The sequence below is a fragment of the Nelumbo lutea genome, chromosome 4 (genome assembly GCF_056320005.1).
Source record: "Nelumbo lutea isolate HS-2025 chromosome 4, American lotus-T2T, whole genome shotgun sequence".
Classification (NCBI taxonomy): Eukaryota; Viridiplantae; Streptophyta; class Magnoliopsida; order Proteales; family Nelumbonaceae; genus Nelumbo; species Nelumbo lutea.
The window spans coordinates 89133822-89205910 of record NC_142687.1 but is presented as its reverse complement, the minus strand read 5'-3'; the positions used below and the strand labels follow the sequence as shown (position 1 = coordinate 89205910).

The 72089-nt window shown below is 36.4% G+C and overlaps 1 protein-coding gene and 1 long non-coding RNA gene across 2 annotated transcripts; one reads left to right on the top strand and one right to left on the bottom strand.

The window, feature by feature from the left end:
- Nucleotides 1-29944: 29944 nt before the first annotated feature.
- LOC148861658 (uncharacterized) lies at nt 29945-32494 on the top strand. Its single transcript, XR_016112293.1, has 3 exons — nt 29945-30464; nt 31980-32066; nt 32165-32494. It is a non-coding gene; the product is annotated as an uncharacterized LOC148861658 (long non-coding RNA).
- A 3208-nt stretch (nt 32495-35702) lies between these two features.
- Nucleotides 35703-55079, bottom strand: LOC148861657 (sodium/hydrogen exchanger 1-like). Its single transcript, XM_088986393.1, has 16 exons — nt 54886-55079; nt 54542-54667; nt 54084-54408; nt 53876-53994; nt 51274-51371; nt 41165-41224; nt 41012-41058; nt 40733-40927; nt 40599-40645; nt 40002-40068; nt 39785-39885; nt 39551-39652; nt 39167-39305; nt 39026-39088; nt 37105-37188; nt 35703-36410 (listed from the first exon to the last, which is right to left on the bottom strand). The coding sequence occupies exons 3-16, from the start codon at nt 54249-54251 to the stop codon at nt 36084-36086; spliced, it is 1617 nt and encodes a 538-aa protein (XP_088842519.1). The 5' UTR covers nt 54252-54408; nt 54542-54667; nt 54886-55079; the 3' UTR covers nt 35703-36083.
- Nucleotides 55080-72089: the final 17010 nt, after the last annotated feature.

Below are 72089 nucleotides of genomic sequence, written 5' to 3'. Positions count from 1 at the left end.
TCAGTATTTTTTTTCATGATAGTTGAATGAGTTGTAGTAGGGATTTTTTTGCTAGAAACAGTAGCGATGGTTGATTCTAGTTTAAATTTTCACTTTTTTTCTTATTTGAGTTATATGAAGCGGTTTTGGTGGATTGATAAGTCGAAACAATATCTATAGAGGCTTAGAGTGGATTTGCTTCTTTCTAGATTGTTTAGGATTAATGTCAGATTTCTTGTGTAGAGTTGCAAGAGAAATCTAGTTTTGGGTCTATGTATAAATCTTAATTGAATTGAGTGCTTGTTAGAACGAAGGTAGTGATGGTCACTACAAACCCTTTGTGTATAAATCTAATGTTTGTTAGAATGAAGATTCGTCTATGATTGCTTTATGGGAGAAGAATTGATGGAGAGATGGAGGCAGGAAGGTGGAGACAGAGAAGGGCTAAGATGCAGAGGTGATGGTGATACCGTTGCAAACACTTCATAGCATGGTCAGTAATGATACCTTATCAGAGAAGAGCTGATGGAGAGATTTTAGTCTTGTTGCAGGAAGCAACTCAGATAAAACAGAGTTCCTTTCATCAAATGATAGACTAGATACCCAACAGGGCACCAGGATTGTAAAATTTGAAGGAAAATAATGGGTAAAATAGTCTTTTTTGTCTTTTTGTCAACATTAATCACAATGAGGTTTTGGACAATATTTAGAAAACTTAGGGGTACTCTAAGACAATATGTTAACAATAAGAGTAGAGTTAGTCAATTAGCTAAACCACAATGGTAGCTTAAGAAATTTGCCCTAACAAGGAAAATCAACACTAGAGTGGAATGGGGAAGGATTTTGTGCGTCAACGAGTTCTGCAACTTCAAACAGTTTGTGGGCTTAAAACTAATCGACTTGGGCATTTGAAAGTAGTGGAGATAAAAGGTTATAAAGTCATTGCCACTACAATGGCAACACCTATTAAATAGGGTATGCCCTTAGCTCCAATCAGATTGATGTACAAATACATTTATTGTAAATGAATAAAAGTACATTATTGTTTCATATTGTAATTGATATGTTTCGGTGAAATTACCCCTTAAACTGGACACTTATGAGACTCGTGTTAGTTTAGAATGTTCTCAATTGTTGGATAGACTTAGGGAGTTTATCCTGCAAAGGCTGACACTGATGTGTTGCCAATGAAGTTGGGGCAGCTTGTCTCAGTTGCTAGGGTTAGACCCGAAGCAAATGTTGTGTGTGTTTGGTTGAAACATTGAACCCGGACCATTTTCCAATTATGCCCTGGACCTTGGTGATTGATGGACAAAATTGGAAAGTTGCACATAACCCCTAGACTTGATTATGGTACTACATTGGGTGTCGGATTGGGCTGCCTTTGATATACCAATTAGTGAAATCCACTATGGGTCAAAACTTGGGTATGTTGGGGTAGTTTGAGAATTCACTTAAGTGGGTGATCATAGAGATAGGATCAGCCCCTTTGCCGGACAAAGTGAATGATTATGACTGCACTCTCTCTGATGGAAACCTAATTTGCTAGCAGTGGATTTCAACCATGTTTGAGATTTGGTTTTGCAAAACACATTTATATTATATTTAAGAAAAGTGTTTGCAAAAGGTTTTAATTCACAGGATCCATCTGAGTAGAGAGTGTGACACTGTACTTTGCAATCAGGGGAGAAGTCCTTCCCTGTCGGGCAGTATTTAATCATTGTGGGCTGAGAGGTTAAGTGTAAGAGACCGTTAAGGGATAATTACCTAATGGGTTATATCTTAAGTCTATTATAAGAAAATGAAACCCTATGGTTCCGCTTGTTTGAACATCACATTGGCAAAAATATTTTCTAATGGGAAATTTTCTGCCACTGTAACATAAAAAATGAGCTCAGCTTGAGTGGAAACGCTTTTCTCAAGTTATGCACAAAATTAGAAACAAAAATTTAGAAACCAAAGTTAACATACATAGTGAATCGGGAACCTTTAAGTTTTCAAACACAGTCCTTATATATATGGTGATAACAAGTGGAGCAGGAGGGAAGTCGTAGCTAGCCAAACTAAGGACTTTAATGACTGCATTTCTCAATGTGGATTAATTGAGATGAAAATGATTGGTATGCAATTTACATGGATAAATAAAAATGTAAGAGAACGATTGGATTGGGTTTTTTTCTAATGTAATTTGGAATAACTATTTCCTTGAGGCTACCCTTACAAATCTCCCTTTCTTGGCTTCGAACCACTCTCCTCTTCTCCTCCAAACTAAGGAGTCCTCGAATTCGGGTCCAAAGCCTTTTTTGTTTGAAGCCATGTGGTGCATTGACTTTGATTTGGAAAATGTAGTCCAAAGAGTGTGGAACATAGACTTTGTAGGCTCCAAGGCTACTCAATTCATCAAGAAAAGAAATGCTCTAGTTCATGATTTGAAAAACTGGAACAAAAGGAAAATTGTCAATATCTCTCAACTAAAAGAAAACATATTGAATCAAATCGGAGAGGTTCAAAATAAGATTCTTGTGGATCCTTCCAACACTTCTCTGTTTAACTTAGAGATGGCCCTTCAAAGGAACCTAAATAATGTCTTAAATCAGGAACAAGTGTACTAGTCTCAAAAGTCAAGGATTGATTGGATCAAATTGGGTGATAGAAATAATACCTTCTTTCACGCTTTTGCTACAATAAGGAGAAATCGGAATAGGATTTGATTGGATCCTTCCAACACTTCTCTGTTTAACTTAGAGATGGCCCTTCAAAGGAACCTAAATAATGCCTTAAATCAGGAACAAGTGTACTAGTCTCAAAAGTCAAGGATTGATTGGATCAAATTGGGTGATAGAAATAATACCTTCTTTCACGCTTTTGCTACAATAAGGAGAAGTCGGAATAGGATTTATAGAATTAAGTATGATGAAGGGGGCATGATCACTAATCAAATGGATATCTCAAATTTTGTTAGGGGTAAATTTGATGATAGATTCAAAGCTGAAGGTATTGAGGGCATTAAGGAATTTATTGATCCTATTATCCCTTGCATCTCTAGGGATTAGAATTGTGCTATTATCCAAGAAGTGACGGATGAAAAGATCAAATCCACAATTTTCTTCATGAAAGATCTAAAAGCCCTTGGCCTTGATGGGATTAATGTCCTATTTTTTAAAAAATTTTGGCCCATAATTCGTCACTCCTTCTGCAATGTGGTTAAAGCATTTTTCCACTCAGGAAAGATGAATAGAATTCTGAATAAAAGTTTCATCATGCTAATCCCAAAATACGAGAACCCTAACTCGGTTAACAATTATAGGCCTATAAGCCTCTACAATGTTATTTACAAAGTTATTGCTAGAATTTTGGTAAACAAAATTAAACCATACTTAGCTGATATAATATCCCCCTTTAAAAGTGCCTTTGTGTCAGGGAGGCAAATTATTGGTAATGTCCTAATTACTCACAAAATTTTCCATTCAGTGAAGAAAAAGAAAGGTAAGTATGGAGTTATGGCTTGTAAGATTGATATAGAGAAGGCCTATGACAGACTCGACTGGAATTTTATTGTGAGTATTCTCACGAGGTATGGTTTCCACCCTAAATGGATTAGTTGGGTGATGGAATGTGTTAGAACAATAACCTATCAAATATTGATGAATGGTGTTCCATCTAGAGAATTTTCTCCTCTAGGGGTATAAGATAATGTGACCCTTTGTCCCCTTATTTATTTGTTCTATGTGTTGAGGCTTTAACAAAAAATCTCCAGAGACTTATCTCTACAAAAGGAAGCCTGATTGGCTGTAAAGCCTCAAGATACGACTCTACCATTTCGATTCTGCAATTTGTTGATGACTGTCTAATCTTTGCCAAAGCTAATATTGAAGCTTACTGGGCAATTAAAGATGTTTTGGATAATTTTGCCAAGGCATCTGGCTAGGCTCCTAATTTTTCCAAATCAAGTATTATTGTGTCTAAAAATATTTATCCTAGAATTCAGAGGGTTCTAGAAATTTAAGAGGAAACTAGTCGGTTGGAAAAGAAATACTTTGTCCTTAGCAAGAAAAATCACTCTCCTTAAGTCGTTCGCTAGCATGATTCTTCAATACATCATGAGGTCATTTAAAATCCCTAAGAATATCTTTGACAAAATATAGAGGAAGCAAATGAATTTTCTGTGGTCTAAGCAGAATGGCAAAAAGCCTCTTCACCTTGTCAATTGGGACAAAGTTTGTAACACCAAGCATTTGGGAGGTTTAGGCATTAAAAATTGGTGGTGGTCTAATCAAACAAATTTTCCCAAACTGGGATGGAGAATTCTAAATGAAAAGGATAATCTTTGGGTTCAAGTGGTGAGTAAAAAATACTTAAGGAATAAAAATTTCTTGGACATGAGGGTACCATTGGGCTTGGAAAGGCATTCTTTCCTCTAGGGAATTAATTAAGAGAGGGACTAGAGTGGTTATTGGTAATGACAACTTTACTAGGTTTTGGCTGGATGGTAAGGATCTTATCAGTTCAGTTGATGAAAACTTAGTCTCAAATATTGATCTAAAATTGAGTGAGGTGATTGACAAAGAATGACTCACTTGGGATGCACCAAAAATTAGAAACCTTGTTCCCTCTTCAGTATAAAACAAGATCAAGTCTATCTTTATCCCCTCGGGTGATGTGGAAGATAAACGAATTTGGAGGCCCAATCTAAGTGGGGAATTCTCCATTAAATCTGCATATAATGAAGCATGTTTAATGCATGGTCATGACTTGAGATCTATGGATGGAAGAAATAAAATATGGGGCATGAAAACCCCTCCAAAATACAAGTATTTCCTTTACCTGTTTCTCAATAACAAACTTCCCACTAAGAAATTGCTAATCACAAGAGGGATGGATATTGATGGATCTTGTGAGATTTGTGGGGATGAAGAAGACACTGACCATATCTTTATAAATTTCCCGGTTGCCAAACAAGTTTGGTTGGGTAATAGAGACTCAGTTAAGCAACCTGAATGGTTCTATTTGCAATTGGTGGAACCTCATTTCTAGTAATGAAGGTGGGGATTCAATTAGTTGCTCTTATAGAAAGGAAAAATTTATGTTGCTTCTCTAGCAACTTTGGAAAAACCATAATGATAAGGTTTTTAATAAAAGAAATGTGGCTCCTTCCATTATTATTGAGAGAGTGCGAAATTCCTAGGCTAAGATCTAAGTTAGTTAGGGAAGGGATGTGATTGATTAGAGGAGAAGAGAAATTATTCTTATTAGATGGTCAAGTCCTGGATTAGAGGGTATTAAAGTCAACTTTGATGCCTCTTGTATTAATGGTAGCTGTTTGATAACTTGTATAGCTAGAGACCATATGGACCGAATATTGGACTTCAAGGCTTATAAACTAGGCATTTCTACTGTCAATGTGGCATAGGCATGGGTTACGTTGGAAGCCCACAATGTTGCTCTTAATTTTCCTAACATGTTCATTATCATTGAGGGTGATTCTAAGCTGGTGATCGATTGTCTGAAGAGTGCTACCAACCCCGTGGAGAGTGAAGCCGATTATTGAAAGTTGTAGGGTGTTGTTTAAGAGGCTTGGTGGAACAGTGGATTACCGTCATGTCTTTAGAGAGGGGAATATGGACCATTTCCAAGGATTTAATTTCTATTTGTTGTGTTGAGTTTTGGGAACCTGCTACCCTCCATTATGTGTATCCCCCCCCCCCCCCCAAAAAAAAAATAAATAAATAAAAAAAAAATAAAACACAAAGATTTGATTGAGATCTCAATGTAGATAATGGTTTTTTCAAGGTAATTGCAAGAAGATGGCACAATAATACGTTCACATCACATACTAACAAGGTGTTATTCAAATGTTTCAATTTTGAAAAATTAAATAATAATGGTGGATAAAGCATTGTCATTAGTGTTGTAGGAATATTCTGATTCCAACTATTTGGTTGGGTAGAATAAAAATCCCATTCACATTTCTACTAGGATGAAATTTCATTCCTGCCCTTCTCTTGAGGATGAAATTCCATTCCTACCGAAGAATAGGCCACTCCTTCCCGAAGGATTTTGTTTCCCATCCCAATTTCGATTCCAACTGCGAATCAATCAAACAGATCCTTAGTCAATTCTCACAAAAATTAAGAATACTTAGTAATTTCGTAAAACATTACAAGTAATTTAAGAAATTTGTCATTCCTAAAATTGGGTTTTCGAGTTTTAACTTCTAAAAAGAGAGATGTTTTGCGATCGATCACTTCAAGAAGAATTCAGAGCCCTTCATGCTACAAGCCTGTGGTCGGAGGATTATGGGATGGAAATCTCGTGTATTCGCCAGGGTTTCAGGCAACTCTGAAGCCCTAAACCTTTATACTCTCTGTTACCTCCAATCCAGTCTATTCATTCCGTCGCATAAAACCCTAATATCCATCATAAACCTTAGCTCTCCTCCCTCTTCTACTCGACGAAACCCTGCATTATATCTTTCGCATGCTCTTGGCTATTTATTTCGATCGATTTCGACCTCTTCTGTAACATCTTTTTCGTCTCCTTCGCCACTGACTGGAGTGTTCGTTAGCAACAATGACTTCCGAATCACTAATAAATGTGTGGCCACAGATTTTGATTCTCCGAGTTCCATTAATAGTGTATACAGGCCATTTTCCACCTCTAGCTCTCTGGGAACCCACGTTTCTAGGGAAGAATCTAATATTGAGAAATCCAATAGAAGTGGCGGTATGAAGTCTCACTCACGCGGAGGAAGTGTCAAGCGAAGAACTCCTTTTAACAAGCCAAATGTTAATCAGCTGATAGTTGCAGAAATTATTGAGCTGATTAAAGGAGGTGAAGATAACATTGAAGTAAGGCTAGATCAGTTGGGTGTAAAGCTTTCTATTGCTTTGATTAGCGACATTCTTCAGGCCCTTAACCATGATGGGGTTCCAGCTTCGCGGTTCTTTGATTGGGTAAGAAACACCCAACCAGTTATTGGCCGTAATGCAGAGATTTGGAGTCTGCTTGTTGATAATCTGGGTCGGTTAGAAGACTACGAGTCGATGGTCCTTGTGCTGAAGAGTCTTTCTCAGAAAAGAATTTGTATAACCGAGAAGGCGTTTGCTTTTCTTCTACCTCTTTGCAGTTATGGAGATTCAGCTAGAAGCTCAGTGAAACTAGTCGTAGAGATGTTAGAAAAAGCTGGAGGGTCGTGTCGTAATTCTGGCATCTATGCTCTGATCAAGATGCTTTGTAGTTCAAATTACTTTGACTTGGCCATCTTTGTGATGGAAGAAAGAGCTAGAAAGACGTCTTATTACAATCTTCTCATTTGGGCAAAGTGTAGGAGTGGCAGTTTTCAGGAAGCCAGAGATTTATTTGATGAGATGGTGAAATATGGCTGTAATCCAGATGCTAATTCTTTTAATTACTTGCTTGGTAGTCTCTGCAAGAATGGACGGATTCTCGAAGCTTGCAATCTTCTCCAACTAATGAAAGAATGGGGTTTTCATCCTGATGCCATTACCTTCGAAATAATTGTGCATCATGCATGTAGAGTGGGGAGATTAGATTTTGCAATTGAATTTCTTAATCAGATGAGATCAATAGGTCTTGAACCTCGGCTGACAACACATGCTGCATTCATCAAGGGCTACTTCCAAACTGGAAGATTCCAGGAAGCATATAAATATGTTGTTGACATGCATGCCAAATATGGATGTTCCAGCAATATGAATTACAGCTTGCTTGCTAGCCTTCACCTGAAGGAAGGGAAGGTTGTTGATGCACGAGAGATCCTTGTTGAAATGATTGAGAAGGGTTTCAGGCCCAATTTTCCTGTTTATATGAAAGTGATGAAAAGTCTTTATAAGTTAGGTAAGGGATATTTGGTTGCCGATTTAAAAGACAGGTTCTCGAAGTTCAATTCAAGCAAAGAAGTTGGATGAAGCTATCTGGAATTGTTCTATAGTGATGCAACCATTTTTTGTTTCTTTTGTTTTTAACTGTGTAATGCTGGAACAAGGAGATGCATCCAGCTTAAGCGGCAGATGCCTGTTGACTAGAGTGTATGTGAGCAAAAATGAATAATTTGAGAGTATTTGTTACAGAAAAAAACGTGTAACCTATTTGGATTTGATTATGGGTTTTATTAAGCTGTTCAGTAAGGGTGTGATTTCCTATGTTACTCCAATTTCCATTAGTTAACAGATCACTGGTCAATACACAACTGGTTTTTGAAATACTTCTTCCCTCAAGTCAACTCAAGAGATGATTTGGTTGGTTTAGTGCTTTAGATGACTTTGCTGTTGAAATGGTCTGGTAATTCCCTTTCCTCTTGAAATTTATGTGAGCCTTTTTATTGTTGGCTTTGACTTCCTCGTATGGTTCTATATGATTGGTTTATATTATGTTTGTTGAGCTCATTGCATGCATTTATGGAAGCTTGGAATCCATAGGTAGGTCTAATAGGAGGTTACAATGGTATTGATTCCATAGATGCTTATATTTATCAATATTATGTGTGTATGCCACCACAGCATTTTGTCAGAGTTTTATGGCTTCATGACCTGATATAGTCTTGTTTTAATACAATACCTTACCCTTTTTTTCCAAAAAAAAAAGATAAGTCCCTATTTTGGTTATTCTATGCTTCTATGAACATTTCAGTAAGTATGGTTTTTCTTGGGCCGTGGCTATTGTGCCCAAGTTCGTCTACACGTTTATTCATGTGATGTGACAGAAATGCCTGCTTTACATACCTTACCTTTTTTTTTCCAAAAAAAAAGATAAATCCCTATTTTGGTTATTCTGTGCTTCTATGAACATTTCAGTAAGTATGGTTTTCCTTGGGCCTTGGCTATTGTGCCCAAGTTCGTCTACACGTTTATTCATGTGATGTGACAGAAATGCCTTCTTTACATGGCTTTGGACTTTAAAGCATGGACCATGCACTTCCTGTGGGAGCACCTGAAAATAGAGGAAATTTAGTCTTATTCCATGGATTTCATGCTCTTAAGTTATCAGATAAAAGTACTACCAAGTCTATGAAGACTAACAAAGGAGTAGAGGGGGCAGAAAAAGCTTCCTTGTTATAAGTCTACAGGGACATGGTTATGATTAACAATTTTCTATTTTTTGATGTTTTCTTAGATTAATTTCTTGTTAATATACATGAGGGCTTTGGACACACTACTGTTATTGTTTGTATTTCTCCTGAAATTCTACCCAAGTGAGTTCAACAGTACAATTCGTAGCCCTCCTTTTGGCTCCATCAAAAATAAGAGATTAACTCATGCTCCTAGTAGTAAGGGTCCTTTGCTTGGCAGATGGTAAAATCTTGGGCTAACAAGCATAAGAATGCCATTGAAGTCTGAGAGCAGTGACTTTGTACAAAAAATGTCAAAGGTTGGGTGTATCCATTCTACCCGTCTCAAGACCCTGGATAGTCAGGACCAACACTGGGTAATGGCCCTTAGCTCAAACTCTTCACAACAGATTAATCCACATAATAGATAATTAGGAACAAGCATTTGCAGTGTCCTGCTTAGGTGTTGAACTCATTGCAACAGTATTTGAATTCTTTTTCTAATTTTTTGACACAGCCTGTTTTACTTGGAGTATATTTGTATATCATAAATCATAATGTGTTTCTCTTGAAGCATATTTCACTTTTAATCCTGTTTATGGCTTTATGCATCTCTATACATATCTTCATAAGCCAAAATGGAGCTATTTTCCAGTCCAAAGAGTTCATTGTGTACATAACTCCTAAATATCAAAGTGCCAGTTGTCTTATTCAATAGATCTCCTCACTGCATGCTTCATTCCTGCCTATTCGTTCCTCAAAATCAGAAATGTTTCTCAAAACCATTATGTCTTCACAACTGTCCCACACTTCAGTTCTGCTTGAGAGGGTAATACAAAGCAGTTGAAGGCAAGACAAGACAAACCTTGTCAGCAACTAGAATTTTAGAAGTAGAAAAAGAAAGTTTTACATATCCACTCCTAGCCTAGGTTTTCTCCACTGAAAACTTTTTTTAGTTGCCCTTACTTTAGTTTTATGATGTTTTTCTGAGCAGATGTTTTATGTTAGTTGTTAGATAGGAGGTGAGGACCACAATAGTTATGTGAGTCCAAATTTTATTATGTTTTTGAGTGTTATATATGTTGTTTTTGTTAGACAGTTTTGTATGCCCTTAGTTTCAATCAAAATGATGTATTTTATGAGTTTATTGTAAATGAATAAAAGTGCATATTTGGTTCATGTTCCCTTGGTATGTTTTTGTGTAATACCCTTAAACTTGACACTTAATGAGACTTGTGTTAGTTTAGAATGTTCATAGCCAGTGGGTCGGTCTGGGGAGACCTATCCTGACAAGGCTGACACTGTGGTGCCACCAAGTCGGTTGGGGTGGCCTGTCTCAGCTGCCAGGGTGAGACCCTAGGCACATACAGTGTAGGATTAATTGAATCTATGAACTAGACCAGATTTTCAGTATTGCCTTGGACCTTGGAGATTGATGGGCAAAACTGGAAAGTTACACCCGACCCCTAGGCTCGATTATGATACTGCACTAGGTGTCGGATCAGACTATCTTTGATGTACCAATCAGTGAGATCCTTAACGGGGTCAAAACCTGGGTATGTTGGGACAGTATGAGAATTCATCTAAGTGGGGGATCATAGTGACAAGATCAGCTTCTTTGTCGGACAAATGTAATGATCGGGGATGCACACTCACTGATGGAAACCAAGACTGCTGGCAGCCGATTTCAATCGTTGAGATTTGTTTTGCAAAATATATTTTATATGAGATATAAAAGTACATATATTATGGTTTTGAAATTATTTGCAAAAGGTTTTAATTCCCATGATTCATATAAGCAGAGAGTGCAACACTGTTCCTTGCAGCTGAGGGAGATGTCATCTCTTGTCGGGCAGTGTATGATCATTATGGGCTGAGAGGTTAAGTGTAAGATCATTGAAGATAATACCTGATGGGCTAATCTTGCATCTGCCCACAGTCCCTGGGTGTTACAAGGTGGTTTGGGCCCATAGAACCCATGAGATGGGTTATCAGGGGTTGCACTGTCCATAACAGTGTATTCGCCAGGCCTTGTAACAAAGGCTTGGCCGAACCTATGTGGCTGATGTGTAGATCAATGTTTGAATCCCACGCAATACAAGGAAGCCCAACTGGGCAACAGTTTGGAAGGCTAAGTGAATACATAACCTTAAACGGGCTTTAAGCCCATTTCGAACTGGGTAGATTTGATTAGTCACTTAAAGGGGCGAATTCTGAGATGGATCAACTGATAAGATTGGGCCTAGACCCTATCCACTTAGAGAGTCCAAGATCTAAATAAGATTTAGATCTTGAAGCCTCCTAATTAGATTAGGAGATGGCTGATCTAATCTGCAGATAAGATAATGGTTATCTCTTATCACTTAAAGGGACTTTTTATCCAAATATGATTTGGATTAACAACTCCTGATGGGATTAGGAGCTGATCCCTTTAAGATTATAAAAGGAGGAGGGGGCGGCAACCTTTAGACATGCAATACACAACTCCTGTCTTCAAAGCTGAAATCACAAGAAGAGAGAATTCTACACCCTGCGAATACTCTCTTGCCGCCTCCTTCCTACAGCCGTCGCCTCCAGCAGTTCGATCTCCTCCTCTCTACAGGAGTAATCAAGATTCGATCTTGATACCAATCTTTCAAGCCCTCTAGTTGATTCTTGTGAAGGGTCAAGTTCTTTTGGAAGAACACTGTTGATTCTGCTCCACCCTGCACTGCGCCATTTTCAGTGGGAGCATATTTTGGATCATTCCTTGGGCGTGAACACCTCCATTGGGAGATACTGTTTCTCCGTATCAGGTATAATCCCTTCCTACTCCTTTTGGTTCAGTTCATGGTTCAAGAATGATCATTGAAAATATGATTTTCTAAATAGAAAATTCGATTCCCAGTTGAAGGGAGAGATTTTTTTTTTTAAATTCGCCCCCTTATTCCGCAATCTTTGGGCGTCCATGTGATGGATATTCTATCCCTTCAGTTTTATGTTTTTGCCGTCCTATAAGGGCATAGTTGTCTTTGTAATGTTTTATTATTTTAGTATAAATAATAAGTGAAGGGGGCGGCCAGATTATTGCTCTCTTTTCTTTTTAACTTCTCCTTTTCTCTTCTTCTCCTTCTCTCTTTCCTTCTCTCTTCAAGAAACTACTTTCTTTCATATTTTTTAATTCAGCAGATCCCTGCTTGGTATCAGAGCATCGGCTAGGGTTTCTTGAAGCATTCTCATACAGCCCTAGATCAGCCAATTACATGAAGTATTAAAGGGTTGATCGATTTGCTGTAGATTGCCCAATTCTTGGAGTTTTGGGTAGGATCTAGATATTAGGAAGGTGATCTACTTTTCGACATCAAAATCAGGAAGAATTGGAGTACGGGGAAGAGTCCCAGAAAAGTTGGACTCTTTGTTTTTGATATGATCTTGGGCGCCCAGGTATTGTTAGTTTTCTTTTGATTTTCTGAAGAGGGCGGTTTGGTTTCTAGAATTTTCTAGGCCTCCCGTAGTGATCGATTCACTTTTCTCTCTGTTGGGAGGCGTGGGGAAGAGAGAGATTTCCCTCTAGTTAGGGTTTTCTTCTTTCGAAAGGGTTGGTTTTTGTGTATGAAGTAAAATAGAGAGTTGGAATACCGAGATGAAATCTACCGGTATTGTGAGACTGGGTGTTGGAGGTAGTAGTGATATTTTTGGGCCTGGGATCATTACTACAGTAAAACTTGATGGTACAAACTATTTGGAGTGGGCACAATCAACTAAGATGGCTATTGGTGCTCGTGGAAAATTAAGGTATCTCACTAGGGAGGAGAAGAAACCTGATACATACTCTTTCTGATGGGTGCAAGAGAATTACATTGTAATGTCCTAGTTGTGTAATTCTATGTTACCTCATATTGCAAAAAATTTCCTATGGGCTAATACTGCTAAGGAGATTTGGGATTGAATGACTGAAACCTACTCTCAGAAGCAAAATGAAGCCAGAGCTTATCAGTTAAGAAATCAGGTGATAAGTATGAAACAGGGAGAAAAATCTCTTGCAGTGTATTTCTCCATGCTGAAAACCCTATGGCAAGAAATAGATCACTTAGAAACTGTGGTATGGGAAAGTGTAAACGATGCAACAACTAATCACAGACTGGTAGAGAGGAATAGGGTTTTTGAGTTCTTGGCAGGGCTGAGCCCTGAATTTGACATTGCTAGGCAGTATATTCTTTCTAGGGAGGTTGTGACACTCTCTCAGGCCTATGCTTTTGTCTTTGGAGAGGAGAGTAGGAGGAATGTAATGTTGAGACAGTCTGGGATTAACCAGTCGGCTATGGTTGGTACAACAAAACCTAAGCCGAATGGAAACATGGGGAGTATTGAGACTAGAAGGGAAGATAAGGACTTGGTGTCTGATTATTGCAAAAATCCTAATCATATTAGGGACACTTGTTGGAAGCTTCATCCAAATCTTATGCCTGCTTGGATAAGAAACAAGAAGGGAAATGCAAATGTAGCCATTATAAGAGACTCTTCAACCCCTCTCTCCCAAACTGATTGGGAATCCATTGTAGTAGTAGCAGTGACAACAAAATTGGAAAGGTTTGGACAGCTTATGAGTAAGAAAGATTCACCCAGCTCTAGCCTTCTAGATGGACAATAGAATGCAAGAGCCAACTACACCACTTCATTTGCACATACAGGTAGTTCATATGCAAATGCAAATCTTGCATCCACTTCATGTAAGGAGGGACCTCCCTGGATTATAGACTCAGGAGCATTTGAGCATATGACTAATGCCCCTACCATTTTCAGTTCCTATCAGTTGTGCTCTGGTCGAAACAGAATCTCTACAGCAGATGGTTCACATATGCCCATTGCTGGAAAGGGGACAGAGTGACCAATGATATAACTATGCCTTCTGTTTAACATGTCCTTAGACTTCATCTACTGTCTGTTAGTTATTTGACAAAAAATTTGAATTGTTCAGTGACATTTCTTCTTTGTAATTATGTTTTGTAGGATCTGGAGTCAAAGAAAATGATTGGAAGCGGTCGTGAGGTGAATGGAGTCTACCTTCTGGATGAGATTCCGAGACATCAGGACCATCATGTTAGCAACAACAGTAGTAGTGGATCAGAGTCAGTGAACCAAATTATGCTTTGGCACAATCACTTGGAACATCTTTCTTTTAGTTCTTTGAAATGTCTTTTCCCAAAGTTGTTTGAGTTTGTTCAATTATCTATTTTGGAGTGTGAGAGTTGTCAGTTAGGAAAGCATTATACAGTCTTTTAAACCAAGTAATAAAAGAAATAATTTTAATATTGTTCACACTGATGTATGAGGGCCATATCAAATCCCTTCCATGGGAGGATTCTGTTACTTTCTCTTGTTTGTGGATGATTATACATGATATTCTTTGATATATTTAATGAGATCACGTGATAAGGTTCCTAACTTATTACGACAATTCCACTAGATGGTTCTCACACAATTTGGAGTGAGAACTAAGGCTTTTAGATTAGATAATGCTAGAGAGTACTTTGAGAAGGACCTGATTACGAATCACTTAGAACATGGTGTAGTTCATCAAAGCAGTTGTGCATATACACCGCAATAAAATGGAGTTGCTGAGAGGAAAAATAAACACATTGTAGAGGTGGCAAGGAGTCTTATGGTGTGATTCAGTTCTTGTGCAGTTATGGGGAGATGTAGTTCTTACAGCCGTGCATTTGATTAACCGTGTTCTTTCACGGATTTTGGGGTTTAAGGTGCCATTTAGCCTTTTTTTTTCAAATAGAGAGATATTTCACTTACCTTTGAGGGTTTTTGGTTGTGTTTCTTTTGTTCACATTCTTGGCCCTCATCGCAAAAAATTGGATCCTAAGGCCAAAAAATGTGTTTTTCTTGGGTATGCTCAGAACCAAAAGGGGTATTGCTGTTATGATCCAATGTCGAGCAGTAGATTTGTCACTATGGATATTACCTTTTTTGAATCCACATTTTTCTTCTCGAGTGGTTCTCCTCAGGGGGAGAGTTTTGGGGAGAACTCACAATCTGATCCTCTTCCTGTTTCTGTGGTGCCTTCATCAGTTTAGTCAACATCTACATCAGTTCAGCCGACACCTGCACCATCAGTTTAGCCAGCACCTGCACCTCCAGTTTCATTACCTGAACCACTATGGGCAGCCTCACAGCAATATCAATGCCGACAAATGATGGTTGACTCTACACATCCTCAACCCACACCACTCTCTATCAGTCCTTCTGAAACTCCAGATTCGACAGATACAGTTCCAAGTATTTCTCTTGAGCCTGAGCCTATTATGTTTTCTGATGATAATGTTTCTGTCCCTAACACCATTGTTGCAGTTGATCCCATTGACCTTGATATTCCCATTGCACTTCGTAAGGGGAAGAGAAAGTGTACAGCCCATTGCATTTCACACCATCTTTCCTACAATGCCTTATCACTCTCCTACCGTGCTTTTATTTATTCCTTAGATTTTGTGTCTATACCCAGGAATGTTACTGAGGCTCTCTCCAAACCTGAGTGGAAACAACCATGCAAGATGAAATGGATGCTTTGGTCAAAAACCAAATTTGGGAAATAGTTGATCTCCCCCTAGACAAGGAGACAATCGGATGTAGATGGGTATTCACAGTGAAGTATAAGGCCGATGGTAAGATGGAAAGATACAAGGCAAGGTTGGTAGCAAAAGGGTATACTCAGACCTATGGTGTTGATTATCTATAAACATTGGCACCAGTAGTTAAGATGAGTTCAGTTCGTATCATTTTATCTCTATCAGCCACCCATTCATGGCCCTTGTTCTAGCTTGATGTCAAAAATGCTTTCCTCAATGGTGATTTACAAGATGAGGTATATATGGACATTCCAACAAGATTTTATGAAAATGTTAGTAAAGGAAATGTGTGCAGATTTAGAAAATCTCTGTATGGACTGAAACAGTCACGTAGGGCTTGATTTGACAGGTTCAGAGGGGCACTCATCCGTTTTGGATACACATAGACTCAGTCTGATCACACCCTCTTTGTGAAGAGGAGAGATGCCCTGGTGTCAATTCTGATTGTGTATGTGGATATAGTGGTGACAGGAAATGATCTAGAGGAGATTGATGATCTCAAAAAATCATTGCAGCAATAATTTGAGATCAAAGATCTTGGTGAGCTTAAATATTTCTTAGGGATTGAAGTTGCAAGATCCAAGTATGAGATTTTCATTTTATAGAGAAAGTATGTACTTGACCTACTGGAGAGACTAGGAAGCTAGGGACCGAACCAGCAAACACTTCTATTGATTCAAACCACAGAATTAATGGTGTGGATGGTGAATTGGTAAAGGATGTGGGAAGATATCAAAGAATGGTGGGCCGATTACTGTATTTGTGTATGACACGACTAGATATTTCTTATGCTGTCAGTGTTGTGAGTCAGTACATGCATGCACATCAGGTTCAACACTAGGAAGCTATTGAGAGAATACTTGCATATCTGAAAAAGTACCATGGCAGAGGCATTCTTTTCTCAAATCATGAGAATCTGAAGTTAGAACCCTATACAAATGCAGACTGGACAGGATGCTTAAATGACAGGAGGTCTACATCAGGAGTGTGTACCTTTGTAGGTGGAAACTTGATCTCCTGGAAGAGTAAGAAGCAAGCGGTTGTGGCAAGGTCAAGTGCAGAGGCTGAGTATAGATCCATGGCTCATGGTGTCTCATAACTTATTTGGGTTAGATCTCTTTTGAGAGAGATTGGGGTGAAAGCAGAGGAACCTATGATGTTATACTGTGACAATCAGGTTGCAATCAATATTGCCCACAATTCAATTCAGCATGATTAGGACAAAACACATTGAAGTTGATAGACATTTTACAAGAGAAAGGGTAACAACCGGAGAAGTTTGTTTTTTTATGTTTCTTCAGAGTTGCAATTGGCTGATGTTCTCACTAAAGGAGTGACAAAGAACAAGTTTGAACATGATCTACGCATGTTGGAAATGTGTGACATTTACTCCCAATTTGAGGGGGAGTGTTGAAGATTAATTAGTTTTATGATGTTTTTCTGAGTATATGTTTTATGTTAGTTGTTAGATAGGATGTGGGGACCACAGTAGTTATATGAGTCCAAATTTTATTATGTTTTTGTGTTATATATGTTGTTTTATGTTTTGCCACCCTATAAGGGCATAGTTGTTTTTGTACTGTGATATTATTTTAGTATAAATAATAGGTGAAGGGGGCGGCCATATTATTGCTCTCTTTTCTTTTCAACTTCTCTTCTCTTCTTCTTCTTTCTTCCTTCTCTCTTCAAGAAATTATTTTCTTTCATATTTTTTAATTCAATAGATTCCTACTAAAGTGTCTGATGGATCCCAGGTGGATAACCCGCCAATAGAAGTGGATTGCCATGTGCCTATAAGTTCTGATCATCCTCGAATGACCTCCCTCTACTGACTCATGGAATAACTTCAAGAAGTCTGTGTGGAAAACAGATTTGGGTGCTATCACCAGTTGCCCTTTGTAGAATAAGTTTGAGCCCACCAGGGAGTACCCCGCTACTGGTTTGCCCCTGATACCAACTGTTCTCGAATCAGTTTTAACTCATCTTGTTGAGCTTCTTCCTTGATGCGATCAAGCAAGGGATGGAGAGGTCTGTAAGCTGTCAAAGAGTTCATTTCTTCTCTTTTGGATAAAGCATCAACAATTCTGTTGGAGGGGCCAGGTTTGTATTCAATGGTGAAATCAAAGCCCATTAACTTGCTTTTCCACTTCTGTTGTTCAAGGTTAAGAAGCCTTTGTTCCACCAGATGTTTGAGACTCCTCTTATCAGTCCTCACTGTGAATTTTCGCCCCAACAAGTAAGCTCTCTATTTGTGCACGGAGAGCACCAAGGCCATAAGCTCCTTGTCGTAAGTAGACTTTAATTGGGCTTGGGCTGACAGGAACTTACTGAAATAAGCAATAGGATGTCCTTCGTGCATCAGAATTGCACCAATCCCTCTGCCTAATGTGTCACACTCCACCACAAACAGCTTTGTAAAGTCGGGTAATGCCAAGGTAGGCAGTGTCGTAATCGCCTTTTTTAAGGGATTCAAATGCCACTTCTGCTTGTTCTGACCAAGTAAAGGTTTCTTTCTTCAATAGGGCTGTAAGAGGGGTGGGTAGGGATGCATAGCCTTTTATGAACCTTCTATAGTAATAGGTGAGGCCCAGGAAACCCCGCAAACTCTTAATGGTCTTGGGCCTAGTCCACTGAGTCATTGCCACAATTTTCTCGGGATTGGTCATTACAGTACCCCGCGAAATTGTGTCCCAAATATTGAATCTGTTTGGCCGAATGTGCACTTGGAGGGCTTGGTGAATAACTGATTTCGCCGGAGAATCCCAAGGGTTAGCTCCAAATGTTCTAAATGAGAAGCCCAATCACTACTATAGATCAAGATATCATCGAAGAACACCAAGATAAAGCGCCTGAGGTGGGGCCAGAAGATAATCATTCATGAGGCTATGAAAAGTGGAGGGTGTATTAGTCAACCCGAAAGGCATAAACAAAATTCATAGTGGCCATCATGGGTCCTAAAAGCCGTTTTGTGGATATCTTCTAAGTGGACTCGGATCTGATGGTAGTCTCCAGATTGGAAAAATAAACGACATTCTTCAATTCATCAAATAACTCATCTATTATGGAATTGGGAATCTATCCTTCACATGCTATTGAGGGCCCGATAATCAACCCAAACATGCCATGTTCCATCCTTCTTGACGAGCAAGACCGGAGAAGAATAGGAATTGTGGCTCGGTTGTATCAATTGCTTGGACAACAGGTCAGCCGCTATTTTGTCAACTTCGGCCCGCTGAACATGTGGGTATCTGTAAGGCCTGACATTGGTGGGTTGGGCTCCAGGCTGAATAGGGATGTGGTGATCATGAGTACGTACGGGGGGTAGGCTGTTTGGTTCTCCAAAGACGTGATACGTTGCTAAGAGTGGTTGTAAAGTGGGGTCCTCCATTTCCATTGTCACAATAGATAGTGGGTTTCACTCCCAATTATCCCAAATAAACCAGGGTCGCTGCACTGGAGCGAAAGCTGTAATTGATAACATGTCAGTCCGAATCTGCTGCTGGATCGGTTGGCCCAATTCCCTTCAAATGGCATTGCTTTTCATTCATCCAGAGATCCATAGTCAAGAGGGTCCAATCACATACTGTCGGTCCAAGTAGTTTAAGCCATTGGATCCCCAAGACCAAGTCAGCCCCACTAAAATCCAAAGGGTACAAGTGCACACTGAACACATGGCCTTGAATTCTAAGGCCCACGGCCCTACACAACCCATCACAAGAAATTTGCTGTCCATTAGCTGCCTAGGCTCATTTGTCGAGCTAGATCCAAAGTGATGAAGTTGAGGGAACTCCCATTGTCAATTAAGATGTACACTTCCCTACCCTTGAGTACACCATACACTCACGGTCTCAGTGGAATGGAGCCCAATCAGGGCGTGGAGTGAAATCTCCGGGTTTTCTTCGATGGAGTCTTCCACCTGGTCGGAGGCCATGGGTCCGGTGTCCACATCTTCACTCTCATCCGAGTTGTCAACAATTTGAAGGAGGAACATTTGCTAGGCTTTGCACGAAAATTTCTCCTCACAGTTATAGCACAATCCTTTTTCCGAACGGGCCTGCATCTCAGCCCATGTGAGTTTTCTCATAGTGGGGACCGGCGGGGGGGTGTGGTCGAACCGGGGTTAACTAGGTTTTGGATGTGAAGGGCTTGGGAGCCAGTTCGAGAATTCCTGGCCGTGGATTCCTCCTAACCCGGTTCAACTTGTCTTCATGCAGTCGGGCTAGGCTCACAACGGCCAAAACAGTAGGGGGTTGTAGGGCTTTCACTTCCAACCTAATGCCTTCCCTCAAGCCACCAATAAAACAGCCGGTGAGTGCATGTTCCGGCCATCCATGCACTCTCATGGCTAACCGCTCGAATTCAACTTGATATTCTCGAACGGAGCCAGTCTGTTTCACTTTACATAAAGCTTCGTCAAAATTTTTGAAGCTAGAAGGATCAAATTGTATTTGCAAGGCCTCAACAAAGTCTAGCCAGGACAGTTGTGGGTGTGAACGGTGGTACCATCGGTACTAGAGACTAGCCTCTCCATCAAGATAGATGGAGGCAATCTGTACTCTCTGGCCGGTCGGAATCTCATGGAAATCAAAATACCGCTCTACGTGGTAGATCCAGGGGGAAGGATTGTCACCTGAGTACGTGGGGAACACCAGTCTAGGGCTGCGAAGGTTGAAGGTGCCGTTCGGTTGAAGGCCGCCGCTGCTCGATCCCTCCTGGTCTGCCTCCTTGCTCGGCTGAGTTGACATCCGTTCGAGCTGAGACACTACAACGGAGAGGGCGTCTTTAATACCCCTCAATTCTCTCTCCATCCATCATGGCTACGAGCTCTGCATGTGGATGGTTATGACGTGGCCTGCGGTTATAAACAAATCGCAGGGGAGGTTTGTAACGCCTTGCATGTGCTTTTGCTGCTGCATGGGCTTCACCACCTATGTGGGCCTGGCTTTCCGACTTGTATGGGTCCAGTGACCTGATGGCTAGTTATCCACCTGGGGTCCAACAGTGTCAGCCAAAACATTAGCAAACTGAGGCACCCACTTGAACTAGCTATTCAATTGATTGCCCAAAGATTGAGCTTGTTTTACTAGTGGTCCGTAAACCCAAGGAATGTCCTCAGTAGATTGCATCCATGCAATAACTGTTTGATAATCTCCCTCCACATCTCTATGCTTCCACCCTTGCACAGAGATTAACTCTAGTCCTTGAACCGGTGCTAGGATTTCAGCTCTTAGGGCAATATCCTGCCCAATTGGATCTGAGAAACTGAAGCAAATATTGCATGTGTTGTCTCTTACCACTTGGCGGATGATCATTTTCAGCCCTACTCGGCCTGGCCTGGAAATTCCAGGTGTGGGCCTAGGTTTTCTGTTCAGGCCCGACTGGCAATTATTTATATAAGTTTAATATACTTATACATTTATGTGTCATTTTATTCTATACTTCATATCATATATACATACATACATAATACACATTATATATAATATTTTATTTTACATAAAGTATAAGATAAATTTCATGCATATATTATTTGTAATATATTATGTATTTCATATTTCATATTTAAAGCTATAAGCCCGGAACACAGCCCAACCCAGGACCACCCGTCCAATTCTTGATTCCCCTGGGTTGCCTAGGCTGCACCCATTAAAATAGAATTTCAATCTTCCTATTTCAGGTGCAACCCATTCCACGTCTCTTCTGAATTCTCGGGTAGTAACCTGCTATAATCTGGCAAACCCTTAAACTGGTCATCCTTGGTTTCACCTTTGAATTCTTCAAATGGTAAGGCTCAATGCCCAATTCTTATATTTAAAAGGCCTATCAGGGCACCACCTCCAGTCCCTTCATCGTCAAAAAGTTTAGCATTTTTCTACCCCACAATCCCCATAATATTGCCGCCCTTGTACAATGCCGTAAAATCTTTTGCCTTTTGGTAGAAGTATAGAACATCTAAAAATATTGGTTGAGAAAAGCTCCAAAATGGACAAAGGGTCAGACAAGCTACCTCCCCAAGGGAAGGGAAAAGTGGTTCCATTCCTGACCATATTGGCAAGTCACAAGAAAGTGAGTAGTGCTTCACCAATGCACGTTGTAAAGAGACTAGGCCGAATGGGCCCTAATAGCCTCTTATGTGATGTCCTTTATTTTATCTTTTATTTTATGTTGATGGGCCTCACTTAATGGGCCTGTTATTTGTTCTTATTTTATTTTCTTTATGTAACTTTCTAGCTGGCCACTCACTTAATTCGACTTCTTCTTCTCTTACCTCTTCTCTTCGACATACACAGCTCTTGCACTATCATTCAGATATGATTTGTACTGTTAATCACTGATTTTAAACCTGATATTAGAGGACTGGTTCTCATCTTGGTATCCGAGCGGGTTCAGTTCCTCTTTCTTCTTTTTTTCTTTTGTTCCTATACACTCTAAAATCAAGAGAGTGTATGGAGAGATAGGTTCTCTATAGTATAGAAAATCACTTGCCTAGTTGGTAGAAGGGTTTGGAGAGTTTAGTTCTGGCTAGATTTTGCCAAGAATTGATGTTGTCTTGCTGCTGCCCGAAACCCTAGCCGACTAGAGATTTTCGAGTTACCAGAAAAGGTGAATCTTGGGTGTGGCGCTCTGTGCTTGGAAGGTGTCTTGTGACTGCTAAAGGAGGGCAGTTCAGGTTTGGAAGAGTTTGGGTTACTCTGGTAGGTGCGACAGTGTCTTCTCTCTCCCGCCCATCTGCTGGACGAAGCAAAACCCTAGCTTTTCAAGCACCCAAAATTTGGTTTGACTTCAAGTAAGTTCACATAGTCAAAATTTTTTGTTCTTTAACTTTTGTTTGATTAATGGAGACATATGGAAGTGAGTTCAAGCAGGTGCCAGCTTCTGGACTTGCTCTAGTAGATTCCATTTTGACGGGTGTTACCACAATTAAGCTAGATGGGACAAACTATCTTGCTTGGGCACAGTCTATAAAAATCTATGTTTGTAGTAGAGAAAAACTCAGGTATCTCATAGGCAGCAAGGTGAAACCCGAAGAGGCAGACCCTGAATTTGAAAGATAGATGCAAGAGAACTATACTGTTATAGGATGGTTAGTCAACTCTATGCAACATCATATAAGCCAGCGCTATCTCTGGATGTCTTCAGCTAAAGAGATATGGGACAGTGTAACCGAGACCTAATCATAGAAACTGAATGTAGCTAGAGCATACAAATTGAAAAGTGATGTGAAGAACCTGAGACAAGGGGAGAAGAGTGTGGCAATCTACTACTCCATACTAAAGTCCCTATGACAGGAAATTGATGTTATGGAAACAGTGGTATGGGAGAGTAAAAAGGATGTTGAAATGTATAGAAAGCTAGTGGAGAGAAATAGGGTGTTTGAGTTTTTCATTGGACTCAACCTTGAGTTTGATATTATCATACATAACATTTTGGCCAGGGAGGAGGTTACTCTTTCACAGGCATATGCTATGATAAGTAGTGAGGAGAGTAGGCGGCAAGTGCAGTTACAGAGTCCATCTACAGAACATTTTGCACATGTGGGAATGAAACCGAAGGGCCCTACTGAGAAAAAAGAGCAGTTGTATGAATATTGCAAGAAACCACGACATACAAAGGACACCTGCTAGAAGCTTCATCCTGAACTACTTCCTGATAGGTTTAAGAACAATAATAACCCTAAGAAGGGCAGTCAGGTGGGAAAATCCAAGACTGCCAATACTGCTACAGTGCCTGAGGGGGGAAGTAAGGAAAGTGAAGAAAAATCAACTATTGAGCAATTGGCTACAATGAAACTAGATTTTGAGAAGTATGGGAGGCTCCTAAATCACCTGGAAGCTACGGTTTCTTCAACTCACCCTTCCAACAGTACATCATCTTCATCGGCTTTTGCTCACTCAGGTACATATGCCTCAGCAAATCATGCTTCAGTTTCAGGTAATCATAAACTCCCTTGGACTATAGATTCTGGTGCATCAGACCATATGACAAGCCTATCTAACCTTTTTTGTTTATACCATCTCCTCTCTGGAAAAGAGAAAATATCCCTGGCCGATGGGTCACTTGCCCCCATCTCTGGTAAAGGAGATATAAAGACCTCTAACACCCTGTTCTTATCTTCTGTTCTCCATGTTCATAAGCTTAACACAAACATTTTATCTGTTAGTAGCTTAACAAAGTCCATGAACTGCAGCATAACCTTCTTTCCCACTCATTGTATTTTTTAGGACCTGCAGTCTTAGAGGACGATTGGGAGTGGCCATGAGGCGAATGGAATATACCTGCTAGACACACCAGATCAAGCCTTGGGATCACCTCAGGGAGTTGCTTTAGAGTTAGTTGTGTTAGAGTCTGTTAACAAAATTTTGTTATGTCATTTTCGGTTTGGTCATTTATCTTTTTTCTGCTTTAAGTCATCTGTTCCCGGATATGTTTAAAGGAGTGTCTTTATCTAGTCTTCATTGTGAGTCATGTGAGCTAGCAAAGCATTGCAGACATTCCTATTCAATCAGTAATAAAAGATCTCTTTCTCCTTTCCATATTGTTCACTCTGATGTGTGGGGGCCATATCACATGCCACCATGGGGGGCTACAGGTATTTTATCCTTTTTATTGATGATTATTCTCGTTATACTTGGGTTTATCTCATGAAATCCCGGGATGAAGTACCAATCATTGTAAAAAATGTTCATGAACTCATGCTCACCCAATTTAATACGGGTATCAAAATATTCCGCTCTGATAATGCTAAGGAGTATTTGAGAAAACCCTCTCCACCTACCTTGAAACTTTTGGGGTTATTAATCAAAGCTATTGTTCCTACACTCCACAACAAAACGGGGTAGCGGAAAGAAAGAACAAACATGTGGTTGAGGTTGTCAGATCCCTTTTATTTGCATCCCATGTTCTTGTAAGGTTTTGGGGAGATGCTGTTCATACTGCTACCTACCTAATCAACCGTATGCCCTCCAGGGTCATTGGCTTTAAAACCCCCTTTAGTCTTCTCTTCTCGTATGAGGATCTCTTCTCTTACTCTCTTATTTGGGAGTACTTGTTATGTGCATATTCATAGTCACCAAAGGCATAAATTTGAACCTAAAGCTCATAAGTGCATGTTTCTAGGATATGCCTCTACACAAAAGGGTTATTATTGTTTTGATCTAGTTCGTGGCACCCGCTTTGTATCTCGGGATGTCACCTTTACAGAGTTGACTCCTTTCTTTAGTGTTCCTCCTGAGGGGGAGAAATCAGATGAACCATTTGCTATGTCTCCAGTTGTTCCTCTTCCCATCCCTTGTGAGTTTGATCATGGGGTGTCCACCTCTTCCACTAGACCCACCCCCGATCCTCCTCTTGCTTCTGCTCCTACTCTCCAAAGGTGTTACCAAAGGCGGAGATTCAGACATATGCAGGTTGTTTCCACTCCTTCAGAAGAGCATTTGGCCACTTCCACAGTTCTTGAGGAAACAGGTCAGTCCCCTATCGACCCACCTTCATCCCTAACCTTGACCTTCCTATTGCTCTTCGCAAGGGCAAGTAGAAGTGTACAACCCATTGCATCTCCAAACATTTATCTTACAACCTGCTCTCTCCTTCCTACTATTCCTTCCTTGCTTCTATCTCTTCACATGTGATACTCAGGTCTGTACCAGAAGCATTGTCTCAACCTGAATGGAGGGATGCTATGATGACTGAACTTGAAGCATTACATAAGAACTATACCTGGGATGTTGTGGACTTGCCGGAAGGGAAGGAACCAGTGGGGTGTAAATGGGTGTTTACCATTAAACATCACTCTGATTGCTCCTATAGCTAAGATGACTTCAGTTAGGGTCTTGCTTTCTCTAGCAACTACCTTTGACTGGCCCCTACACCAGTTTGATGTTAAAAATGCTTTCTTGAATGGAGATCTGCATGAAGAGGTTTATATGTCTCTACTTCTAGGAGTATATGGGAAATGAATGAAATGCAAGGTGTGTAAACTACATAAATCCCTTTATGGTCTCAAACAATCTCCTCGGGCTTGGTTTGAGAGATTTCGGGCTGCTCTTTTCTCCTTTGGCTACATTCAAATACAATTTGAACATACATTGTTCTCGAAGAGAAATGACTCTTTGGTGACCTTGATTATTTATGTTGATGATATTGTGGTCACGGGTAATATTGAAGAGGCTAGTAAACTAAAAGCATTTCTCCACTCTAAATTTGAAATTAAAGATTTGGGAGATCTTCGGTATTTCTTGGGCATTGAAGTTGCTCGATCTAAGGATGGTATATTCATATCTCAGCGCAAATATGTCCTTGATCTTCTTGCTGACACTGGTAAACTTGGAGCTAAACCCATCACCACTCCCATTGATCATAATCATAAGCTTTCTACCACAGATGGTGCACCGTTGTCTGATAAGGGAGTGTTTCAGAGACTGCTTGGGAAGTTGTTATACCTTTGCATGACTCGGCCAGATATTTCCTATGTAGTAAGTGTTCTCAATCAGTTTATGCATTTTCCCAGAGATATTCATCTAGCTGTTGTAGAAAGTGTTTTGTGTTACTTGAAAGGTACTCCAAGGAAATGCATTCTATTTGCTAAGCATGGTCACATGAAGCCGGAAGCCTTTACTGATGCAGATTGGGTAGGATATATTGATGATAGAAGGTCCACCTCTGGTTGCTGGGAATATTGTGTCTTGGAGGAGTAAGAAACAATCAGTAGTTGCTAGATCCTCAGCTGAAGCAGAATACAGGGCAATGACTCATGGTGTGTCAGAATTACTATGGCTACGATCCCTTCTAGAGGAATTGGGGGTGGACTACGAGCAACCGATGATGCTCTATTGTGACAACCAAGCTGCTATCAATATTGCACATAATCCGGATCAGCATGATAGAACTAAGCACATTGAGGTTAATAAGCATTTCATAAGGGAAAGAGTCTCTTCAGGAGAAGTCTGTTTACCATTTATCACATCAGAATAGCAATTGGCTGATATCTTGACCAAGGGAGTTCCCAAGGGGAAATTGACAAACTATATAAGCAAGCTGAGCATAAAGCTGGGCATGATTGACATCTATGCTCAGCTTGAGTGGGAGTGTAAAGAGACTGGCCCGAATGGGCCCTAACAGCATCTTATGTGATGCCCTTTATTTTATCTTTTATTTTATGTTGATGGGCCTCACTTAATGGGCCTGTTATTTGTTCTTATTTTATTTTCTTTATGTAACTGCCAAGCTGGCCGCCCACTTAAGGGTATACTTGTCATCATCAATTTGTTTTTAGAGATTAATTAAAATAGGGTTAGAGGAGAAGGAAGACTAATTCGATTTCTTCTTCTCTTACCTCTTCTCTTCGACATACACAGCTCTTGCACTATCATTCAGATCTGATTTGCACTGTTAATCACTGATTTTAAACCTGATATTAGAGGACTGATTCTCATCTCACGTGATTTGGGATACACCAGGATTTCCACTTATTCTGGACACAATAACATGTATATCATATTAGCTACCTCTCAACAAAAAAAAAACAATACTTTAGGAGGTACAGAGCCAATCCACAAGACTTCAGTTGGAAAAGGGTGAATGAGGTTGGATTGGTACAATGTTTCAAAAAAAGAAGCACAATAAAAATAGCCACTCATACTTGGACCCTAAACTCTCTCATCCACCCTAGAGCCAGAAGAAATGAAAGAGACCTCTTTTGAGTATCTAACAACCACACAAGCTTGGGAATTTGATAGTCTCTTAGTCCCCTTCATAGACCTAGGTTCTAAGAAAAACCAAGGTTATCTTGACTAGCAAATTCAGCAATGGCCTCGTGTTTGAAGGTAGATAGATTATAAATTATTAGAAATGTTTGGCTTAAAGGAGTCTTCTCACCAGATATAGCATCATAACGGATGTTCTGTAGAAGAGTAGGAAGTAGTGATATGATGGCCTTCCAAGGACTCTTGAAAAGGGTAACAAACCTTTCTAGAAGGAGAAAAGCCTATTCGGAGAGAAGCCCCTCTTCTCCCACCGTCTCCCACCTGAGAGAAAAGTGAATCAATCACTCTAGAGGGCTCAGAAACTCCCAGAAACCATACCGTCTTTATATAAAACCTAGAGAAGTCCAACAAGGCCCAAACGCCCAATATCAGATCAAAATTGAAGAGTCCAACTTGACTATGACTCTTCTCCACACTCCAGTTCTTCTTGATTTTAATGCCAAAACATAGATCACCCTCTTGATGATTGAAACCCACCAAAAAATCCAAGAACTGGGTAGTCTAAAGTAGATCGATCAGCCATTTATCTGATCTAGGTCTGCATGGAAGAAGTTCAAGAAACCCTAGTCTTGCTCTGATAACAAGTAGAAAACTGTTGAACCAAAGAATCTGTAAAGAAAGAAATGTTTCTTGAAGAAGACGAAAAAGAAGAAGAAGAAGAAGAAGAGAAAGAGAAGAGAAGAAATTGAGAAAGAAAAAAGAGCAATATTCTGGCCGCCCTCCAAACTAGCATTTTTACTTTTAATTAAAAAAGGGTAAAATGACTATAATGCCCTTATAGGGTGGCTAGCACATAAAACTGCATATATAACTTAAAAAAACCACTGAAAAGGGACCCAACAAGAGTATTGTGGTCCCCACTTCCTATCTAAACAATAAATAAAGAAAAACAACTACTAATTCTGAACAAATCTGCCCAAAACTCAACAAGAGTGTTGTTTCTATTAAATGCAGAACCCCACTTGTTTGAGTCCAGTCCATGGATGCTTTCAATCACCAAATGCTACAATTACTCTCTCCATAGGAAACCCCCATAATCAATTCCCCAAAAAAACTATATTTTTATCCTTTAATCACCCTAAACCTAATCCACCGTCTTCCCTACTCCTATAATACACCCTATTTCAAATTGTTAGATAATATTTCCTATCATGGCCTAGATCCACAAAATACACCCTATTCTTTGAGCATCTCTCAATTACCATGTCCCAAAAGGATGTCTCATGAGTTTCTCCCTAAGAGGCAGCCCCAGATATTTAATTGGCCAAGATTTAATCTCACACCCTAGGACATTGCCATGCTTTATTTTATTGTGTTGAAGAGTAGTCCCCACAAAGCTACATATGGCCAATTTTTTTTCAATTGAAGAAATATTTTTTTTTTATCTTCTTGATAAAAAATTCTTATTTGTCTTAATGGAATCAATCTACTTCATTAATGCTTCTGTTTGCTTATTTATTCTTTATGAGTCGATTGTTTCAGCTGCCCATAGTTCTATTTCCCCAACAGGAGAACCAAATGAAGGGGCCAACTGTAGGATAACTTGCAATGATAAGCACCATAAAATACCTCCTTTTATCTTCATGACTTCACATTTTGTTTGAAATCTATTACAGCTATCCAGTTCTTTCATGGGTGTCCACATGCCATTGTTCTTTCTGCTTCTCTGAATAAATGATATGACCTTGTTTGGAATAGATTGCAATTAGGGGTGTCAATTGGACTGTATTTGGTCCAATCCGATCCAGTCCAACATGAATCCATTATAAATAGACCAGGTCCAATCCAATCCAATGAATATTTTGGACCAATCTAATTCAATGTCGGGACCATCCAATCTGTTTTTGATTTAGATTTGTTTCAATTCAAACCTGGTCCATTGACATTTATGTTCTTATCTTATATTAATGGATCAGATAATGGCTTAATCCAACCCAATCCAATATAAATTTATTACGGATTAACCAGGTCCAATCCAATCTAATAAATATTTTGGACTGGATTGATCCAATTCAATGTGTCTTATTGGTCTGTCCAAATTGATTTTGGACTTACCGGGTCCAATCCAAAACCAGTGCATTGACACCCTTAATTGCAATCCATCAAATGTGCAATCAGTGTGGTACTTGTTGGTGAAATCTCCTAGTATGATAGTGAAATGTCCAAAAGAACTCAAGAAGCGGTTTCCTCTTTGGAATTGATTGCAACCCATCACTCTGAAGTACGAGTTCTGAGCCAATGATTCTTTTATGAAACTATTTTTTTTTTTTGTTTTTTTTGTTCAAAGAATAAATTCTTAGAATGAATTGAACCTAGGACAAGAACTAGTTCTGACAATTTCCATAAATCTATACATGAAGGTGATTCTTAGAATCACAAAACCATGCCAATGCAGCCTGAAGGTCCAGGATATTCTTAGAGCTCATACAGGACTTCCACGGTAAGTTGCTCACTTGCTATTGATGACATTCTCACAACAGGTACTTTGAATAAAAGAGGTTACCAAATGACAAGTCTGCGTCATATGTAGGGCTGTCAATTAGACGGTTTTGGGTTGGATCCAAATCGATCCAAATCTTATCAAGTCTATTTTGGACAATCCATTATAGTTATTGGGTTGGGCCAACCCAAAATAAAATCGCCCATATTATTATTGGTTTGAATCGGCCCAAAACCAAAACCCAATGGTTCAATCGCCATTCGCCAAACCCTACCTATTTGAATAAAAAATTCAAAACCAAAATCGAAACCAGACAAGAAACTTTCGGCAGTTATCTGAAGTAACTCTTCTCCGGAAACCTGTTCGAGCGTTTGAAGCATTCTCTCCGGCGGCTCTTCTCTCTGTGGAAAGCATTCTCTCCGGTGGCTCTTCTCTTCAGCGGTTCGAGGAAACTCCAGCAGCTCTTCTCTGGAAATCTTTAAGACTGGAACAGGATTCTCTCTGTGGAAAGCATTCTCTCCGGTGGTCGTCCATCAAGTGGCTCTTCTCTTTGACGGTTTGAAGCAAGGATTTTCTCGCTCTTCTCTCTCAGGTGGAAATAGGTAATAGTTTAGTTTTCCTTAAAAAAAATGAAATCCTCAATTTTTGTGTTTGTTACTATTGATGTTTGTGTTTGTTACTATTGCTCTTTAACGGATAGAGATAAACAGAGGGAGGGGTAATATAGTAATCCTGTGGAGGTATTCAGAACTCAGGATAAGATTAAAAGAGTCAGGGGAAAAGTGAGGGGAAATTTCAAATAAAAATCCAACTTAAAATAGAAGATTATTTGGACAATAATGGGTTTGTACAAGAGAGAATGAATGTCTTGTTAGTAGTTAGTTTCAAACTCTTGGACTAGGAGAGACTGCCCGAGAAATCCAACTCCAACTACAACCAATAAAGCTAATATAAATTTCCATTTCAGTGACGTAGTTGGACTAGTTCCGTAAGAGAGAGAGAGAGAGAGAGAGAGAGAGAGAGAGAGAGAGAGAGAGAGAGAGCCTAAATTTTCGTTTCAAGCTTTTCCATAATTGGGTCTTCACCAGTTTATCTTATTGACAAAAGCTGCAAAACTTTCATGCCTGAGTTATTCATGTACATCCCTTATTCTTGTGGGTGAAATTGCTTCCAATGCACCATGAAAGTGTCAAGTGTCCACCTTCTCCTTACATTGTCCAATTCCCCCCAACAAGAGGGCATGATTATTCTCATCATTAGTGCCGTAGGCAGAGGAAACCATCTTGAAGTTTCACTTCGATCAAAACAGAATACTCTCCAGTCCTGTGGATAACCTTAGTTACTTTGCTACTGTCCCAAACAACCAGCACCATTGGCATGCCTGAGAGTGGGTTTATGGGACCAATCAAAAGGTTTTTGACTCCAAACACTGGATGGTGGGGGAGTTAATGTGCTACATCTTTGTCTCCTGTATCATTAAAATGTTTGTCTTCCATTTCTCATACATGGTAACTGTTCACAATTTAATGTCTCTCCGAGCATAGCTTGATAACATTTATATTGGATCTCATGAGAAAAATTCTGATCAATATCCACCCCTTCTTACCCTATGATTGGTATTCGTGCTTCTAGCCTTGTTGTGTAGCCCCAAGTCAAACAGTGATTTTTTGTTCTTTCTGTCTTTACCCTTGCTATGGTGCAAATTCCATTTCATTGCCTTCCAAAGATTTGTACTGAATAACCATTAGGAATTCTGTTCTCAATATTTCCTTATAGACAACTCTACAAATAGTGAATTGTTCTACCCTTTTCTGATGTATCTAATTGAAGGATAGTTAGTGAATCAACACCTTTTTTATTTTTCTGCTTTCTGGAGCAGCTAGATGCTGCAATTTTTATCATATTTAAGGGGCTGGATAATCACAACCCAAAGGTGAAAACTTCTTACCTACCTCACTACCCGGGCCAAGTAAGAGAAAAAGCAAAAGCCCATTTATCAAAAGTCAAGTAAAATCAATCAGAAAGCTTACTAGGTCACACTCTCGTTTTAACTTTGAAAGCTACATTAATTTGTTCTGTAATGCATGTTTGTAACTTAATAAATCTGCTATTTTCAGGTATTTGCTCAACCTCTATTTAGGTTTGTGGAAAACCGGTGCATCACCCACTGGCCGGCAAATGGATTCATAACATTGGAACATGCTGTAAGAATTCCTTTATATGGAAAATACTACATCAACTTCTTTCGGGTGGTTTGGAGAACGGTTAATGTGGTTTCAGATTTTTTATTCTCTGGTTGCAGCTGTTCATCCATCCTCTTGATGGTACTTGATCAAATGGTTAAGCTGGCGAAGTCCACCAAGTGTTGCACCAGGAATGTGGTCCTCCTAATATGAACAATTTCTTTAGGAAATGATATTCTTTTGGTGTTTGATTGCAGATGGAGATGGAAACTATTTTATTTATTTTTTGGGGAATTAGGGAAATAATTAATTCCTTATTGAGTATTATTTTCTGAGGAAAACATTTTGTTTCCCTTCATCATTTTAGTTGTAACAAAAAATGGAATAGTGTAACTCATTGTTTGCTGATTTAGAAAGGAGAACTTTCTTAGTGAAGTAATTCACAATCATCTTCTACTCGTTGAAATTGATTCTGAATCAACATATGTATCTATTTATTTTTTTAATTACCACTAGTTACTATCAAATTCCAGTTTTTATTTTCTTTTTGAATAATAGTGTGTAGTGTCCACCAAAACTACATTCACATAGCTATACATCAATTATTCATATGCATGTATCATGCATTCTTATGATTCAGAACTTACCATATGTATTGCCCTCGGTAAAGTAGAATAACAAAATAGGATTCATGTGGTGGATGGCATTTATCTGGGATAATGTTTAGTTTTAATTGTTTGAACATTTTCATTATATTATGATTTACAGTTTTTCATTTAGTGTTTTCAAATTCCATGCTACACTTAGAGTTTGAATAAATTGATCAATCATTCTCTGGAGCAGATTATTGGCCCTTGCTTCATGCTTGCCATTGACAATATATTGGATTTTTTTGTTCCTTTCTATAAGAAGCTTGCTTTCCATTAAAGGGTTCTTCTCATCATATAATTCATTAACAAATTTCATTTTACTTGTTTTTGGATCTATAATGTGGCTTTGGCCCCCATGTGACCACCTCAAAAGGTGGAGGATGGCATATTGGATATTGCTTAGACCTGTTACTAGCAGGTTAGTGTTAGCAGGAACTCAGGTGGGGATATTGCATAGTGCACATCAGGTTCACTGGCCATACTATGGAGAGCCTGCAATTCTGCAAGGTCAATCCCATGCTTCTATTTGGGGAGTGATGCCCAGTGACCACCTCAAAAGGAATTATTTTTCAATCTTTAATATGCTGGAAGACCTATCATTCAATTTTTAATATGCCCAGTAACCACCTCAAAACTGGAATAGTATAACTCATTTTTATGCCGATCCAGGTACATTCGTATTTTGATAAAAGGGCCAAAACCCCAATGAAAAATATAAAAGATACCCATGACTCAATTGCATAGAATGATATTCAGGATTTATTTGTTTAAGTTAGATAAAGAAATGTTGGGAAAGGATAAGAAAATGAGGGCATTTGAGTGAAGTTGTAATGTCAGGAGAAGAAAATTCGTGTTTCATTTAATTCGGATTGGATTGGGTCCAATCGGTCCAGTCCATTTGTAAATGGACCCATGTTGGACTGGATCGGATTGGATCAAATTCAGTCCAATTGACAGCCCTAGTCATATGTGCAAATGGGCATCTTTTCATTTCATTGTACTATGAAGCCACTTTTGTAGAGCTGCTTATTTTCTTCACCAAGAGTTCAGCCAGTGCAACCAGATCATATATAGGAGGTAGGAAAGCGAAATTTTTAAAGAGAATGTTTCAAAGAAAAAAATAGGAAAAAAAAATCAAGTGGCTGACAAAAGACATGGATGTTAAAGTACTCCTTTGCTGATAGGTTAGCAAAACAATGGGTAAATAGGGGTGTTTTGTTTTGGTCTCAACTGTAATTTTTCTGCAATGTTTTTTCTTATTTGGGGGAGATAAGAGGGGTCATTTCCACCTTTTATATTCTTATTTCTAATTAATGAAATCTTTTGTTATTTATAAAAAAATGTAAAGAAAAACTAATAAGATATTACTGATACTGGTTTATAGTTCTTTTTTGAGAATTTTCAGATGTTTCTAGAAATTCTTTTGATTCCAAAGTTTGGTCAGTTCTTGCAATTGCACGTGGAAGAGAAGAGGAAGTGAGAGATGAACGAACTGCCCACTGAAGAAAATTAAATAGAGAGAGAAAAAGGAAAATAAATAGATTAAAAACTTCCATAATAGGCGTCTGGTGTCCGGACGTGAAGGGTTACATTTTCAGTACAAAATTGTTTTTTTCTGGTAGTGGATGTCTGGTGGGAGGAAATGACTCCTCAAAATTGCTTTTTCTTCCAAACTAAGCATAGGTTTAGGGGAGCTTCAATTTTCTTTTCTTTTCCAAACGATTATGATTTATTAAAAATCAGGCTGACATAGTGACATGACATTATTTGTACTTGGCTTTGCACATTCTTGGCATGGAGATATCAGGGCTTATCACATAAATTACTTTGAAAAATCTCTCGTGGCCGATCTACCCCTGAACCACTCGCCAACCCGAAACACCTCCTGTAGGGGCGTATTGGAAAGGCTCCGATACGATATGCGACGGAACTTTAATCCTTGATTCCCGTAGCCCAGTTCAAACAGGAATCAGAATGAGAACTGGAATCAACTTAAATAAGACTTCCGAGAAAGAATAGTCATTTCCTAATGTCATTCCACCAAGAATGGGAATAAGATTCCAATTCATCCAACCAAATGGGCCCATAATTCCTGGCATTGTCAACCGTGACACTAATTCCTGGCATTTTTTTGAACCCACCTACACATTAAATATGTAGAGTTTGTAGTTTTTAGTTAGTCATCAAATGAACGGTTAGACTGTTCAACTCGGAAATGGTCAGGGTCATGGTTTTTAAAATCGAACCGGACTGGATGGTCAGACTGAAAAACCAGGAACCGGTCACCAGTTCCATTTTACCTTAAAACCATTTTTTTGGCAAAAAACTGTTGATTTGATCAGCAAACCGCTGACCTAGGCGGCCAAACCGTTCGAACCATTTGAACTATCCAATAATTTTTGGCCTTTTTTTTGTCAAAATGGGTCATTCATTTGGTTCAAACAATCAAACCATTCAACCCGAGAACCGGATCCCTGAATGGTTCGTTGTCCGGTTTGATTTTAAAAACCTTGGTCAAGGTACCAGGTGGTGAATCGCTATTTTCATAAAGCCCAAATTGGTCAATGACCCATTGATCCGTGCAATCGAACTGTTAACCTAGAAAACGGTTTTATATGCTGCCGGAAAGGCACGATATTGAAAGGTTTTGGCTAGGTTACCAAAAGGATTCAGGTTTTGGATAGGTTTTTAAAACGTTTATCGAGATAGCATCAGTTATCAATTTTTTGAACCCACTATGTTAAAAATCGATAGTTTACTGTTTTCAACCGATGGCATGACATCTACTTTGACAAATTATCAGTAAAAAATTATATATACAAAAAAGAGTTTCGATCAACCAAAACTCTCGATACACATTTTTTTGTCTATATCAAGAATCTCGATACTTTGAACCATGCCTCCATGGTCCTATGAGGAAAGAACAGGCTGCTGATAAAACCAAAATTCATTAGATAAGAAGAAATGGAAGACACCAATACATCACCAAACCAATAGAAAACACAAAGAACCCAAGAGAAGAAATGATTTCATACACTAAAAACTCATCTTACAAAATTGAATATTACAGAAAAGTCTGGATGAAATGAAATGTAATAATAATGTAATAGATGACATCCTTATACACACTTGGGTCCATGATGCTACAAAAAACCGTCTTGCTTTTTCAGTGCCAGGATAAAGTTCCTAGCAGCCCCATATAGAACACAACCCCACCCCAGACCCAAAGAAAAAATAAATAAAAAAATAATTCTTCTTTTTCCTTAAACAAAATTAAAAGCTCATAAATAGTCTTAAGCTACACTTACACAGCCTCCACAGTAGAAGCTTATCACCCTCAAGAATCCATAGATAAATTTCTTACATATTTCTCTTGATATTCCTTGCATTACCATGGATGTACACTTCGTTCAGTTGGTGAACCTGGCACAAAGGGTACAAAACCCCGACCGCCAAATACAGGACGCATGAATGCATCATCGAATTTACGCCAGTAATAGTGAACAGTGTGAGTAGGAGCTGTTAAGAGCATGCGCAGGCTGCTTGGGCGGGGGATACTAGTGCAAGCCATGTCAACTTCTGAACCCTGTCCATTCTCAAGGAGTGGTGCAAAGAAGGATTTCGGACTTGATGGCTCCGATGACACAATGCTGCTCAAGTGTTTCGGTGAAGGCAACAAAATCCTTACAAGAGGTTTTGTCATCAAACCAAATACCTGAGAGGAAAGAACAAGTTTGTTTTAATGGATAAGAATAAAATTTGTTATTACACAGCAAGAAGAAACACCAACATAAAAAATATAGTTTTAAGTGAATCCAATGAGATGAACTGAATGTATATAGCTTGAAGAATCACCAAAATTGCATCTTAAATGAAGTGTCATAGGAAATTTTATTATTGGCTATAATAAAGCGAATCCAATGAAGTGCCATATAAAATCAATGACTATGCTCTCTTGCTATAATTTTTTGAGTTTTCTCGAAGTAATTATTTTGTACCGCTAAAAAGGGGAGTGATTTGAGCACATCTCAATTTTGAGAAACCGGGCATATCCCTATTGAAAAGACAGAGAAACTTCTGTTTCTAATGATAAAAATCATCACAAAGAGGTATTTTTGTATTTTAAAACTTGCATTTCTTCTCAAATTATTAGGGGCACCCTCCATAGACATAGGATGTGCCCAAATCACTACCTAAATAAAGTAGTTAGCAAAATGAGTTAACTAACCATCCTGGATTGCTTCTACCACTGCTACATAAGAAATTATATATCTTGAAAAGACATGTAAACTAAAACCAGTGCCTTTTTGAATAAAATATCAAAGGCCACACATAAAATATTGCTCAAGAAAAAGCATCCAAAATCTACTCCATATAAAATATAGATATAAAGACATGAGGTATCTTACCACTGTGCTGAAAAGAACAATGGTAATGGTGCTTGTGATCATGATTGCATTCCCATGCAGCTGAGTATGACCTGATCTTGTGAACTACACAGGGATCAAAAATAACATAAGTATGTGCATGCATCACATATTCAACTATTCAAGTATGAGGTACACACTCTAAAAGCAAGAAACAGAAACATTCACACCTATAAAATTTTCTCAAGGCTACAACAAACAGAGCCATGTTAGGATACATCCCTTGAGAGCATTAACACCCTTATAATATAAGCTTCAGTAATCTCAAAACTTGGTGTGGATGCCTCCTGAAGGATTCATGAAATTGAATTTTGTTGGGACTGCACAAAGCAACCCAGGTCCCTCTTGAGTTGAAGGGGTTCTAAGAGAAAAAGAAAGGAAATGTAATTGCTTTGTTTTTGGGTCCTGTGGGAGTAGGGAACTTTCGTAGGGATGAATTGCTTACTACAATACAAGGAGCGCAGATTGCAAAGGAGCTGACTCTGGAAAACTCAAAGTTGGTGGTGGGGCGGTTGAAGGAACCAGAGTCTGTAATTTGGTGTTACAAGAATGAAATTAAGAAATTCAAATGGCTAGCAAGAAATATGACTTTGAGGATACAATGGAGGTCATCTAGTGCAATGGCTGATAGCTAAGCAAGGAGTGAATAGGAGTCAACTGCATTGAGCTCAATGTAATTTGTACTTCCTTCTTATTATGGTGGGAGAGGTTGCATCTTGCACCTCTCCAAGGGATTCTTGTATTGCTTGCACATATTGGTTTCTATTATTAAAACTTCATTACTTGTAAAAAATGATCTCGGAGTTAGACGTATCTAGGAATAATTTTTCTTTATGCTGATCATTTATCGATGGTTTAGTCTTTAATAGGATTCTTGATGCAAATTCAGAGGCATGGAAAGAAACTTAGAATCTATGGAGAAATAAAACAGTTTCCCAATTCCTAAATCAATTTCAGAATTGTTTGATAAGGATATGGCACTTTTGATTTTTTTAAATTTATTTTCTAGTTAAAGGTATCCTATGAATAGAAATTTAAATCTTCTAAAAATTTACTGATATTATTAAACCAAAATTACTATTTATGGTAACTTTCTGGCTTATTCACAGTAATACTCATAATTATTATTTTTGATAAAATCGTGATTTGCTATTTTTAGTAATTTCTGGTTTTTTACATTAAGTTAATTTTAGTAGGATTAGTAAGGTGTTATTGGAGTTGTTTAGGGGTTCAAGTCCTTATTTGAGTGTCCCTCTAGGTTACCTATGGGTTTATCCTAGTTCTAAAACAGTTAGAAGTTGTTTTGGGCCATTTTCATAGTCCAAATTGGAGTCTGTAAGACATCCGAGTTCTTATGATGCCTATGTAAAGTCGTTGTAATTGAAAAAAGAGTTGATTTGATGAAATAAAGTTTGGTTTGGTGAACTATGATTGTTGCCAGGATTTTTTTTTTTTTTCTGTCCCCCCCCCCCTCCTTATATCACCAATTTCTTCTTCCAAGTGATCTATCTATTTGCTGTTTACTCCAATAGCAAGAGTTTCCCTCTTTCTGATATATTACTCATTTTTTTGTGGACAGAAGTAGACGCTTCTCCATACCTATTCTTCATCCTTGGTCACCCAAAGCCCACCAGAACATCTGAAATTTATAGGACTCATAACTTATCCTACATCAATGTTCCACCTTCAGCTTCACCTTCTGGTCCCCCACCCCAAAAGAAATATTGAAATAGGTGAACCACTAAAGCTATTTGTTGTGTTCTCCTATTACTACTTGGTATAATGTGGTTGGGTTGTCCAGTTTTTTTTTTTACAACCTTGTTACCTTAAGAGGGCTAAGGAATCCCAGACCCTTGAAAGATTTTCTGTATACCAATAAAATAAAATAAAATTGTTGCAATACCTGATTATAAGCAAGTGCAATAGAAACTGCACCTCGCATAAGGCCAGCCCACCATATTGTGACCTGCAGCACAAAATTTTCATTGAATATGTCAGTTGGTAGAGAAGGAACATAAGACCCCAAAAAATCCAAATTACTTACTTGCTGCTTTATGCCAATTTTGTCATTTGGAGACTTCTTGGTTAAGTTGGTTAGAAAAGATAGGGGGAAAACAAAAGCAGCTCTTCCAACCAGAATCAAGCTCACCAATACTGAACTCACTGCAATTGAAGTTCCAGGACTGCGCAACAGTAGAAACAAGATCAATGTATAAGAAAAACAATACTGTTTAAAGCAGGCAGTTCTACCATGCAACCTAAGAAATAATATACAACAAATAAATAACGGTAATTAAGCAGCCCATATACACAACCTTTTTCTTTTTTTTGCTTCAATTCAGAAAAATAATTAGTTTGCCACTACCAGACATGATAGCATGAATGCTAATCATCCATGGTTGATGTTTCAGAGATATACAGACCATACCTATCACTTACAAATCTCCACTTCTCAATATCCAAAGCATCCATACCAACATATAGGAAGATGAATATTTCAGCAATAAATGACAATGTCGCAAAAGCATGCCTACAAAAAAAATATTAGCACATGCAAAAAAAAATTAGTAAAGGAAAAGCATTTGCCTATATTCAAGAAAAATGATAATACACAATAAAAGCTTCAATCTTTTGAAATAATTCCTCTGGAAATTTGACATACTTAGTAGTGACTCTTGAACTCTCAGTGACATTATGCCATGTGTAGTGGGACATCACAATACCGCAAAAAAACACAGTGAGAATGCCACTTAAATAGAATAGCTGCAATCCACATGGAAGCAGCCAAAATTGCAGTTAGACATACTGTATTTGGAATCTAAATAGAGAGTCTGAACATGAGGCCTACAGAAAGGTAGGCCAGAAGGAGAGGTTCTTACTTCAGCCAGCATGTAAGAAAGGTAAGCCATGAGTATCATAAGTGCGACTTCACGATCAGTGGAGTGCCTGGAATTTGTAATAGTTAGCTATTAGAATGTTTTGGGGAAAAAAAATGAAACAGGCTCTGTCAAAATTTTCCCCATTTCATCATTTTTGAACAATAAACATATTGATCTTCTACATGATTAATAACATTAATTTTCATGGGAAAAGCAGAAGCCTCCACCCTGCATGTGCAGATGCCTACCGCAGATAGGGATGAGCATTATTCAGTTAAAACCGAAATTTTCAGTTTCAGTTTTCAAAATTAGATATTCAGTTAACCAAAATAACCAAATTAACCAAATTTCTTTATATAATATTTAACGTATATAATATAATTATATTATATTATATGTATTATATAATATATTATATGTTATAATATATATTACTGAAATTTGGTTTTAAGCGAAATAACCAAACCAAAAATTTCGATTTATTTCAGTTTTCCTATAATTTGGTTTCAATTCGGTTTTTAACCGAATCAACCAAATGCTCACCCCTAACTGCAGAAATTAGTAAAGGCAAGTATTAATGTCCTCCCACTAACAAACCTTCCAAAATATAACTTTTTGATAATGTATGCACTGAGCAGACCAGTCTGCAAAAGAGAAAAAGCAAAGCATTAAAATAACCCCATGACATGAACACCCACACACAACAGAGAGAGAGAGAGAGAGAGACTTACAAGCACTCCTAACATGGTACTTGATACAAATAAATAAAAGAAGTTGCCAATAAATTGCAAGGCTATGGAGGAATTGATGTGAGAAAGATCAAAGCTTTGGATTGCATTAAATAGCACAACTGATGTAGCATCATTAACAACACCTTCCCCAAAAACCAGACTATAAAGTAAGGGCGTTTCATCTTGATTAAGCACCTACACACCATCAGGTGAAATAACTTTAACCGCAAATTGCTATATATTCATAAACAATATTACAATTTCAAACACTCCCCATACCTGCAAGGTGCAAACAGAATCTGTTGCAGAAAAGATTGCTCCAATTGCTGTAGATAGAAAGGTGGTACACAGGTAAGAATACAAGATCTATGGGAATTGCAAACAAAAGACGGCATGAGATAGGAAATAGGAAGTGGATGCTAAAGAAATTACCAAGATAATCTCCAATGTCAAGCGAAACCATATTCAATCGTTTAAAAAACTGTTTAGCACCTGAGTTTAAGAACCAATCAGTTCAACCATGAAGAGATAATAAAAGAATAATTATTAGTAGTAAACATTAAAAAAAGAAATGAACATAACTCAATACTGATATTAACTGCCACTTAGAATCTTGAAGATTCACCAACATTTAGCAACTTGGAAATTCTAAGCTAATCAATTTAATCTGCTCTTTTCTTTCTTTACTTTTATTTTCCTATGTACCAACTAATAAACATTCTCAGAAAGAAATTTCACCCAAAAAAATGCCTGTGGAAGAAACAATATAAGGTATATTGGCAGGATCATTGTGTGTATTATAATTTTCATCCTTCTTTATAAAATGAAAGAAAGACAGAAGCATAGTTATCAAGGCAATGCTTAGGCAGGCACCTAAGCAACACCTACATGAAAAGGCATTTTGTAAGTAGCACCTTTATATTACACCTTTTTTTGCATATATGTTCAGCACCTTTTTAGGCAAGGAAAAGAACAAGGTAAGCACCTTATCGCATGTTGTATACCATATTGTATTTTATTTTTGCTCTATGACATACAAAATCATTGTCTGTGTAGTATACCATTCATTACTTATTCGTATGGATCCTTACTGAAATAGGATGCTCTGGGCAATCAAAAATAGCATGTTCAAAAAAATTAGTATAGCTAAGATGGATCAGTGGCAAGACTAGAAAGGACAGAATCAGAAAACCATGTAACAGAAGTAGCTTCAATTAGTGACAATATGAGGGAAAGTCATCTAATATTGATATTAAAAAAAAAAAAAAGTCAGCTGAGATGATTTAGTCATGTGTAAAGATGACCAATGACTACACACGGTGAGGAGTGAATTGGTGAAGTCTCTGGAAGAGCAAGGGAAAGACCAAAGAAAACATGGTCTGAAGTGGGAAAAATTAATTAAAGGCTTATGATTTGACAGAAAAGAAAAGATTATATAGGAAAGCACCCCATTGGTAATTTTGTAGAATGTTTGGATGGTCAGGAATACTTGTATTTTTTAAAATAAAACATGCAGAGAGGCAATTAGGCAATTATAAAGAAAAAGGCAGTGGATACTCTTTTAATCCTTGGCTGTCAGTTCACAAAGCTTTTACACAAATACCATACAAAGCAACACATATAGAACATGCTTATAAATTGTAATTCCTGATGTATATCATACAATTGTATATCCCATTGTATAATGCTTTAATGTACATGGGTGGGTGCTTACTCTTTGAAATTGTGAAAACCCTATTCAGTTCTAGGTTAAAGTAGAGAAGAAGAAGAGAAAGAAGAAGAAGAAGAAGAAGAAGAAGAATATGGGTTTGGCCAGTAGAGGAAAAAAACAGTCCTCTCTAGTCGACCCACTTGTATTTATCTCACATAAACATAGTTACAAGAAAGACAATATCGTCCCTCATAAGTGATGGGACACACAACTTAAACTTGAATAAAACAGACCTTTCGCTCTCAAATAGATAAATCCAAATGACCAAAATACCCCTGTTCTGTGAACTCTAACACTCCCCCTCAAGCTGGAGAGTATATGTCATATAGTCACAGCTTGTCACAAATATAATCTACTCTACCCTGAGACAATCCCTTTGTAAAGAGATCTGCTCACTGATTCCCCGAGCTCACATGAGATGTGGTTATCACTCCACTGATCACTTTCTCTCTTACAAGGTGACAGTCGACCTCAATATGCTTGGTTCTCTCATGGAAGACTGGATTGGAAGAGAGGTGAATAGCTGCTTGATTATCACAGTATAGTCTCATGGGTTTGTCAACTGAGAACCCCATCTCTTGTAGCAAGTTCTTCAACCATACTAGTTCACATGTGGTATGAGCCATAGCCCTGTACTCGGCTTCTGCACTACTCCTTGCCACCATTGTTTGTTTCTTACTCTTCCAAGTTACAAGATTGCCACCAAGGAAGGTACAATACCCCGTAGTTGATCTCTTATCTGATATAGAATCAGCCCAATCAACATTTGTATACCCCACTATCTCAAGAGTCCCTCCACTTTTGTATAGCAAACCACGACCTGGAGCACCCTTTAGGTACCTAACAATTCTTAGAACTGCTTCCCAATGAGGAATCCGAGGATGTTGCATAAACCGATCACCATACTCACAGCAAATGATATATCCAGCCAGGTAATAGTCAGATAATTCAACTTTCCCACCAACCTCCTGTATCTTCCAAGAACATCAAAGTCTTCACCTACATCAATGCTCAACTTGACATTCAGTTCCATAGGAGTCTCGACTGGTTTAGCACCTAACAGTCATGTTTCTTCAAGTAGGTCAAGAACATATTTTCTTTGACATAAGTTAATTCCATGTCTTGACCTTGCCACTTCTATTCCCAGGAAGTACTTCAGCTTACCCAAATCTTTCGTATTGAAGTGGTCCTATAGGAATTTCTTCAACCTGTCAATCCCATTACTGTCACTCCCAGTTATGACAATATCATCCACATACACCACTAGCAAGATTTTCCCATCTTTTAAGTCATGGTTGAACACAAAATGGTCTACCTAACACTGTTTCATCCCAAAGTTTTTCACTACTTCACTGAACTTGCCAAACCATGCGCGTGGAGATCATTTCAGTCCATAAATTGCCTTTTTGAGTCTACAAACCTTACCATCCTCCTCCTGAGCAACAAACCCTGATGGTTGCTCCATATACACCTCCTCAATGAGATCACCATGTAGGAAGGCATTTTTTATGTCAAGTTGCAAAAGAGGCCAATCATACATAGCAACTAATGAAATCAACACCCGAACTGAACCAATTTTAGCCACAGGAGAAAATGTCTCCATATAGTCCACACCATACAACTGAGAATATCTCTTGGCCACTAACATGGCCTTCCGTTGTTCCACACTGCCATCTGGAAGATATTTCAGTGTGTAGACCCACTTACACCCAACAACATGCTTACCATGAGGAAGAGCAGTGAGTTCCCACATGTGGTTGTGTTGTAGAGCAGATAGTTCCTCCTCCATTGCTTGCCACCACCCTGGGGAGGTAAGGGCTTCTTAGACAGTCTTGGGAATGGAAACAGATGATAGCAATGATATAAAGTTGCGATGGGAAGCAGAAAAGTGAGCAGCTGAAACATAGTATGAAATAGGATGAGAACTACAAGTGCGTTTACCTTTCCGCAGGGCAATAGGAAGATCAAGGTTCGAGGGAGAAGATGTAACTACAGGATCTATCGACGAGGGATGAATTGGAGGAGGGGCTGATGCTCTTCTGTGAGTACACACTTGTCTGATTGGTGGCCTCTCAGTAGTAACTGGCACGGGAGGGGAATCCGCAACTGGAATGGAAACCACGGCAAGGGATCCTCAACAGGGACAGGAAGTGGAACTACGAGGGAAGGAGAATGAACCATAGTGTCCGAAAAAAAAAAGGAACCGATTCAAAGAAGGTGACATCGGAGCACACAAATGACTCATGGGAGTTATGGTTATAGCACCTATACCCTTTCTAAGTCCTGGAGTATCTAAGGAACATACACTTAGTAGCTCGTGCATCTAACTTGTCTAAACCAAGCCCCAAATTTTGAACAAACAGACACACCCAAAGACTCTCGGGGTGAGAGTAAATGGAGACAAGGTGGGAAACAACACTGAGAAGGGGGATTGACTTCCGAGGATGAACATGGGCATCCGATTGATGAGAAAACATGATGTGAGGATAGCATCACTCCAAAAATGCTTTGGGACATTCATATTAAGCATCATAGATCGAGAAGTTTCAAGGAGATGTCGATTTTTCCGTTCAGCTACACAGTTCTGTTGTGGAGTGTAGGAACAAGAAGTTTGATGAATTATCCCATGGTGCTCTAAGTATTGCTAAAATGGTGTTGAGGTGTACTCTTTTGCATTACCGGAGTGAAGAATTTTAATATGAATACCAAATTGGGTACGTATTTCAGCATAAATTTTCTGAAAAATAGAGAACAATTCACTGCGATCTTTCATAAGATAAATCCATGTCATCCTTGAAAAGTCATCAACAAAAATTATAAAATACTTATAACCATTGTATGACATTACTTTAATTGGACCCCAAACATCATAATGAACTAAAGAAAAAGGACTCAAGACACAACTATCAACTCTCGGATTGAAAGAGACTCTATGATGTTTCCCAAGTTAACACGACTCACAATCCAACAATGAAAGATGACTTAAGGAAGGAACCAGCAACTTCATAGCCTTGAGGGAAGAGGAGTAAGAAACGATTGAAAAGCTACTGGAGGGTCGCCACCATCAAGGTTCAATCCACCTGTCTCATGCCCTCCACCAATCTTCATCCCCGTCTTGAAATCCTGAAACGCACAAGAAGAGGGATAAAAGGTTATGGAACAATTAAGTGACTTGGTTAATCTACTAATTGATATAAGGTTAAAAGGGAACTTGAGAACATATAAAACAGATAATAAGGATAAGGAGGAGATATCAATATCACCAACACCACAAATAGGAGATGTAGAACCATTGGCAAGAGTAATTGTTTATGTAGAGGACTGAGAAAGTGAAGAAAATACATTTGGAGTCCCAGACATATGGTCTGAGGCTCCAGAGTCAATGATCCAGTGTGAAGGCTTGGAAGCCAAATAAGCCATACCTGAATGGGAAAAGGTAGCTATGTTCTACTGAGAAGATGTTTGAAGGAACTGCTCATATACTGCACGGGGTACACTCACCATCTCCTTCCCAGAAGCACTAGTAGATGTGGAGGTGATCGGGTCAGTTTGCTGACTTTCACTAGCTATACCACTACTCCTAGTCACAACATGGTTAGCCCAAGTATTGGGTGGACCATATAAATCATAGCAGAAATTAATCGTGTGCCCCTCTAATCCACAGTATGTACACTTCCTAGGAGTATTACTTCTTCCTTTACCACGACCTCCCCCTGAGTCCCGACCTCCATCCGGCCACCAACATGATTAAACATGGGACCACCATGGTTACCTGGAAGTTCATGGCCACCACCACCACCACCTCTATTTCCATGGCCTCCCCCTCTAGTCACCACCAAACCAGATTTGTCTGAAAGAGAAGAATGCTCTGTAGACTCAATAGATGTCCTCCAAAGACAGGCAAACACTTCTTCAAGTGAGGGAAGAGCAGATCACCCCAATATTTGTGGTTGGACAGGTTCACATTTAGCCTTCAAACCCACCAGAAGCCTCATCACATCAAGTTGCTCACGTTGTTGTTGTTGAACCTGAGCATCCGATGTCAGAGGATGATACACATTAAGCTCATTTTGGATATTTCTCAAACTTGCATAATATTCCTCCAAGCTTTGACTGTCTTGCTTCAGATTGAAGTACTCTTGGTACAACTGATACACCCTAGTTGTATTGTCTTGCCCGAAATACAGTTTCTTAGCATGATCCCAGATTTCTTTAGTTGTATCTAGGAACATAAAGTTCACATTGATTTTTGGTTTCATGCTATTCCATAGCCATGTCACAATTTGAGCATCCTCCTGCTCCCAGTCACTAAACCCTAGAGAGTCAGAGGAAGGTTTTTCTTCTCTTACATGCTTTACCTTCTTCTTGGCCTTTAAGAACACCTCCACTGACTTCGCCCACGGCACATAGTTCTCACCATTCAGCTTAATAGATTTCATTTGAACATTTAGGTAATCTGGAGAGATCATAACACCAGTTTTGTTGTCACTACCATCCCAGACTGACATCATTTTCAACCAAATGTGCTCACCTCACAAGGAAGTATGAACACCACAGAAATCAGTGTGAACACCACCACACGACACAAGATTTTTACTTTCAACTATTCAAAACCAACCACACACTATTTAGCACAGTACAAACACCACCACACCACTGCTGTCATAAACTTCAGCAACTGAAAACCCAACTTTCAACGCACATACCCAGGTATAAACAGAGGAAAACGAGACTGGTATGCATACTAATCACTTCACACCACCACAAAAAAAATATATATATATTCTAGACCAAAACACAACATTCGCAGTCCACTACTTGGGCAAAAAAAAAAAAAAACTGTTCATACCTGTCCACAAACAGCCCTTTTCGTATCACAGAATAGAGGGCATCTAGTACACCACTTCAACGACCACCACCACAGAAACTAGAGGCATGTTCACCTCCAAAACAACAAAACAACCAATCCTTTTTGGCCCCTTGTCGAGCTTCCACTCAAGCTAGAAAAAAATCGAAGAAAGCTGGTATAGCCGGCGGCGAACCCAAGAAGAAGAAAGGGCGATGAGGAAAGAAGAAAAAGAAAGAAAAGGGAACTGGGTTTTATCGCTCTAATACCATGTGAAAACCCTATTCAGTTCTAGGTTAAAGTAGAGAAGAAGAAGAAGAAGAAGGGTTCGACCAGTAGAGGAAAAAATTAGTCCTCTCTAATCGACCCACTTGTATTTATCTCACATAAACTTAGTTACAAGAAAGACAATATTGTCCCTCATAAGTGATGGGACACAACTTAAACTTGAATAAAACAGACCTTTCACTCTCAAACAGATAAACCCAAATGACCAAAATACCCCTATTCTGTGAACTCTAACAGAAATCAATTTTGCTACATAATTGATGAACTCCATATTTTACCTTCTTAAAAGAAGGTAAAGTATCAAATATGGAAGGTAAGAAGGTAAAAAAGCAACATCATATCTGTAGAGAGACTAGGCCGAATGGGCCCTAGCCCATTAGTGTCTTTCTTATTAGTTCTTTTTTATTATGTTTTCTTATTGGGCCTTTTCTTTAGGGGCCTTTAGCTCTTGTTTATGTTTTCTAAGTATAGTGCTGATGTAGACGCCTACTTAAGGGCAATCTTATAAATTATGTAACTTAAGCAAGTTTATTAAAAGATTAGTGGGAGAAAGAAGAAATTATCGAACTCCCTTTTTTCTCCTTTCTTCTCCAATCTTCCTCCTTCTTCCTTAATTTCTTTTGCTTTATTCTGAAATATTCTACTAATTTTATTGGTTTGAATCACATCTTGGTATCAGCGCAGGTTTCTTTTTTTCCATACACCTTTGTTTCTAATCGAAAAGTGTATGGAGAGATAAATTGCTGATTATTCAGAGATCTTGTTTGCCTAGTTGGTAGAGGATTTGGAGAGTCAGAATCTGGTCGAAGATTGCCAAGAAAGTGGGACTGCAAATTTTTTTGCCAAGAGTTCCTGTTCCTACACTCCTCAACAAAATGGAGTGGCGGAAAGGAAAAACAGACATGTGGTTGAGGTTGCAAGGAGCCTTCTTTTGCTTCCCATGTTCCTATTAAGTTTTGGGGTGATGCTGTCCTTACAGCTACATACTTGATAAACCGAATGCCTTCTCGGGTTCTAGGGTTTAAAACTCCCTATAGCTTGCTTTTCCTAAATGAGGATTTGTTTTCTCTTCCTCTTGGGGTGTTTGGGTGCACTTGCTATGTCCATGTTCACAGTCATTAAAGACATAAGTTTGAGCCTAAAGCACACAAGTGTGTCTTTTTGGGATATGCCTCCACACAGAAAGGGTAATGTTGTTTTGATACAGTTCGTGGCACTCGCTTTGTTTCTATAGATGTCACATTTGCAGAGTCCGTTCCTTTCTTTAGTACTTATCTTGAGGGGAAGCATTCAGACGAATTGTTTGCATTGTCACCATTTGTTCCTCTTCCAATTCCCATTGAATCTTCTATAGAGTCTCCTCCAATCGAGTCATCTATCCCTGCTCCTCCTCCTCCTCCTACTCATCTTCTTACTTTTCCACACCTTCAGATGTGCCTCTTGCTCCTCCCATCACTACTGAGATAACATGTCAGCCCTCTTCTACCACTTCAGATACCTTCCCTGGCCTTGATCTCCCTATTGCCCTTTGCAAAGGCAAACGGAAATGCACAGCTCATTGTATTTCCAAGCACCTGTCCTACAACCTTCTTTCCCATTCCTACTATTCCTTCTTTGCCTCTATTTCTAACATGTAACTCCCAAATCTGTCCCAGATGCTTTGTCCAAACTAGAATGGAGAGATGCTATGAGGATTGAACTAGATTCTTTGCATAAGAACAATACCTAGGAAATTGTGGATTTGCCCGAGGGAAAGGAACCGGTTAGCTGTAAGTGGGTGTTCACTATTAAGTATCATTTTGATGGTACTGTTGAGAAATATAAAGCCCGTTTGGTTGCTAAAGGGTATACTCATGTATGGTATTGACTACTTAGAAACTTTTTCCCCAATAGCCAAGATGACTTCAGTTCGAGTTTTGTTATCTTTAGCTACTGCTTTTGATTGGCCTCTTCGTCAATTTGATGTAAAGAATGCTTTTTTGAATGGGGACCTAAATGAAGAAATCTATATGTCTTTACCTCCAAGGGTGTATGGGAAGGAGATGCAAGGAAAGGTCTATAAACTGAAGAAGTCTCTGTATGGCCTTAAGCAATCTCCTAGAGCCTGGTTTGATAGATTTCGGGCTGCTCTTGTTGCTTTTGGGTACACACAGACTCAGTCGGATCATACTTTGTTTGTTAAGAGGAGAAATTCATTAGTGACCCTCCTGATTGTCTATGTTGATGATATTGTGGTTATAGGTAATGATACTCCGGAAGTTGCTCATCTCAAGAGTTTTCTTAACACTGAGTTTGAAATTAAAGACTTGGGAGAACTCAGATATTTCTTAGAGATTGAAGTTGTCAGATCTAAGAATAGTATCTTCCTTTCTCAATGAAAGTATGTTCTTGATCTCCTTGCAGAGATTGGGAAACTAGGGGCTCGACCTGCTTCTACTCCTATTGACCTAAATCATAAGTTGTTAGCCACTGAAGGTGAACTGTTGCCTGATAAGGGGATGTTCTAGAGACTGGTTGGGAAGTTACTTTACCTTTGCATGACTCGGCCAGATATTTCCTATGCAGTTAGTGTAATCAGCCAGTTTATGTGTTCTCCCAGAGATACACATTTAGCAGCTGTTGAGAGAGTTTTGTGCTATCTAAAAGGGACTCCAAGAAAAGGTATTTTGTTTGCTAAGCATGGACACAATGAAGCTGGAAGCATAAACTGATGTTGACTGGGTCAGATGTATTGATGATAGGAGGTCTACTTCAGGTTATTGTGCTATGGTAGTAGGGAACATTGTATCATGGAGGAGTAAGAAGCAGTCTATAGTGGCAAGATCTTCAGTTGAAGCGGAGTACAGGGCAATGGCACATGGAGTTTCTGAACTTTTGTGGTTGAGATCACTTTTAGATGAATTGGGTATAGACTGTGAAAAGCCAATGATGTTATATTGTGGCAACCAGGCTACTATCAGCATTGCACACAATCCTGTTCAACATGACAAAACTAAACACATTGAAATTGACAGGCATTTTATACAAGAGAGTGTTGCCTCAGAAGAATTTTGTCTACCATTTGTTATTTCTGAAGAACAGTTGGCTAATGTTTTGACAAAAGGTGTTCCTAAAGGAAAGCTAGTTCATTATATAAGCAAGCTGGGCATGATGGATATCTATGCTCAACTTAAGGGGGAGTGTAGAGAGACTAGGCCGAATGGGCCCTAGCCCATTAGTGTCTTTCTTATTAGTTCTTTCGTTGTTATGTTTTCTTATTGGGCCTTTTCTTTATGGGCCTTTAGATCTTGTTTATGTTTTCTAAGTATAGTGCTGATGTGGATGCCTACTTAAGGGCAATCTTGTAAATTATGTAATTTAAGCAAGTTTGTTAAAAGATTAGTGGGAGAAAGAGGAGATTATCGAACTCCTCCTTTCTTTCTCCTTTCTTCTCCAATCTTCTTCCTTCTTGTTGTCTCCTTCTTTCCTAATTTCTTTTGCTTTATTCTGAAATATTCTACTAATTTTATTGGTTTGAATCACATCTATATCGTATATAGATAAAATGGAAATAATTATCTACTAAAATTTTCATGCTTTTCACTGTAATGAGTCTGCATGGCCAATGACTTCAATTTTTTCCCTCTATTTATTGATATTGAATGTGGAAATTATACGATGTGAAATAATTAAATACATATAACTGAAAAATGTTACCTGTTGCAATGATGCCAAAAGATATTAATGTACCAACAGCACCAAACAACACGATTGTTGTGAAGTTGCGGAAAAATTGTTTCTTTTTCACCTGGAATCTGATTTCAATGGACAAAGGATCAAATCATCAAGTCCTTTTAAAAGACTGTTAGGATCATTAAAAAAAAAAAAAAAAAACATAAAACATAAAACAAGGCAGAAGAAAATAAAACAAAGGAAAAAAGAAAATGAAATCCTAAGTAAAGAAGAAGTGGCATCCACCTCCAAACTCAGCCAAATTTCAAGAGAAAAAGCAAGAAATGGCCCAATGGCTATTATACCTTAAATTTATAACTAATTCATCCATGTGGTGAGAATCAACCACAATATAACTAGTAGAGAGAGAGAACAGAAAAGCGTGAAGATTGCAATGATAAAATTATTTTATTCGTTTTACTAAAATAAATGAAACCTACTAAGTTTACAAGCTTAGCTAAAATCATATCTGTAGAGTTGGAGGTGAGACAGGACAGATTACTAGGGAAAATGAGAAGAAATAGGAATACTCAATTTACAGAATAAGGGTCATTACTCAATTGTAATAAATAAATGATCATGTAAAGAAAGGAGTTAAGATTATTAGGAGCTTTACTGAAAGCCGTTGCATCCATACTATTAATTACTAAGAAGCTCTAAATGTTAAATAATACCTCATAATAGCTTTAAACACATTATTAAATCATAGATACAGCACATTAAATCATAGAAACAGCACATACATATACATACAGAGATATGGACATACATATAAATATGCAAATAATACACAAGGCATTTCAAGGTGTGAGGCATATGCTTTATACTTTCAAATATGAGCCTCAAGTTTGAGACTGATGCATTTTCCTTGAACCTCGCCTCAAGGTACAAGCCTCAATTTTTTAAATCACTGGTCTGAATGAGGAGAGATGTTTGAGTTGGGCATACTCTATATTAGTTTGTATTGGTTAGACTAGAAAATGAAAAAGTAATATTAAATCCCTTATTTTCTAGTGACAAGTTCAGTTAATAGTGACTTAAAATCAAGATCCTCCAAGTAAAAGCAAACATCAGGACTCACTGCCACCTACCTGTTTCTAATTTTAAATCCAAAGCTAGTTTTTAGTCTATAAACTAGCTTCTGTCTTCTTTGTTCACCAAGTCCTTTACTCACAATAAGCACACTAATATTCAATATGTGTTTCTTTTTTTTGCTAATATTCAATATGTGTTAAGATTATCCATTATTATCATTCCTTTTTTGATGAGGGCAGATTTGTCCCTCCACTAACATCATGACACATGACATCGTAGAATAGCTGGATGACATCCCAACATCACCTAGGCGATGACTTGCCTTATCCAAAATTATGGAGTCTCAGCTGGAAGCCTAGCGACCTGGTGACCTAATGACCTGCCTCCGCCGCCGACCTGGCGACCTGCCTCTGCCGCCGACCTGGCGACCTACCTCCGCCGCCGACCTAGTGGAAATCTATCTAGCAACCCCGTCCACAACTTAGAGCGGCTAGCAGCACCTCGTCCAAGGCTGACCTGTGGTATCTCATCAGTACCGGCCTAAGTGACCTTGACATGAGGAGCGATCTCCCTCGAAGACTTTCTGACCTAATTGAGGTTCAGGTGGCGACCTGCGAGACGTGCTCGCCGTCCAACTCTACATGCATCCTGTCACTCCCGGGTCTCTCGAAAGTCAGTTCTCACACCGAATGTCCCGGAGGAAACTAAGTAAGGCGCAAAAGTTGGCCTACATGCACAACTACCTCCGAGGACTTCGGACTAGTTAGGCACGTCTTCCCAGAGATCTTGGACGCAGTGCGTGATGCCCATGCCAAACAATGCCTATATAAAGGCCTTACCTCCAACATCAGAAGGTAGATGCGCAATGTAGCTCTCTTACTTTCAGCTCTCTCACAAAATCTTCGCATTCGCTAACTTAAGCATCAGACTGCCCACCCCGGGTAAAGAAGCCCGGGCACTCTGACACTGTTTCCATGCAACTTGCACCAATAAACTATGCAGCTCGCCACCTTCAGCTAAGGCAGTTCAGCTAGGCGTCAGAGCCACCTTTAGCTAGGGACAGTTCACCTAGGAGTCAAAGCCACCTTCGAGGTAGGTACAGTTCAGATAGGCATCCCAATCACCTTCCAGCTTGTCACCATTCAGCTAGGCATCAGAGCCACCTTCCAGCTCATCACCATTCAGCTAGGCGTCCGAGCCACTTTCCAGGTAGGAACCATTCAGCTAGGCATCCAAGCTACATTCCAAGTAGGGATTGTTCAGCTAGGCAACCGAGTCACCTTTGAGTCGGGAGCTGCCAAAACGTGCATCATCATTTTTTATGCAGGATAGAGAAAAAGAAGTGAGGAGGGGCGAGGGGGTGCCAGTAGAAAGATTTAGGAAAACGCTTGAAACCAATAGTGGGATAAGCATAGGATAAAGATAAAAGAAATAACAGAATGATCATCCCATACAAGTACAACCACCATAACTCAGATGCAAAATAGAAAAGAAGATAAAGAGATTAGCCCAAAAAGAAATTAAAGCAAAAGTCCCAGAAGAATCCACGTACCCCGCGTTAAATATGATAGGTGGGAGAAGATATATAAAAAAAAGATCTTCACTGAAGACTAAGATATGCGAGCTCTTTCCCCGGGTAGTTAGTAGAATAACGACTCCAGTACACACACCCTGCCATCAGTTGCAGAAATCAATTGCTATTTGCCATAACCATAATTCATGAAGGAAACGAAAGAATAGAAAAGGGATCAGTAACTCACAATCGCTAGGGCCGTAATCGATTCATTCATCCATCGGTTCTCCTCCAGTAGATGACCAATCACAATACAAGCACAAAGGAGCGCCACAAACAAATTCATAGAAACCACGGAGGCATGATCTGATGTGGACAACATCCCGAGCTTAACTAAAACAGAACCTAAAGCCATAGCCACCACCTCGATTAAATAACCAAACAATAAGGTACAAATAACCCAGTAGGCAGTAGAGTTCAATATATGAGTCAAATTCTCTTTATAGTGTGCACTTTCATGTCTCTGAACTATCCATTTGAAGAACGTCTCGAACCCAAATTCGAATCAAACTCTGCATCGAGAAGTAATACATACACACAAGGTTTTAAAAAAAAAACGTCTAATAAACAACAGGATCCAGTGCGACTAATAACAATAACCAGTTATTAATCTTCAAAGTTGCAGAAACTTTACAATATACTCACAAACAATCCTCGAGGTGAGTAACGCATAAACACGCCTTATTTGTCTGGCTTTGAAGCTCGAACCAAGGAAAAGACCGAATCAGAGTCCAATTCTGACTTGCGATGTCGAAAGAGCAGCCAACGGAACTGAAGGAAAGACGAAAGAGATTAAGCATAAGCGTTAGGCATCAAGTCCAGCATCTGGATTCTTCTTCTTAATTCGTAAAGCGGAAACTTAAAAATTTGAATAGCTGTTGCAGAGATGTATATATGAATTGAGAGTAAGTATCATCTATGCGAATTTCTGAAGAAATACTTCTCGGGCCAAAGAGGAAGCGTTAGAGAATTAGGGTTTTCAAGGGTACCTTGGGATGCAATTCAGACTCAGAGAAGCAATCGATCTCTGTTGAAGAAGAGAGAGAGAGAGGACAAAGCAGCACTAATAAGAGACAAAGACGGAATAGAATACAGAGTAGAAGAAGAACGGAAGGGAGTCGGAGTCAGTGACCCAAAGGAATAATTACACGTATGCTTCGTAATAATTTTTGTTTTTCGTTTTTTTGGCTATTATATCACTTGCCAGTAAAACAAGTGAAAAAACAGCGTAGAGCCGTAGATTACGGGGAATCCCTTTTCTTTTGGATAAAATATAAAAACCTCTCCGGTACGATATCTTTTCGGCATCATAGATTTTTCATTAATAAAAACTTCCTTGAGGTTTTACAATTTATACTTTAACAAAGGCAAAATCTATATCTATTATAGCGGAAAGACATCGTATCGAATAGTTTTGCACCCCCCGATTTATTTTTTTTTTAAAAAGCCCATAGGCAAATAATTCATTCATATCATCAACAAATACAGGCAAAAGGAAATTAGGAGGATTCGACCAAGCAAAGGTCCTTGAGAGATTATAAGCAAATTTAGCGATCAAATATGCTGCTCTATTGCCTGCACGAGGCCTAAAGGAAATAAATGAAGACTGGAAATCTTTCAAAAGGTCCCTGCAATCAGTGATAATGAGAAATAACCGTCAAGGGAAATCCGGACGATCATTCAACAAGGCTTGGACCACCTTTTGAGTGTCACCTTCGATCGAAACATGAGAGATTTTTAACTCCTTGGCCATTTGATGAATACCCTTGGTCATCTTTTTTATGATACTTTATTGGTTGATTGGCTATATGTTTTACCGGCATCATGTCTTCCCGTATCACAGTCTAATCATTAACAAAAATCTCTTATATAGTTTTTGAAAAAAAAAATGCAGTTATTTCTTTTTTATCAGTCCTAAATTGAAAAATGTTGGTATAATAAATTAATTTTTTGAAAATATTCGTTTTACCCAGGATAATTAACTAATATATATATATATATATATCAATTCATATGAAGATTTAACTAAAATACACTTACACCTAAAAGAACTTTCTAACTTTTAACTTGTATCACCCATAGGGGTGGATTCAAGTCGAACTGAATACTTGACTATTTGAGCTCGGCTCGCTGAAACTGTATTAGGTTTGAGCTCGGTTTGATTCAAAGCTCGCAATTTCAAGCTTGGCTCGAGCTCAACTATAAGCCATTTAAAAAAAAATAAAAAATATACATATAAATACTTTTTATTTTACACACAAAAAATTAAGAATTATAAAAATTATTTGTTATTATACATATAAAAAATAAAAAATATAGCATATAAAAAATATTTTTATTATAGATACAAAAAATAAGAACTATAAAAGTTATTTACTATTATACATAAAAAATAAAAATAGTATATATAAAATATTATTATATAAAATAAAAATTATTTATTATATATATGTATATATGTATATAATAAAAAAATATTTATTTATTATACTAGGTTTGCGAGCCTCACGAGCCGAGTTTCACTGAGCACGAACTCGACTCGATTAACAAATAAGCCTATATATCAAGCTTAAGCTCACTTTGAAACTCGGTTTAAACCGAAGTGAACGAAACTCAAATAGCTTATAAAAAACTCAACTCGTGACCACCCCTAAATCCACCCATTTCCCTAGGTCATATTGAAAAGAGATGTAACTCTATAAACTTGTAAGGTCCAATGAAATTTAGAAGGGCAAATTTGATATTTTGTATTATATTGAAAGATGTTAAAAGACACTTTTGCAACTTCCAAACAAGGACGAGAAGGAGGTAATTGGTTTAACGGTTAGTCCTTGTAGCATTTATTACAATACTTAAGCCTTCTCCAATTTAACCTAATATAATATTAGAAGAAATGAGGTTGGAAGCAATGTGCGTAGGAGGCAAAATATGCTGACATGGATAGCGTCATTATTTCGGTGGGAAAATTAGGTACTTGTCTTTTTATTTTATGTTTTTGAAGAAAATTTGAAACTGAAATATGTTTGAAGATGGTCAATGATAGAGATAGTGTATTTTGTCTTATGAAAATGATGATACGTCATTTAGATGAATGAGATCCATTGATTTTTATAAATATTACTTTGATTAATCAAGCCTTTGGCTTAATTTGATGCATTAGTGGGAAGGATGTGCAAGATTAGGGGCACATTTGGCGTGTCTTTTTAGGAAGATATTTTCAAAAGATATATTGAGTTTTTGTATGAAGATCTAAATAGACCGAAGCATGTTTGGTAGATGCATGTCTTTCCGTGTCTTTATACGTGAGAATAAAATGTATAAGATGTGAAAAACTTCATTTGAAGCTTACTGAAATCAGTTTAAAATGGGTTTTTTTGCATTTTTTCAACACTCCAGCTTTTAATGGCTAAATCTTTTGCATGCCAAATAGAAATAGACCGAAAATCGGCCTGTCCAACTTATAAACAATTAAAAGATCGCATAGAAAGACATGCCAAATGTGCTATAGATAAATACATCTTATTGGGTTGATTTGATACATTATGTGGGCAGTCTAAATTGGTTCAAATCTTGGAAAAAATTGGATGGTTGACTGAAATAAAATAAAATAAATAATGGTTGATATTGAAAGTTTGAAGCCACTTTAATGGGTTAGATCCATAAATATTGTATGGGCCGAATTAGATGAAATTCTGGTACATAATTTGGATGGATGAGACTAATTGATTGATCTTAGGAAGACGTCTTAATAGTCCAAATATTTGGCTTAATATGTACGTAAGGCTGCATTTATAATACAATTTTATTTGCATTAGTACAAATGGATGAGAGTGTAAATGAAAATAATGTAAATTTTAGTTTAATTTTATTTCAGATCTTATTTTATTTTATTTATACTGCAATCAAATAAAATAAGATAAAAGTTGAAACAAAAATAAATCAAATTTTGCACCCAAATCATTTACATTACTATAATTTTGCATCAATACAAATTTATTTACACTAATACAAATGCATAGGAGTGTAAATAAAAAAAATGCAATGGTCTTAGTCTTCGCAGATCAAGTGGATACATCATTTGGATGCGCAAGATTAGGTGAAACCTTTGAACATCATTTGGCTGGATGGAATTGGTTGATTGATGTTATGATGCCATTCTGATTAGGCTGCATTTTGCATTCCTTATTTTAACATTTTTGTTTTGCAGTTAAAAAATCAGTATTCATAGGGGCATTTTAACAGCAAAAAAGAGAGAAATCTTTAAAATAATTAGGAATGCCAAATAGAGCTTTAGAGATGCAACTTTGGCAGGCTCGGGTTGGTGTTTTTTTCCAATTTTGAATGAATTCGGCCTGAATGGCTGAATGTGTGTAAAATGCTAAATCGGGCCCAATCCAAATTGCACCCCTAAATCTGATGGCCCAAATTAAAGGTGTTATTTGACAAACCACTTTATCTGGCTTATATTTTCTAGAAAATTTCTTTTTTTAGAACCCCATTTTTGAGAAAATTTAGCCCTTTAGTTGAATAGATAAGATTAATTGAATGTTGAAACCTTATCACATTGTTTGGTGGCCCATGTGTCCACATTAATTGAACCTCAGTGCACCTTAATCACTTTCATCACTCACATTTTTTTGGACTAATTTTATACATCATTTCACATTTATTATAATATTTAAAAAAAAAATCTATGATGCGGAAAAGATATAGCATCAAAATAGTTTTGACCAATTAAAATCCATTCATAAATTTTAATAAATATCACCTCATTAGCTACTATTTTATGATTTCAATTAATTGGATAATTCGGTATGTTTTTCACGATACCACTTCGATGGCCTAGATTCGTATATCACTTGGATTTTCAAGATTAATTGACTAACCTCAAAACATGAGTTTCAATGGTGCAAATCTTTGCTTAGAAAAATCAACGTGGACATAGATGGATAAAGAAAAGAATTAAGGGTATTTTAGGATTTTAGAAATGTGTGACAAAACACATGAGGCTTTAACGCCTCGGAGGGAATGATGACAAAAGACACAAGAGGGGTTATTTGTCGCCATATGACGTACAAGGGCTTAGGGGCTCCTACAATTTGCCCTTAAAAATTAAAATAGAGTCAATGAAGCAAGTCATTATCATCTTTCAAATGATTTTTCTTTACTTCTCATGAGAAAAAGTGTAAGTAAAAGCTATAATTTTAGATTTCTATGGTCTTCAATAAATTTTTATTGCTTTTTCCTAAGTCTAAGGAACCGTGTAATCGATATTTTATCAAAAAGGCCAGCCTCAACATCTTAAAATAGAGTTCGAAATGAATCGGTGAAACGCTGAAAAGATTCCAACAGTTTGAAAAGGTATCATCAAGACCAAGGCTTCAATCACGATATCGAAAAACTTACAACAACCAATCAACTAGTGATTATTTATCAAATTCATAGAAGGAGGGCTAAGGCCGTCAATGGATTGGGTCAGACCTGATAGATCCGAAGAAATCAGACCGATTGAGGCGGTTATGATTCTAGAATAGGTTGGTTCCGATTTTAAAAAAATATTCGATCAATTTGAACCCACCTGACCCCTATATATATATATATAACAAGGGTATTATTAATATATATATATCTATCAAAACCGAGTCCATCAAGTTGGATCCAATTGTCCTAATAATTGATGGGTTTAATTTTAAGTCTAGAATTACAGATTTTATAGGGTTTGAATCAGTTCTGAGTCAACAAATTCTTCTATCGGTTCCAACACCAATTTTACATGGTTCTGACCCAGAACTGACCCATTGGCAGCCTTATGGAGGAGGTGTTAATTTATCAAAACCCTTTCCGTATTATATCTTTCTAGCAATATAGATTTTCCAGCCATTCAAAGTTTCTACGACACAAGGCCTTCATTGCCAAAATTATGAGCACTGTGATGGTTATTGTTATCAAAAATTTTTATCATACTAACCAACAACCGATATCATAAAATTGGTAGTCAATTAGATTGCATTTGTCAAAAGTCATAGATTTTCTCTTTTTTATGCCAATAATAATAAGTAAAAAAAAAAATTCTCTTTTTATGTCAGATTTCATGAAGGGGTGGTTTATTTATTTATTCTTCTTTATTGCTGTAAGGGGTGGATCCAAAATCGGAGCGGATTTTAAATTCCAATAAAACTGAAAACTTCCCAGCCTAGAGAATCTATGTGCATGCACAGCCGTACGGTATACCATGTATGACTAGGGAATCTGTGTGCCAAAGCTACTTTCAAATTTCAATCCTAATATCCCACTTTTATTATAATAAATTAAGTTTTTCTCATTCAGTACGCTTTATTTAACATCATGCATTAATGGAGGTGGACAACAATATTGCTTTCATCGAACCAAAGACTGCCCAGTATAAAGTAGGGTCCGTTTGGTGCATGGGAATAGAGGTTTGAAATACCGGATTTGTCTTGTTTGATGCCAGATTCGTGATTGGTGATTACGATGAAACTAATAAACGTAGGACTTTGGATTCGGGTTGGATTTGTCGTGTTTGATACAGGGGCCTAAACTAAAATCCAAATGATGCAACTATGCAGAATTGCAGACCGCGACCGAACTGAGGGGTGTCCTCACGTTGAGCTTTGTTTTTATTTAACCTTGACATAGCTAAAAGCCGACACCTATGTGCGTGATGAAGACGGCATAATTGAGAACCTCATCAGTGTGGCGTGGAACCTCATATTTGCTTTCTGTAGAGAATCAGAACCCCTGGACTTTAGAGCTGTCAATGGATCGGGTTTGATTTGATAAATACAAATTTTTTAATCAGACATTTTTTATTTGATATATTTTTGGGTTGATCAATATAAATTGGTATTTCAATTCTAAAGGGCAATATTCAGTCCCCCGGGTTTTTTTAGTTGGAACAACTCGCTTATACGGTGTTGGTAGTATATATGTTTCTCCGATTTGTGTTATTAACCTCAAACTTTCATGAATAAACGACAATGGTACCAAACACAACAACAACCTGTTCCAATTTCCTGAATAAGTCCACCTCATGGACTTATTTTTGTTCTTTTTTTTTCTTGGATTTTATTTACCAAAAAAAAAAACTATGATTCACTGCCTTTTTTGGATTTTGATTCAATTTCCCACTTGTCAATGTTCCAATTATGGTTTTAAATTGATTAATCAGACCTCACCCATTGATAACTCTAAAAAAGACCCACAACTCTCCACCAGTTTCTACAACTTTCTATTTTTATCTATTTTACTAGCAAATCAAACATACCAATGGAGAAGCAAAAGCAAACTCTCCTAGTGCCCATTTGGGAGGGCTTTTGAGATGTGGCTTTTGGGGTTCTTAGCTGGGCTCCATAGAGAAATGGATGCTCAATATGAACCACTTCTTTGTAACACCTCAATTCAAATGCATAAACTCTCCTAGATGATAATTATGCATGACTAGTTGACTACCCTACTCCAACACCATTTTAAGGAACTAGTAAGCATATACATGCTTTGCATGTGCTAATTCTAGATGATGATAATTATAATAATAATGACTCCAAAAAAATTCTATAAATACATATTTTTATTTTTTATTTTATATGTTTTTTTCCTTTTATTATCAATCAAATGCATATTATAAAATTTAATCTGATTACATAAACACCTCATCTAAATATGTGATAATCGGATCGAGTTGTGAAGTTCCAAGGATCATTGACAAGTCAACCTACTTGGTTAGATCCTTTTTTTATAATATTTTATTTTTTTGTGCTTTTTTGTCTGTTCATTTATCAAAAAATGTAAGATTTAAATAGAGGGAATTGAATGACGTGAAAAATAGTAGTTCAATTTAAACCTCACAATTAAATAGAGACTAAATTCAAAAATGAGTGTTTTAGTCAAATAAAGTTCCACAACCTTACTTATATTTTTAATTTTAGTGTAAAAATAGAATTATAGATGTGTTCAGTTTTTTCGATATTTTCTTTATATTTCTATGTAAAAATAATTCCGATATGTCACACTTACTTTTTGTTTAATATAATAATTAATTAATATTATACATGTACCTAAATGTTTTTTTTTGCAAAACTTATGTTTTTTTTATATTCTTGTATTTTTATATTTTATTAATTTTTATTATTTATTTATAACATTAAATGTTAATACATTTGACCCAAAAGTTGAACTAATGATCTTTGCCAATTAGTAAAATAATTTCATTTTTTGTTAGTTCTAAAGTATGTATTTCATTTTCATTATCACTTATTTTTTTTTTAATTTGATTAATAAAAGTAACATAAATGTGTCTAATTTTTTCTATATTTATTTCTATTTTAAAAATTTTATTACCTAACTATGACTTCATAGGTTTATCAATTTGATTCGAATGATTGAATTGCTTAGTCATCACTTGGATAAAGAATGTTATTGTTTTTTTATCTAGTTTTAAAATATATGGGCTTATATTGTTAAAAATATTGATATAGATTTAATTACTTCCATTTATTGGTGAAAAATAACTTAAATATAGGATTTTATAAGAGAAAATGCAAATCAATACCTTTAAGTATAAGGCTTAATGAAAGGGAATTAAATGAGGAGGAAAGTAATAACTAAAATTATATTTTCAAACCTTACAATTAGAAATGTAATAAATAGACAAATATGGGCCTTTTAGTAGCCATTAAAATTTGGCATTAAATCTGTAATAAAATAACTTACATACCATTTATCAAACAAAGAAATAGAGGATAATTTTAGTCCAAAAAAAATTCACTCTACATCCATATTTTTATATATAGTATAGATCTTTCTTGTTTTGTTTAGAAAAATGTAAGATTTAAATAGAATGAATTGAATGAGATGAAAAATAGTAGTTCAATTTATAATTTAAACCTTACAATTAAATAAGGATTAAATTCAAAAAAGAGTATTTTAGTCAATATTTTAAAAATCAGACCAAACTGGACGATCGAACCATTTTGGCCCAAGAACTAGTCAGGTCATCAGTTCCATTTTGGCCCCGAACCACTATTTTACAAAAAAAAAAATTATTTATTTTTGACCCAGTCAATGGTTCTCGGGTTGCTTTAAAACTAATTTTTTTATTTATTTTAAAATAAAAATTAGAAAATAAAAAAAAAAAGATAAAAGAAACTTTATATCTCAAAATCTTGTTCGATTATTCCCAATGGCCAAAATTAGTTAGGGTTTTTAGTAGTTCCATTTTGATTTTGAGTTTTCTCATCTCTGTTATCTGTTTTAAGTTGTAAAAAAAAATTGCAAACTCCAATGAAGAAATTGTAATTTTGATGCAAAAGATGAGAGATCAAACACCAATCTTATATTAAAATCTGAAATACACCAATAAATTAAATGATAAGGGATTTGAAAGAGATTTAGAGAGATGTAAGAAGATGGCAAGCGGTGTTGTAGCGACGGTTGGACTGCTGACCCAGAAACCAGAAGCCAAAGCGATTATGTTTTTGGGACGGTTTTTAAAACATTGATTTTAGTAAAAAAAGTTCTACAATCTTATTTATATTTTTAATAGAAGTGTAAATATAGAATTATAAATGTGTTCAATTTTTCTATATTTATTTTATATTTATGTGTAAAAATTATTCCGATGTGTCACACTTACTTTTTGTTTAATATGATAATTAATTAATATTATACATGTGCCTGATAGGAGTGTCCACGTTTCGGTTAATCAAACCATGGGCATATTTTGCAAACTGAACCGGTGGTACTGGTTTTTCCATTTCTCCAAACTAAAACTAAACCAGTACCGCCTGTTAACTGGTCCGCCAATTTTAGTTTTTGACCGGTTCAGTTCTTTGGTCTTTTGGTTTTTTATATTTATAATATATTATATAAGTATATGTATAATATTATATTATAAATAATATATAATATATAATATATTATAAGTATTTTAAAAATATATAATATATTTATAAATAAATTATTATAAATATAATATAAGTATATATCTATATATAATGAATATATATTTATATATAATATATAGAAAATATGTGGCATATATTTTTAGGTTAACTAAAAATCGAACTGGTCCTTCAATTTTTCAAAAAAATCCAAATCAAAACTGAACGGATCGATTCGGTTAACCGCAATTTGCGGTTCGGTTCAATTTTTGGTTTTTCATGGACACCCCTAGTGCCTGAATGCTTTTTGCAACATTTATATATTTTTTATTTTTTATTATTTATTTATGACATTAAATGTTAATACATTTGACCAAAATGTTGAACTTTTGTCTTTGCCAAATAGTAAAATAATTTCATTTTGGTCAGTATCAATAAAAATAATTCTTTTTGTTACACTTATTTTTTTAATTTGACTAATAAAAGTATCATAAATGGGTTTAATTTTTTTTACATTTTTGTAATTTTCTATATTTATTTATGTTTTAAAATTTGCATTACCTAACTGTGACTTCATAGGTTTATCAATTTGATTCCAATGGTTGAATTGCTTAACCTTCACTTGGATAAAGAACGTTCTTGTTTTTAGCTAGTTCTAAAATATATGTGTTTTGTATTGTTGAAAATATTGAGATAGATCTAATTAGTACCATTTATTGGTGAAAATAACTTAAATATAGGATTTAATAAGAGAAAATGAGAGTTAATACCTTTAAGTATAAGACTTAATGAGAGGGAATTAAACAATGTGGAAAGTAATAATTGAAGTTACATTTTCAACCCTTATGATTAGAGATTGATTAAATATACAAATATGGCTATTATAGTAGCCATTAATGATATAATAAAATGACTTTTATACCCTTTCTCAACAAAAAAAGAAAAAGAGGGTAATTTTAGTCTAAAAAAAAGTTTCACAATTTTATATATAGTATAGATGTAATTAATGCCTAATGTGGTGTTTCGTGCATCTAGTCCATAATGGTATTTTTTCTGTTTGGTATTGCATAAATTGAAATACATGAAGACGAGAATGCAGTAAGATTGAAAAAACCAAAAACCAAGATGTTTCAAATGAAGCTTTTGGTCTTTCCACACTAAAAATAGCCTTTCCAACTGTTTTAAACAGATCCATAGACCATGACATGAACAAAACATTCTTGATCTTTAAACACAAAACCCTAAAAGCTCGATGCACCTTCTTGTCTACTAGGTTTGTGAAAGATCTACCTAGGGTCATTTACTAAAACACCCCTTATGGTTTTATCTTTCATGGATTTTCTAAAACCTATCCTATAGTTTGCATTTTATTAACACCCCCTATATTGTGTAATCAATTTACTTAATCAACCTTCTATTAGATGACAATGGAAAATGATCGTTTTGACCCTAACGTCTATTTGAGTAAATTAAATCCAAAGAAAATAAAAATAAAATATATTTTTTGCCCTTTTTAAGACACGCACAATCACTCTATTTGGCTCTATTTGATCAATTTTGTTTTTATACAAAGAAATGTTAGGGATACCTTTGGAATAAACAATCATGGGTCCATGCACTTAAACATTTTCCACTCAATTTAAGTAGTCATGTTACCATTTTTAGATGACAAAACAAACATTTCTTAGTAAAAAGTCGATTAAGTAAATAGGTTGCAAATTAGAAAGTTATTTTAGTAAGGTAAAAACTATAGGATAAGTTTAAAAAATTCCACAAAACTATAGTAAATAAGAGGCTCACCCATTGTTTTTTCAGTAGGGTTGTCAACCTGTTGGATCTAGATCAATTATGCATAAAGCCAAGTTAAATCCCTCGGTTAAACTTATTATGATTCAGATTGGATCTGTTTGGACAAACTCAGCATTACATTTCATCAAAATGTCTTATCTCAAAGTGGAGCTACAACCTTTTACTTGAAGATATAATATGCAGGTCCAGCATCCAGATTGAATCCAACTGTAAATAAAAGGGAAAAATACTTAAGCCTCCCTTAACTTTTCCCTTAAATACTGAAACCTCCCCTCTCCTTTTAACATGGGCTAAGACCTCTCTTGTTTAGAAGTGTCATCAAACAAAAACCTCCCCTTCATTATCAATCTGTTCAGAACCATTACAAAAGTGACACATGCGAAAGGTGTTTTTTTTCCCCTGAAAACTCAATTTTGCCCCTTTTATTCCCTTTGCCTATTTTCATTGTATGTATAGAAAATGGGTTCGACTATGTCATATAACTCTTAGTAGAACAGGCTTAATAGGTCACCAATTTTTAATATTTTAATTATATACTAGCGAGGACCCATGCGATGTACGGGATTTATTAAACGAAAGCTAAATAATAGGAAAAAGGCTATTTATTAAAATACCCCTTATAGTTTCATAGATTTACTAAAATATACCCTATAGGTAAAATTTTACTAAAACATCACTTATAATTTGCAATGGATTTAATCAGTCTTCCATTAGGTGATAGTGGAAAATGATAGTGTTGACCCTAAAGTTCATTTAAATAAAACTTAATCTAAAGAAAATAAAAATAAAAATACCATTTTTGCACTTTATAAGATATGAACGACCACTCTATTGGCTATATTTGATTAATTTTGTTTTCTATACAAAAAAAGTATTAAGGGTATTTTTGGAATAAAAAATATGGGCCTATGGTAAAACAAACACTCCTTAATGAAAGGTTGATTAAGTAAATAAATTGTAAAATGTATGGGATGTTTTAATAAAATAAAAACTATAAGGTAGGTTTAAGTAAATATGTAAAACTATAAGATGTGTTCTTGTAAATGACCCTAATAGAATCACATAAGAGTATACAATTGTTTTATATTTTCAAAATTTTAAATAATTAATAAGTATTCATATTTTATATGCTACTTTTAATACATTTTTTATAATAAAAAAATAAAAATAATTAATTTCAGTTAGGTTTATTCATCAAACTGATGAAATTGACCAACCCAATCAACTCGACCCGAGTTGGTCGGTTTTCTAATATTTTAGGTTAGTTTTGGTTCAAAAATTTCCCAATTTGACCAAGTTGGATCAATTTCAGTTTGGCCATTTGTAAACCAATCAAAATCGAACAACCTAACCATGGATATATATTAATATTTTATATTATAAATATAAATTTTAATATGGAAAAGTGGGAAATTTCTCATATTTCTTAATCTAAAATGTTTTGTATCATAAATCTAATTTTTAAAATTATTTTATAATAATTGCACTATAATTTTTAAAACTAAATTAAAATTTTAAGTTTAAATCGTTTGAACCGATTGACCAAACCAAAAATTGACTCAAACCGACATAACTTAAGTGGGTTAGTTTTCATAAAAATGTCAGTCGGTTTAAGCTGACCAACTCCCCAACCGACCAGGTCAATTTGGTTGGCCAAATAGCCTATGACCGAAGCGAACCAACTCATGAACACCCATAATTTCAACTAAATTAATAGTCTCATATCTGATAAATAATAATAGTTTAATCTCCAATAATTATTAAAAATTTATAGCAAAAATACATAATTATCAAAAAAATACCGATAATGAAAAAATTACAAAAATACAATAAGTACTGAAAATATATTAGCTTAGTCAATAAATAGTATAATCTCAAATAATAGTTTAATCTCTAATAAATATTAATCAATAAGTTATAACAAAAATACAAAAAATACAATAAATTAAATTTAAAAATTTTACTAATAGTAGTTTAATCTCCAATAATTATTGAAAGTTTTCTATTAAATAACAAAATAAAATAAATTTATACATAACCATTGAAAATGTATTTATGACAAAAACAATAAATAATAACTAAAATACAATGAATATTAATTTTAGTTTATATAATTATATAATAAATGCAAATTGAGAATTTAAAATTATTATTAATAAATATTAATTTGTTTAAAGTTATTTTTCAAAATTATTACTTCATATAAGTGAAATTAGTTATTTACAATATTATGTAACAAAATTAAATTATTATTAATTTCAATATTATGTTATAATTATTTTTGTACTTTTCAGTAAATTTGTAAATCTATTACATAATTTCTTTATTTTAACTATTTAAAATCTAGTTATGTTAAATATTTTATTATTTAAAATACCCAGTTATTTAAATACTTAAATAATTTGTAAAATATTTAAATTTTAAAATATTAGTTATTTATGGAATTTAATTATCCATAAAATCATAATTTATACTATTATTACATAATTTCATTATTAATTTTGTAATATATTAAATTATTATTAATTTCAATATTATGTTATAATTATTTTTCTGCTTTGAAGACATTTTTAAATTTATTACATAATTTCGTTATTTTAACTATTTAAAATCTAGTTATGATAAGTATCTAGTTATTTAAATATTTAAATAATCTATACAATATTTATTTTTTTTATTTTGATTTTATTTATTTAAAGCTATTACATACTATTAAATGTTTGAAATCATTTAAATTGATGATCCAGAAAAACATAATTTAAATTGTTAGTACATAATTCCGTGATATATTTTGTAAAAACATAAAATTATTTATTAGATAATTTCGTTATTTTAACTATATATATAGTTATGATAAATATTAAGTTATTTAAATATTTAAATTGTTTTGTTATTTGAATTTTATTTATTTAAAGCTATTACATATTATTAAATATTTGAGAAGCTTTTAAATTGATAATCCAAAAAAACATAATTTAAATTGTTAGTCCATAATTTCGTGATATATTTTATAAAAATATAAAATTATTTTTTATATTTTTAATAAATATTTTAAAGTTATTATATAATTTTGTTAGAATATTTAAATAATTCTTAAATTTTTTTAATCCAAACTTTCTTTAGATAGATATAGATAAAAAGTAAGGGAGAGGATAAATAGGAATCAAAGATAATTTAGGAGAGAAACTCTCTACTAAATTAGAGATAATTGTGGAGATAAATAGGAATTAGAGATAATTTAGAAGATAAATAGGAATTAGAGATAATTCTGAAAAAAGTAGGGGAGGTAATTTAGGATAAATTTTAGGAGAAGAGCTTATTTAGGTTATTGGGAAAGTGCATCTCATTGGTTGTTTAAAAAATGAAATGGAATAAAAAACAAAAGATTCAAGAAAAGGAAAAAATTCGCTTTGTTATATATATATATATATATATAGATAGATATAACATTTGTGGTTACTAACCAATTGATGGAGGTTTACAATAAATTGATGAAAAATTTTCCCTTGACAACGAGAAGAATCATAACCAGAGAGGTCATTGTTATGTTCCGACAAGATCGTTGTAAATCTTTGTTCTGTTATTGGGTTATACCTTTATTCTGAAAGTTTGAAGCATTGTATTTCTAACTCCTCAATCAGATGTAACGGCTCATACATATGACAACAGGGGAGGTTTTAGTCCATTTTAACAAATTAGGAGAGGTTTTAGTATTTATGGGAAAGCTTAAGGGAGGTTTAAGTCTTTTACCATAAATAAAATATAGTATTTTCACACAATGGTTGCAAATGGATTAATTAATTGGATTTGATGCGGGTTGAAAACCAATCCATGTTCAACTGTATCTTAAATGTGTGGATTTGGATGGATCAAGTGGATTATGTTAGAAATTGTCACCCAAGTCTAGGGCTGTAATTAATTAATCGGGTTGGAGCCGGATTGAACTCAACATCTAAATTCAATCTAAGTAATGGAAACTGGAATTCGAATCTGGTTTGAAATACTATTGGATTTGGGGATCTCACATTGAATTTGAATCCTATCATATTTGGATTTAATCCAGCTCCACCTCATTTTTTTAATGAATAAAATTAAAAAAATTACATTTCAAGCTATATATATTATAATTAGTATAATATATAAAATTATATATATTTATATAAATTTTATATATTAAACCAATATCAGATTTGTATCTTAATTGAATCTATTGAGGTTAAACCTTCATCTAATCTAATTATAAATTGGATGTAAGTTATAAAATCTAAATCCAAGATAATTCAATTGGATGTTAGATTGGGTACTTTCAGAGTGTATTGACAGCCTTATCTTCCTGTTTAATTTTACCCAATGCATTAACAATCCTAATTTTGAAATATACATCCATGGTTTTAAAAAATGATCTGGAAATAGAATCGTTCTGGCCATTGATTTTTAGGTTGACTGTTCGGCTTGAACAGATGACTCATTTTAACAAAAAAATTAAAAATAAAAGAATGGCCAAAACTGTTGAATGGATCAATAGGTCAATAATTTGACCACCCGAGACAATGGGTTGTTGAACTTTTTAATAGTTTTTGGCCAATAACCGGATTTTGGATAAAACAGAATCAGACTTAAACGATTCTCGGGTTGAACGATCCAATTGTCGGGATCAACGGTGATTCAAAAACTATGTATACATCCTTAAATATGCCCTTCATTTCATTCACATGCATCCTTTCTTTTAGCATGTGTATATAAAGAATATCTTTCCTACATGTGTTAAATTATGAAAATATGATCCTAATGTACTGCTGGATTTTCATATTTACAGAGTTTTGTGCAAAGTTTTTGCTTATAGAGAATCCCGTTATGTTGACACTCGCCGTACCCTCTCCACACTTGAAAAGATTAAAAATAAATAAAAAATTGGAAAGAACAAGGAAAAGCAACCTTTAAAGCGACAACTCAAAAAGGTTGAGAGGGTTACTTCAAACAAAATAATTTGACAATAAAGAAAGAATTCAAGTTGAATGATAAGATCTTACAGTCATTTGACCGTAATATATTTTTCTTGTTCTGGAGAGTGGAGTCTGGACCACCATAGCTTGGTGCAAGTGTAAAATATTGGGCTGAAAAGCATGAAAGGACTTGAATTCTCCTGCAGCAAAAAAAGAAAAGAAATTTCAAAAAAGAGAAGAAAATATCAAAGGTTTGGTTTGATCTATATCCATTTCGCCCCTCCCAAACTGGGGCCAACATAGAGTGTGACCTTTTTACCAGAAGTATCAATTATAGAAGAAAGGTAAAAGTAGGGATAGTGCAAATTTAGTAAAATGTGAAGCAATAGTGGCAAAATTTGCATTTCCATGCATTTTATTACTAAACATGAAATTGCACTAGTTGGGGTGTCAATGGACCGATTTTGGATTAGATCCATTCAAACCAAAATCAATTTGGATGGATTGAACGGACCAACCAACAAAACATATTGAATTGGACCAATACAGACTTAATGGTCCAAAGTATTTATTGGATTGTATTGGACCTGGTTCATCTATAATGAATTTATATTGGATTGGGTTGGATTTAGCCAATATTTGATCTATTGATAGAATATAGATGTCAATAGACCAGGTTTGGATTATAATTAATCTAAATTGAAACAAATTTGAATAAATTAAAAGGTCCAAACATTAAATTAGACCGCTCCAAAATGATCCAAAATATTCATTGGATTGGATTGGACCTGATCCATTTGTAATGGACTCACATTAGACTGGACCGGATTGAACCAGATCCATTCCAATTGAACCCATATAACTATAAATAAACCAGACTTAGATGCTTAAAACATTGCTTCTAAAGACCTAGCCTTCACATGAGAAAGAGCCACATGGTTTGGTTTTTACCCTTATTTGTTATACGAGTATCGCCACAAAAATTTATAAGCCAAAAGCTTGACCTCAAGTGGTGTCCCACAACATGAAATGAAAACAAAATTAGGAGTACAGATATTATATGACTTATGAAACATCATGGTTTTAAAAAATAACCCAGAAACGAAACTGTTCTGGCCACTGGTTTCTGGGTTCATGGTTTGACCGTTCATTTCGAAAGGACAGTCTGTTGTGACAACAAAAATTAAAAAAAAAATTGAAAATAAAAAACGGCCAAAATTGTTGAACGGGTTGATGGGTCATTGACCGGTTCAATGGTTTTTTGCCAGGGACCGTGTTTGAGATAAAACGGAACCAGTTGCTTGAACGGTTCCTAGGCCGAACGGTCAGGTCAACCATGTGAAACATGATAACAGATCTATCATGAAATTATTAGACGGGAAAATGTTCTTCAAACCAGTTTATTACCCAAAAATAAAATAAAATTAAGAACCAGCTTATTTTTAAAACGGTTTTGATTTATTTTTAGGAGCTTGTTTGGGAAAAAAGCTACCTGAGAATCAGAAATTGATTTTATAACTCATATAAATGTATTTTAAACTT

What these genes read in the sequence shown, in the direction of transcription:
- LOC148861657 (XM_088986393.1), bottom strand. Translation starts at nt 54,251, where the DNA reads ATGGCTTTAGGTTCTGTTTTAGTTAAGCTCGGGATGTTGTCCACATCA. An exon ending in CGATTACGGCCCTAGCGATT is followed by an intron (nt 53,995 to 54,083) that starts GTGAGTTACTGA and finishes AACTGATGGCAG; the next exon opens with GGTGTGTGTACTGGAGTCGT. An exon ending in TTGCACTTGCTTATAATCAG is followed by an intron (nt 37,189 to 39,025) that starts GTATTGCAACAA and finishes ATCCCTGTGTAG; the next exon opens with TTCACAAGATCAGGTCATAC.